The 72,089-nt window shown below is 38.9% G+C and overlaps 2 protein-coding genes and 1 long non-coding RNA gene across 3 annotated transcripts; all 3 read right to left on the reverse strand.

The window, feature by feature from the left end:
* Positions 1 to 3,610: 3,610 nt before the first annotated feature.
* On the reverse strand, positions 3,611 to 8,834 carry LOC145057893 (uncharacterized). The gene is made up of 8 exons (XM_079005805.1): positions 8,505 to 8,834; positions 7,985 to 8,182; positions 7,775 to 7,900; positions 7,636 to 7,673; positions 7,405 to 7,558; positions 4,367 to 7,207; positions 4,143 to 4,261; positions 3,611 to 4,003 (listed from the first exon to the last, which is right to left on the reverse strand). Exons 1-8 carry the CDS (start codon positions 8,586 to 8,588, stop codon positions 3,751 to 3,753), a joined length of 3,813 nt encoding a protein of 1,270 aa, XP_078861931.1. The 5' UTR covers positions 8,589 to 8,834; the 3' UTR covers positions 3,611 to 3,750.
* A 5,848-nt stretch (positions 8,835 to 14,682) lies between these two features.
* On the reverse strand, positions 14,683 to 17,219 carry LOC145059231 (pentatricopeptide (PPR) repeat-containing protein). The gene has a single exon (XM_079007078.1). The coding sequence runs from the start codon at positions 17,153 to 17,155 to the stop codon at positions 14,771 to 14,773; it is 2,385 nt and encodes a 794-aa protein (XP_078863204.1). The 5' UTR covers positions 17,156 to 17,219; the 3' UTR covers positions 14,683 to 14,770.
* A 23,717-nt stretch (positions 17,220 to 40,936) lies between these two features.
* LOC145059265 (uncharacterized) lies at positions 40,937 to 43,469 on the reverse strand. Its single transcript, XR_013686721.1, has 3 exons — positions 43,251 to 43,469; positions 42,162 to 42,230; positions 40,937 to 41,147 (listed from the first exon to the last, which is right to left on the reverse strand). It is a non-coding gene; the product is annotated as an uncharacterized LOC145059265 (long non-coding RNA).
* Positions 43,470 to 72,089: the final 28,620 nt, after the last annotated feature.

Consider the following 72,089-nt stretch of genomic DNA (forward strand, 5'->3'; position numbering starts at 1 on the left):
AGTTATTCGTACCAACAGACTTTGACGATGAAGTTTAGTTCAAATGGGAGAGAATGGTAATATTCTGATGATGAGGTATTTTTTAATTTTAACCCTAAGTATGTAAGGTTATTGCTTTTTATCCCTTGTGCATGAGGAAGCTTGAAAATGGACCATAGTGGCATTTTGTAATTATTGAGGCGGGCTCACATATGTTGGTCGTACCTAGAGTACGTGGGGCATACATGTCTGAGCCACATAACCTAATTTTTAGGTTTTGGGCCCTATCTAACCAACTTTATGGCCTACAAACCTAATCTCTCATCGGTCTACAACACCTCTATACAATCTTAGCAAACCCTATATACTTTTTGAGCATTCTTGACCCTTGTGTGTGTTTTTGGTGGTCTTGAAGGAGAAATAAGGAAGTATAACCACCTTGGAAGCTTGAAGGAGCTTTGGATCTGGGATCTTCACCTCACTAGCAACCTACAACAGGTATAAAGCTTTAAACTTGGGTTGTAATTCCTTAGATATTGGTAAGTTCTTGACTCAACATTTTGGTCCCAAGTCTTGACCTTTTTTAGTATGGCATGCTCCAGCCCATTTAAATTGTCCTTTAAAACGTTTTTAGAAGTTTAGAAGCATAAAAATAGGGTCATGGATCTTAATTATTTCCCATGTATGTGCTTGGTGGTCTTAATGTGTTAAAAGGTTGAGGTTTCTGGCATTTAGCACTTTTTGGCCATGCAAGACCATAAAGTTGGAAACCTTATGGTCAAGAACGATATTTGGGACTTGGATCTGCAATTTGGACATAAAATATTAAGTATTAAGCTCTTATTGTGTTAAGAAGAAGTCTTGTTGCGTATGTTGGGCATACCAATTAGTACGCTGAGCATACACGGTCAAACCCCATTCCTGGTCAACTATCGAGTACGCCTAGTGTTTTGCTGAGTACGCCCAACGTACTTGGCTGGGCTTACTCGACTGGGTTGACTCGGATGAGTTGTCAACTTTGACCTTTGGCCAATGTTGACCTAAGAGTGGTTTGAATATTTTAGGCATTGAGATTTTTATTTAAGCTTAAGTCCTGGATCCGTTTAGATGATCGATAGTGTTAACTTTCACATATGCGTTCTGTTCAACATTCACTTCTGACTGAGAGGTGAGTTTTTCTCATTGTACTTGAGGGTCGAAGGCACCAAGGCTAGCCCAATGGATTGATATCATGTTAGATATTGAGCTATGATATGTCGAGTATGTGATAGAACTATTTGATTATCAAATAGTTATTGATATGTCGAGTATGTGATAGAACTGTTTGATTATCAAATAGTTAGACTAGTAGATCCGTAGGACTACATGTGATTACTAACTGTATAATTATCTGTTTGTTGGATATGTATATTATCTATTCTTTGTCGACATGTTACGTTGGGGTTGACACTACTACTTAGTGCTGTCAGTCAACAGACCGGGGAAATCCATCCGGGGGGTTGTGGGCCAGGGCATTCCAACCGGAAGGTTGTGGGCCAAGGGTAATCCAATCGGGAGGTTGTGGACCCAGTATGTGGTAGGTAGGGCAATCCAACCAGGAGGTTGTGGGCTAGGGTAATCCAACCGGAAGGTTGTGGACCTAGCATGCTAAATTATGTATTTTTATACGTGGTGTGATGGTACTTTGGGGGAACTCACTAAGCTTTGGCTTACTGTTTCAGTTTATTGTTTCAGGTACTTCGGATGATCGCGGGAAAGCGAAGGCGTGATTGTGCACATCTTCCTGTTTTGTGTTATTGGGTCTTGGGGAAACTCTGATTTTGAATAATACTTTTGGAACAATGACTCTTTTTGTAAACAATGATGGTTAATGGTTGATTTTAAAATTTTTAAATTTCTATGATTTTTGGAGTGTTACATTATCATATTAGAACAATATATTGTGAAATACAAACTAAACTATATCAAATACACAAACTAATCTCCTATTTATATATACATACAATCATGTCGTTCATTAATACATTGATTACCCAAAGTAAAGGGTTTATGGTCTAGCGGTATCATGAGTTGTTGGAGTGATGCCCTGAGCTAAAGTTTGAGGGTTCAACTCCCCATTTGGGACAAAAGATGTAGATTTATAAATAAAATATGAGATGTGTGAGTTAGTCATTCTAAAAGATTAACATATAAGCCAATCTTCCATAAATAGGATTATGACGTCGTCTTGGGGTTTGCATGGCCCTTCTTTTCAATAAGTGTTGTATCGTAAGTATCGGTGTCCAAATTCGTATTAGCTTGAGGTTTTTGTCTATTTTTCTCCATTCCATCACTTGTAATCAACTTAAAAATCTATTACAACGTATTAGAAATATTGTTTAACTACATTCATAGTCATGAAACAACCTTGAATTCCCTAATCACCATTGAAATCTAGGTTTCTCTCATTTCTCGACTAACCATACAATTGTGGAAGAGAATAACACCTTGTGAGATCAATAAAGGATTTTAGCAATCCTTGGCGATGCAAAAATCCGAAAATGAAGGTCTACCTTTCTTGATTCTACCCAAAGCTCACATCATGACCAGCAAATCTCTTATTCTTCTCCCAAGGCTTCAATAACCAACTAAAATCCTAAGGAGGGTCCATCACATCTATTTATAGCCATCTATTTTGTATCAAAGCTCCATTATTCGATTTAGAGGAAACAACTTCCACCAACTTTAATTAATCATACTTAAATCACCAAATAAATGACAATTCCACCACTTGACAAATTTCCAACTTATTGTAATAATTAAGATTCAAGTACTAAAATAGTATTGTCCTTTAAATTCCAACATACCATGATTTTCGTCTTTGAAAATCTCCATTTGCATTTGGCATCTTCGCTTAATCACCTACACCCATGTCATAAATTAGATAAGAATTTAAATAATAATGGTAAATTCATAATTAAGGTCAATACATCTAACCCTCATTTTCGGATGTTAAACTTTGACCAACTATATATTATCTTAAATATCTTAAACATTCAACAGATTCTGATTAAGGCACTATACTTTCAATCTCATCATAACACTATACCCTTTCAGAATGTTTTTGCTCAATAATGACCTTATAGTCTTACAACTTACTCATAACATGAGAACAAACAAGATAATAGGTTCACAAGAATGTTGGTTTAGTTTTTGAAATTTGTATAGTAGTAACACTCCATAGTAAACTACTAATTGTCTTTAATACATTATGGGACTTTATCATGCTTATCAAATTATTATGATTCCATATAGGTTAAAGAGAAAGGGTGGTACATTAACCAAAATATATAATATGGATATCTGACTTCTCAACCCAATACGATCCACATTGCCCTCCGGTTAACATTTTTTCGGTTCAATGGCTTTGTTTAAACCCTACTATATTCAATAGATGAGATATCAATAGAATAAAAATACACACATCTATATAAGAACGCGCATAAAGATATACATAGTAAAATTGGTATCTTAGAATGACACGGTGTGCATCACAATCTTTTAGTTCACATAAACAACCTCTCTTGAAGATGAACTATATTTATACATTCTATTCATCAAATAGTACCAAAAGAGAACAAAAACCAATTAATGTTTATTAACATTAAACCTCTTATTTCATTATGTGGTAAAGTGTTCTCAATAGACATAGACTCATATTCATGTCATTATGTGCCTTAATGATTATTTAGCTTAACTATTAATCTTGATATAACGAATAGTTTGTATTTTTCATTGGCTTTCAAGGAATTGGAATCGTCTCCTTGTGCTATTGTTGGTTTTTAACTGCATTACAAGATCTTCTCTTTCGGCTTCAACTTCAGCATACTTGAGGCTCATCTCAAGGTAACGGTCACGAAGGTCTTTTAGCTCTGTCTCTAATGACGATTTTGTCCTTTCAAATCTCTCTTTCGTTACCAAGTCACCTTCAACCTTAGATTTTCCAGGATTTGATGAAAGACTATTACGCCCCTCGGACTTTAGCCTATAAAATATGCAAACTAGTTAAAAGCTACAACCATGAAAACTACTTGTGCATACACGTAATCCTTATAGTTTTCATCAATAAGTTGACCTTTGACTACTAAAAGCCAAAGGTTGACTAGTGTTTTCATCATACTCACCTCTTGAGTTGAGCTCTATACTTGTTATTTGCATCAAGAGCCTCATCAAGCTGTGCTTCAAGCATCTCTATTTTTTCTGCATTATCAATGTCTTCTTGAGAATGAACCTCATGAACACCCTGATAAAAAAGATATAAAAGATCATAAGAATAAAGATTCTTGGTAAAAACACAAGAACACTTCGTTGTTAAGTGAATCAAAATCAAATTTTTTTAATTATTTACCGATTTACTCCCTGATTTTGTTGACAAAAGTCTTAGATCTTCTTCTAAAGCATGAACTTTCTTCAAGCATTCATTCTTTTCTCCTTCAATTTGTTGAACTTTCAACTGATATTGCAAATTTGCACTCTTGATTCTACTAAGCTCATTTTTCATCTCAGAATCTAAAGAACGTGATGCTCCTTTAGACATTAGATCTCCCTCGAGTTGCATTATCTTTTCTTCTAGAACATTCTTCTCATGTTTACATTCCTCATATTCTTTTACAGATGCCTCTAAGGTAGATATCTTTTCAAGAAACGAAATCTTTTCTTCTTTAACCTCTTCAAAACTACTAGAAAGAGAACGAAAAGAAGCTTCTAGATTGTTCTTTTCATACTTTAGCTTATCAAGCTTTCGTTTATGATCCATTACTTCATTGTCAAGATTCGAGGTTTTCTGCAACTTATCTTTTAACTTTGAAGCTTCTTCAATGAGTTGTTGGCGTTCATATTCTGAAACTGTAAGCTTAAGTTCTAGATCATTTTCCATTGTCTTTCTTCTCTCTTCTCTTATTCTGTAACCAAACAACACCTTTGATTTCTTTTCATGATCTGTCATCAGTTTTTTATTGCTTTCTTTAATGGCAATGAGATCAGTTTCTAAGTCTTGAATCTTGGATTCAGATTCCTTATGAAGAGTTTGAAGTTGGTTTTCAATCGATTCATTTCTTGAATGGATTTCTTTCAAAGAAGATTCCAGCTTTGACTTTTCGGAAACCGCCTTTGACTTTTGTTCATGAAGCTTTGAAATTTCATTTTGTAAATGTTGTACCTCTTTTTGGAAGTTTTCAATCTCGGAAGTCTTCTCTAAATACATTTGATTCAACAAACTTTCTTCCATTGTAACTTTCTCTTTTAACTTCCAGTTTTCTTGATTAAGTTCATCCAAATGTGAAGAAAGACTCTTCTCTTTAAACATATACTCTTCCAACATAGAAGAATGTTTTTCTTCTAAACTAGCCACCCTTTCGGAAGAAATTACCAAATTGCCCCTAGCTTCCATTAATTCGACCTCCAAACTAGAACATTTCTCACTCAACTCTCCCTTTTCCTTTCTCATCTCTTCATACAACTTCTCAAGATTACTACATTCCTCAATGAGCCCCTCGGAAGATTCTAGAAGTTTCTTCTTTTCGGATTTCAAATTTCCACATTCTTCTTGAGCTTCCAATAGTAATTTTTCAATATCATATAACTTTTCAACCTCATTTTGAAGATCAAATTTCACAGATTCAGATTCTTGTAACTCATCTTTCATACGTCTCAGTTGACTTTCCAGTGAAGTCAAACTTTCTGATAAGCGGACATTCTCTTCTTCCACTTCAAACAACCGAAGCTCGGCTTCATGTTTGACTTTTTCCAAGTCAAACGCTTTCTTTTCAAGTAACTTATTAGCAGAAACTTGTGAATCAACACTACTACTAAGCACCATGAGATCATTTCTCAAATTATCCAGACATTTAGATGTTATATTGCTCTCTTCCAATGCATCTTCCATGTTTTCTTGTAACTCTTCTTTCTCCTTTTCAAGAGCAGAAATTAGATCCTCTTGTTCTTCATTCAACCTCTCTAGTTCCCGGATTTTCAAATTGTAATCTTTTATCACCTTTTGATCTTCTTCAATAACCATATTTCTCTCTTGGATTTGTTTCTTCAATTCTTTAATCTCACAAAGAAGCTCCAAGTTTTCATTGGTCAATTCACTACATTCTTTTTCCACCTCACTAACTTTTTGTTGAAGCTCTTGGATTTCATGCATTTGTTGTGATTCAGATTGTGTTTTTTCAGATAGTTTTGACTCCAAGTTGTTGATTTCTTCTTCTTTGATGGATAAGTTAGTTTTGTAGTCTTTTTCAAGAAGTGATAGAGTGTGGCTATTTGAAATTCGTTCGTTTTCTAAATCACTGATTTTGTTCTCTAAAGCTTGTTCAAGAATCTGCATGTTTGCTTGTAATGTTTTCTCTGATTCCTCCATTTGTTGCAAGTTAAGTTGTAAGCTTCTGATTTCCACCAAATTGAAATTGAAAGACTTTTCTAAATCACTAAACTTTGATTTGACTTCCAAAAGTTCTTCGATTTCTGCTCTTTGTGTTTCTGTAGTCTCCTCTAGTTCTTGAAGAATACACACAAGCTCAATATTTGATTCTTGATTTCTCTTCAGTTGTAGAGACAAATCAGTGTTTGATTCTTTATGAGCTTTTAGCTCGATTTCAAGTTCTTTTAGAAGTTGTGATCCACTTTCTGACTTATATGTTGACTCCACTTTGACCTTCTGTTTGACCTCCACCAATCTTTTAAGCTGGTCAACTTCTTTCTTCATGCCATCACGTTCCATTCGTGCTGCTGAAAGCTCCATTTTAGAATCTGTAAGATTCTTGGATTGATCAGAGAATCTTTCTTTCAAGATCTCCAAATCAAGCATCAACTTCTGTGAATTCCTCTCCCACATTTTGGCTTCTTCACGAAGCTCTTCAATGGTGTCTTCAGCTGCTTCTAGAAGGTTCTTTGAAGAACCGGTGTTTGGCATTGATGATGTGGGAAGGACAGGTGGAGGGCTTTCTTCATACTCTTCTTCTTGATCATCATGAGTTATTCTTGATTTGAAAGATGAGTTGTTTGATTTTGATATAGAAAGATCTTCTTCATTAGGGTAATTGCTTCGAGGTGAACTGTTTCTTGAATTCCCATTAAGCTTGTTCTTGATTCCATTCATATGATTGTTTTTATAGAATCTCTCTTTTTCTAAAGAATATTCAGCCGAATCATTGTTTTGATTCGATCCAGATGGTTGATAACTTGTTTCCTGCATCAAGGAGGAAACAAGAAAATGGAATCACATTAGTCAAATTGATATGAATCAATTTAAAAATCAAGAACCAAAGGTGTCAAATTTCTATGATTTGTTTCATTTTATGCAAGTATATCGATTTAGAAGTTGAAAATCAGTCAGTTTGATCAAGAAAGTCAAAGTTTGGAGAATCTATATCATTGTAAACATACCATGATTTTAATCTTTCCAAGAAGTGAAGTGGGATTCAATTCTTGACTTTGAGAGGATTTAGCACTCAAGTCAACTGAAGCAGCTGACCCATTTGATCTGCTTAATGCATCATCATAACTTTCATCCATGGCTTCTGCTTTTAGTCCTTCAACCCTTCAATATGTATTCACAACTTTCAACATCAATTGAAACATGGAAATATCACAAAAAAAATATATCATAAACATTACCTGAGCTTTGTTCTTGGTGTTAGGCACTGAATTTTGACCTGAAAAATGAGAAAGTAAGTCGATAAGAAACATCAAACATAGCATTAAAGAACTCAACTTATAATACAAATTATTGTAATAATATTCACATTAATTTTACCTGTAAAACTGTGCCATGGTTGCATTTCTTTAAAGGTAATGAAAGTGGAGCAGATGATCTTGAACTTGTATAGTAGCGTGCAATATTTACAGTTGCCTCTCCAAGAATGCCAGATCTAGCAGAACCCTAGAACAAAACCAAAAAAAAGACAAGATTTTGTCAAGGTTAAATGATAAAATTTTTAAGTTAGAGGATCAAGATCTTTCATACCATGGAAACAACGAATTTAAAGAGATGTTCTTCAAGCTCTTTTGAAGAATCATCATGTGAAATCCAGATAGATTCGGATAGAGTTTCTGTCCATTGACAGTTTCCATTTCTCACCAAAGCTTTGTTTGATCTTGCAACTGTTTTTCCTGTTTCCACAGAGATTATGGACACTAGAAGCTTGTCCCATACTTTTGGTACCTAAAAACAATAAAATCTTGTAATTAATCACCATGGATATGACATGAATCATGAATGCATTAAAAGATACAAGAAAGCATCAAAGATTCACCACTTAATCCTTCTTAGTAATTTTATCAAACACTTGAAGTGCATCACATGGTGCTTAACTCATACAAGAAAAACTACACAGAACCAGCCAACTTTACCAAAAAGTATACGATGGATCACAAAACAATACAGAAAAGCAACAAATATCGCCACAAATTCATTAATCTTCCAAACAGAAAACAATTACGATAATGGAAGTTCACAAAGATGATTGATGGGTTATCGTTGCTACCTGAAGAGCTTGAAAATTTGAAAACTTGAAATCAATCCTCTCCCCTGAGCTGGGCGACTTCCCGTTTCTTTGTTGTCTGTACATATTTATGTAGCGGTGAATGTGATCTCTACTAATTAATGGGTTCTACAAAATTGTGCAAGCTAATACTTTCATCATGAACAAACCAATTCTCAGCTTTTGAGAAACAGATTTGCAATGTATGAAATTTGGTTATTTTCTCCTTTCCTTTTTTGTCGTCGTCAATAAAATGATTGATCACAATGCAGTGACATTAACAATGCAAATCCAGAGAGATAGAGAGAGAAAGAGATGTTAGCTAGGTGGTCATTGTTTTCATGATTGTTAATATTATTTCATCTACTTCTTGACTCCATTCTCAACACTTAGACTCCTTTTCTTTCCCATTGCATACGTGTTAAATTTTGATTGTTTCAAGAAAGATCCGTAAAACGGCGCCAGTTCTCTAGCTTTTTTTTTTTCTATTTTTTTTTACATAAAAGAGTAAATTACATTTTTGGTCCCCATTGTTGATGCGAATCTGCCAGTTTAGTCCAAGTTATAGAAATTTGACACCACTGATCCTTATGGTTGGCAAATCCTTCGGTTTTGGTTCCCTGTCTCAATTACCGTCAACCCACCTTCATTAATCTCCTATGAAATGACCTTTTTACCGTCGAACCAAATCAGTAAAAAAAATTTCTCCCATAAGAACTTGATATATACAAATAAACATCAAAACAAAGAAAATCCCTAAAATCCTTAATTGAGATCAATTGACCCCCACATTATCTTCCGGTGGCGGAGGTAGAACGTTTTAGCAGGGGTGACACTAAAAAAAAAATTCCGAAAAAATCTATATTAGTAGTTGCACTCGTATTTTAAGCAGGTGCACCTAGTAGATAAAACATAAAAAAAAACATAAATTTTTTTACACTACGTGCCGAAATCGGAGGAGTGGCCCGGGACCCCTGGGGCACCACTAAGGTCCGCCACTGTTATCCTCTCTCCCATACACAACTCCCTTTAACCATTGCGATCTCTCTCACTTTCTATACGGTAGGGTTGAGCATTTGGATATCTGGATCGGTTTTTTAGAGTAGGTTCGCTTCTTGGTTCTTTAAATCATGCAAAATCGGTCCGTGTACAAAACCAGGTAGGTCTAGTCAAAGTCCACGTCCACGTCCAGTCCAACGTGTATTTGTTCTAAAGTAATAGATAAACAAACTTCGATATGGCCTCAATGAATTGTACCACATATGCCTAAAGTTGTATCGGTCCAACGGGTACAAGAATTAGAAAACTCAAACCTAGACTAGATCTAGTAAGCCTCAACAGGTCCAATTCATGGACCACCAATTTTTACCAAACAGCCTGGTCCAAATGCTCACTCCAACTCCACAGTACCTGTAGGACCAACCGTTTCCGCCTTCCATCTCACCTTCACCCTTTCTCAACTCCCCTACCACCGCCTCTCTCATCTTTTGCCAAATCTCTCGCTACTCTAAGTTGTTGCCGCTTCACCAATTCGAAGAACCAACATTTCCATTTCCATCGCCATCTTCAGCACCGCAACCACGTTACCCACCTTCTTGCTTGCAACATCTCTTTTATGGTCGGTGGTCAATGATGCCTTCAACTCTATCTTCGGCCGACACAACCCCCCCCCCCCCCCCTTCTCATCTTCCACCACTGATCTCCCTTTCCCTTCCCTCTCCTTTCTCCCACTCTCATCAACACATAACTGCCATCAATTCGTTTTATGTTCATTTTAGGTAGTTATATACAATTATAGTCCATTTCTGGTTTTGGTCCATTTCACTCTCTAGTATACTCTAATTTTGAGTTGTAGGTGTTGTTAGTTAGGAAAAGTAATGGTAATTATGGTGAAAACGATGGTGTGGTGGTGAAAAATGATGGTGTTCGTATTGATAAATGGTGTTGGTTTTATTGCTATACTCTGATAATGATAAACAAACAAGAAAATTTAAAACCAAATAAAAGCAAAAACAAGGATATTTTAGTCATTTCATAAACTTTTAATGGAAAGGCATTGATGGTAACGAGAATAGGTACAAAAGCCGATGGATTTGCCAACAATAAAGACCACTAGGTTAACATTTAAATACTAGGATTAAGCTTGAAGATTCCTGTCAACCACATGGACCAAAAGTGTAACTTACTCTATATGAAATTGTATTTTACCTTTTTAATTAGTTATATTTATCAAAGAAATAGTTAATTAATAAATCCAAAGCGAGGCATTGGAATGTTTGATGGATTTAATCCTTGTTGTTATCCTTGAACGACAAAATAGTTAAATAAAATATTCATTTCTTCATTCTTGGGTTGTGCATGGACGGTATTAACTATAAAACTGATTTAAGAGATTTTTTTTTTATGTCTTTTTGGTTTAAAACAAAAAAAAAATCTTGATAAAAATGTTATTGTGTTATCAAATTTTATATTTAGAAAGAATTTATATTTACATACAATCATACATATATGTTAAATAACTATATGATTTGCATCATTTCTGATTTGAAATCTTGGATGAATCGTAACAAGGGTTAGTTGCCTTTTCAACTATTTTTTAAATTATTGTTTAAGTATTTAACTTTTTATTAGTAACCTATATTACCGATCAAATGTATTATTAACTTATTAATATTACCGATTATAATTCTTCATTTATTTTACCGTTAAACAAGATATGACACATAACTTACATAAAACTACTGAGTTGTCAAAACATTTTATTTTCCAAGAAAAAGGAAAAAAATAAATAGGATCACTTTAGAGTGGTCTAGTGACACCTTGACCTTAGGTGGTTGATATCCACTACACCCAAAAGGTAAAAAAGGAACATGATAGAAGAAGGCATTGCTTGGAAGGTATCTTTTGAAGGCTCAACAACCGCATTTTGCTTGTTTGAGTTGGCTATTCATACTATTATCTTCTAAAACCTAATTTAACATTTTGTCTCATACATAATTTTTTATCTTGTTTTTTATACCTGATAATTTTTTAGTTATTTTTTTCTTAGTTGTGATATCCATGTATTACATGGGTTTAATTAAAAATATATAGATCTAACAATTTAGAAAATTTTAATTTATAAGAAAAAATAAAATATTAATTATAAAATTGAAGTGCTTATTTATCTGTTAAATTTAAACTTATAAATAAAATAAATAAACAACTACAATAATCGGATTCAATTTAGAAATTTAGAAGTTATAAGGAGGTTCAATTAATGAATTGGATATACATTTATTATTATATTTATTAAATTTAAGTATTATATGAAATTTAATAAAATGGAAAAACCACAAAATGACACATGAATATATTTTAATCTAAATTTACCACAAAACTAGGTGTCAGACTCATGTATTACATGAGTTAATTAAGAAAAATTAAATATAAATATTTAAATATTTAAGAACTTTGGATTTATAAGAAAATAAGAAAAATAATGAATTATTAAAACTGATTTTTTTTATCTTTTAAATTTAAATAAATAAACTAATAACCTTTAGTTTGAGAATTTTGAAATAAGAAGGTAAATCCATTAATGAAATTGATATTTATTTATTATTATATTTATTGTAATTATTACATTAAATTATTATGTAGAATTTATTAAAATAGAAAAATCACTAAAATGACATGTGGAAAAGAAGTTAATTCAAAACAACCACAAAATGACATTTGACAAATTGAATAAGAGTGTCACATGTGACAAAAAAAAAACCTTCATTTATTAGAAGAGATGACATGTGTCATAATGCATAAGAAAATGACAAATAGCAAAATTATTTTCATTTATTATGGAGGATTTACCTAAGGATCATCCCAATGGTAGAACTCAATTAGGCTTTTCTGGCTTCGGATTCTCCTAATGACATGAGGACCCAACCAATTGTGGAACTCAATGAGTATTTTCTAGCTTCTAACTTATATTACACTATTGACTTATTTTGAAGCAAAATTGAAACCCAACATCTTATAAAACCACTATCGGTTATGTGTACGACCAACTTCCCATCTTCTTCCTTTAAGGTTACAATTCTATCATTTTATTTATGGGAACTAATCCATACGCAACATTTTTTTTGTAATACACAACATTTATGTTTTGAAGGGTTATATAATATAGAAATTATACAATTCTTTAAAGCATAAATTGTTAAGTAAGATAAAAAAAAATTGTTGTGAAACGCCCTTTATTTATAAAATACACTCCACCCACTCTCCTATCTCTCATTTCTAGTTTTCATTTTCCCCCTCATGTCATGTAAATACATTTGTTAAAATTTTATATTCATTATTCCATTGATATAAAAACTAAGCCAATGTGATAAAAATAAAGCAAGGACTTCTTTAATGCCAAATTAACGAAACAATCTTTATTTTTTAGCAGAAGATTGCAAATTATCGTATAAAATTAGATAATCATGACTTTTTTATTCAAAAAATGTTCGGATTAAACCATAAATTGACCAAAAATATTGAGATTTTAGCGAAGATTTCCCTAAAATCTAATAAAAATATATGATATTTTATTATAGATAATCGTTTAGGTTTGTGAGTCTAATCGAGTTCACTAATTGATTGAGCTCGGGTTGAGCTCATTTATCTCATTCTTGAATCTTTCTAATGAGTCAAGGTTGAGTAATTCAGTTTGCTTGCACTCTTATGTCTAGTGAACTAGTTTTTGAATGACTCATTGGTTCCGTACTTTTAAATGAAACTTGCTTAAAAGAATAGTTTACAGGTAATTGTGCAAAACTTCAAAGACGTAAAAGGTTGATGAGTTTTCACTTTGATGAACGATGTAAGAATATTTAATATTAACTGTTTTGTTTAAACTTTGATGTCATAATCTATGATAAAATTAAACTTGTTTATATAATAATATTTTAAAATGTTGGATTTTAGCCCCCTAATACTATTGTTTGTGTTAGGGCTATCAAAATTGTACTACGGAAAGTCAACCAACATGCTAATAATCGAACCAAGAAAGTTGTAGCCAATATATTTGGTAGCCAACATGTTTGGTTGGTAGTATCGTGCCAATTGAACAATCTTGATACATTAATGATATAACTCGGTACGGTAATGATACAAAAGTTTGAATACCATGATAATATCGTACAACGAATTCATTATATATATATATATATATATATATATATATATATATATATATATATATAAACAAAACCGTAAATTTCAATTGTTAATTGTGTTTAGTGTTTACATTTTTAAGAACGTTATATAAGTTATTTGGTCGCATTAGTCAATAGTTATTATTACGTTAAATCATAAAACTAAAACCTTATTTTGTGTTACTTTCAATAAAATTCTTTTGTAAATTAAAAGAATTGCGTAACAAATTTCTTTACTAAACATCTAAATTACCCGATGTGTTTGTTTATTTTAAAATCTTACAATTGACTATTAAAAGAAGTCGGTATGTACCATTACCAATTTGTACCAATCAAACTTATTGGTTGTCAAATATATTTGTACCAAGTATACTTGGTACGGTACCGGTAGCAAATTTTTTTACCAATTATAATTAGTACGGTACAAGGTTTAAGGAAAAACGAATTGGTACCATACCAATTCCACCCCTAGTTTGTGTTATGCCTTGGATCGACCCATCCTTTTTATGAGCAAAGTCGGTGGTCCTTAGGTTTCTCAGTCCCGGTTAATAATAATAATAATGTCCGATACTAATATGGAATAACTACAACAAACCGATGTTTGTACCATATAAAATTTTAGGCTGATAGCTGTAGGCAACGCCGATCGTTTTTGAGAAAAAGAAGAAAAACGACGTCAATGGAAGGTGGTGGTGGTAATGAGAAGCAACGCGCAAACGTATAACGCCCAATAACCATGAAGAGGGCGGTGTTTGTGCGTTACAACGCCCAAAATCTCCCCGGTGGGCGTTACCCATACCCAACAGTCTTATAGAAAAAACTTTGATTTTTCTTTAAAAAATACATTCATACAAAAAAAAAATACATGTACCGTTAAATGCAATTATAGTTGTATCACACAAGCCTCTAAAGACAAACAAAACATCGTAAATTTGCTTAAAACAATGTCTTTATGCATTTCTTACAAAAACCCATATACAATTACCATCAAAAACTCGAAAAACTTGAAAACATCCGAACAACTAATTAGTTGTTAACAATATTAAGAAAACTACATTGTATTTTTATGTGTAAACTATATACATTAACATCCTACCAAAAATCTCCACAATTACAACTTCCATCCTTAAAATGATGAAAACGAATCGTATCCCTAACCGTTATTTCTCTCTTCATTATCATACTCATATACTTCAAAGCCGTATGACAATCAACACACACCCGCAAATTCTTAGTCACAAAAATACTTTTTCCTAACCTCAAACTAACATCACCAAAAGCAACTGCCAACTTCTCACTATGATACAAAAGAATATGCCCTTTTTCCTCTTCTTCAACATCTTGAAGGACAAAACCATAATCTCCATCATACCCCAATTCCTTCATCCCCACTAGCAATTCATCTAACCTTCTTTTGATCAAAACCCACCATGGATGTGACTTATCTCCACCAACAAACATATGAACATTTCCATCTATTTCAATCCAACTACACCCCGGGCTTTTCTTGAACCCTTTCTCTTTCTGTATGACACGTGTACGTGCTGCATCATCGAATCTTTTTGCCGTGCTATAAATATTAGATAAAATCACAAAGTTTCCACTACTTTCATGTCCAAGAATCTGAATCTTTCTTGAAATTTCTTCACCTAAATTGAAATCTTTATGAATTCTACAAGCACCAAGAAGTGCACTCCAAATACGAACATCAGGTGTTAATGGCATTTCAAGAATGAATTCATGAGCCTCACTTAAAAGTCCTGCTCTCCCCAAAAGATCAACCATACATAAACAATGTTCTATTTTTGGTGATATTTGAAACTTTTCATTCATGGAATAATATAAATCTTTACCTTTTTCAACAAGTCTTGAATGACTACAAGCGGATAAAACACAAATAAAAGTCACCCCATCTGGATTAAAACCATGTCTTAACATATTTTCAAATAATTCAACTGCTTCAAACCCTAAACCATGTATACCATAACCAAAAATCATAGCATTCCATGAGATTACATCGCGTGTATTCATTTGATCAAAAACTAACCTTCCTAGATTTATTTTTCCACATTTTGAATACATATCGATAATAGCATTACAAACTTTAGTTGATTTTGTAAACCCTTGTGTTATTGCATATCCATGTCCACATGCTCCATGTTTCAAAGCTGCTAAATGAGAACATGTAGGAAAGAATCCAATCATGGTTTCCATATCAGGGTTGATTCTTAATTTCTTCATATTTGCAAACATGTTAAACGCGATTCCAGCATCACCATTTTGGACACAACCAGAGATGATGGAATTGAAGGAAACCGTGTCTTTGAACTCCATTTCATTGAAGAATCTCACTGTGTCTTGTAAAATCCCACATTTTGAGTAGAGTGAAAGCAAGGTGTTACTGATTGTTAAATGAGAAATGAAACCTAATTTGATTGAATAACCATGTATACACCTTCCTGTTTTAATGTTAGTAAGATTAGCACAAGCACGAAGAATGGTGGATAGTGTAACTGGAGATATGTTGCCATTGTTGTTTACTATTGCTTGGTTGAAAAGCTTCAATGCCTCCATGGATGAATCTTTTGCAACACATGCTGTTATCATAGCACTCCAAGTTACCTCATTTTTGACATTGATTGTGTCAAAAACTCTTCTTGTGTAATCAAGGTGTTTACATTTGGCATACATGTCTAGTATCCCAGTTCCAACAACTACATTGTTATCAAATCTACTCCTTATAGAAAACCCATGTATTGCTTTTCCTTGCATCAACTCACTAGCTTCTCCAATAGCTGGAAGAATGGCGACAATGGTGGATGAATTAGGTCTTAATCCTGCATCCTGCATTTCCTCAATCAATTTCATTGTTTTGTGGTACATTCCATGAAGAGAACTTCCTGCAATCATTGCATTCCACGCCACCACATCTCTGTTAGACATTTTATCAAACACCTGGCGTGCGTCATCTAATAATCCGCATTTTGCGTAAAAATCAACCAACGCGGTGCAAACATAAACATCGTCGTCAAGAAACTCACTTTTCACGCGATCATGTATCGTTTTACCAAGTTCTATATCCTGTATAGCGGAACATGCTTTCAAAGCAAATGGGTAAGTGTATTTATTGGGTGTGACCCCTGATTGTGTCATTTCAAGATACAGATTGATGGCATGGTCGAAGGGTCCTTCCCAAGCATACGCTCTGATCAATTGGTTCCATAACAAGACGTTGTTCTTTCTTTCTGGGTAAGGAATTTTATCGAACACTCTGTGAGCAAGATGAAGTTGGTGAAACGAAATGTAGACGCGGGTGAGTTTGTCCAGAATAATGGAGCTGTAATTGAGATTTTGCTTGAGGAAATGCTGATGAATTGTCTTGGCATTCGCAAGTGACCTTGATTTAATTGAACTTTCTAAAATTTGTAGGTAGAAGGTTGTGTTAGTTATGGAAGTTCTGCCTACAGCCGCTGCCATTGAAAATAACAGGACCTGCAGTCACTAGAGTTTTATTGCTTGTCCGAGACCATTATTCTTAAAATAAATAAATAAATAAACTCTGTACTATAACCGATTAAAGAAGGTTCAGTTGTTATGTTTTATTTAAATAAAAATGTAAAATCGGTTCATGTGATTTCAAAAAAATGTATATATAGATATGTTTTGATTTAGAGGGTGTTTGGGATAAATTTTAAATTTTTATTTTTTTCTAAAAGTTAAAAAGATGTTTGGTAATCTGAATTTTCCAACTTTTTCGATTCAGTAAAGTAAATGATATATTTTTGAAAAATCATGGATTCTTCATTTTTCCATCTTTTACCAAAAGGATTTTTTGATTTTTAGAAAGCTAAGCCAAACACCCTCTTTAGATAAAAAAAAATGTAAAATGGTTATGTGATTTGTAAAAATTTATAGATAGCTATGTTTTGATTTAGATAAAAAATGTAAAGTGGTTATTTGTAAAAATCTGTATATTGCTATGTTTTGATTTAGATAAAAATATAAAAGTGGTTAATGTGATTTGTAAAAATCTATAGAAATGACTTAAAGAAACTTTCAACTTTAATAAAAAACAATGTTCTAAATATTATAAGACATGACTTTGGCGACAATGTCAAGTTTAAGTTTTTACAAGTCTTGACGAGTAACGTCGTTTGTAAGACGTGACTTAAGATGACAATTTTCTATATAATTAATATTTTTAAGACCGCCTTTTATTAAAACTTGACGAAAAATACAAGTTTTGGAGCCATAACAAAGCCATTGCGAGCTTTTTAGAACCTCGATAAAAAGTCTAAAATCAAAAAAATTGGTTGTTAAAAATTTGAAATGACTATTTTATTTTTATTATTTCCTTTTCACATTTTTTCATTTTCGTATATATATATATATATATATATATATATATATATATATATATATATATATATATATATATATATATATATATATATATATACACACACACGTGAGTGTGTAGGATCAAAAGATAACACCTAAAAAATTGAGAACACGATAATATATCTTAAGCTTCCAAATAGTAATACCTATGGTTATTAAAATGGTGTCATTTATATAAATTATGAAAGTTTTGTGGTGAAATTAAAAAGGCTAAAATGAACGTAAGGGCATTATGGGAATTACAATTCATTTGACTTCATAAAATTAGCCTATATTTAGAGGTTCCCGTTAATATCTCCCCGATCTCTAATTAAATTAGGGCTCATCAAAATCGCACCCATCAATTTAATCAGCACCAGTCTCTAAATCAGCCCTTCCATCGTCTTCCCTGCTCCTCTACCATTTGATATGCTTACTTACATTCCTGTGTCTTCTACATTCCTTCGTTCCCTCAAATCTTCCTCGCCTTCTGAATAAATTGAGTTTTCTTATTATTCTCTCTCTCTCTCTCTCTCTCTCTCTCTCTCTCTCTCTCTCATCGCATCCCTAATCAGTTCCAAAAGCTCGATCGTGAATGAAACCAAATCCATCTTTAACCCATCGAAGATGCTTCCATTAACACATTTCAAGTATAATCAAATCCGATTTATTGTTTCTCTTATCAGTATCTCCTTCTCAATTTTTCTAAAGTTTTACTTCAATAGCTTTAGCAACGACAACACCACACAAGCTCTATTGATAGAAGGCATCCAAATTTTTAGCCAAAGCCACGAGCATCAATGGCAACACCAAGCAACTTGGTCGCTCACCGATGCTGGAATCAATAGTTTCCGAGCAGTCAAGTCTAGAGCGCATATAATCATCAGAGCATGTAAGGCAGTGTTGAGTTATAATGGTGGTAGTAGAGAGGTTAGAGAGACTGCTTCACATATGCGAAAGGTAAAAAGTAGTTACTTGGAGAAGAAGAAGACGTTGAATCGGACATGGACGAGTTTAGATGCTCCTATTCTTCCATATGGTCAATGGGTGTTTTCTATCAAGAAATATCAGTAGGCATCTTTATTGGCTTCAGTTATCTATGTAACTTCTCTGAATTTTTCTGGATGTAATTAAGGATATACACAAGAGAAGCAGTGTATTTATTTTTGAATATCAGTTCATTCATGTGTGAATGAATCTATTTACTTATGATCAGATGTATTCATTTATTCATTTTTGAATTGCAAGATACTCATTTGTTAATAGCAGTGTATTCATTTGTGAATAACAGTATAATCATGTGTTAATGAATGTATTTATTTGTGATTGGATGTATTCTTTTTATGAAGAAATGATAAGTTTTGCACTATTTTTATTTTTAGTTGATTAAAAAAGGATTTGATTACTTGTAAATTGACTTATATTCATTTGTGACTGGAGTAATATCAGATTTTTTGAAAAAAAAAAATCATTTGTGAATACAAATATATTGATTTGGGATTGGGTTTCTATTCTTTTTTTTTTTTTTTGAAAAAAAAGTGACATAGGAGAAAAAAATTAGTTTTTTCCAGTTTTAAAATAAATTTTGGTACAAATGTTTTTTTTTTTTTATATTCCATTAATAAGAAAAATAATAAAATCAAATATATCCTTCTTTTTTGGTAACTGATCCTAAATTTAAGTTAATTTGATTGAATTTTATTTTATTTTAATTTAATTAAAATATACAATTACTAATATGATATTATATATTGATTGGTCCAGAATTGTTTCACGTTCTCAACCTTTTAGGTATTCTCATTTGATCCTTCCCATATATATATATATATATATATATATATATATATATATATATATATATATATATATATATATATATATATTATAAAAGAGACCAATCAAGTTAATATGTTTCAAGATAGACTCAATGATGAAATATGGCGTAGAGTCGAATATCGTTGTAGTGTTCAATTAAATCGGATGAGCATATCGTAGAAGTTGGAAGTTGCAAAAAAGTGTTGCAATCTGGTTCATAAATGCTACTAGAAGTTGATTAAAATGTTCTTACACTAGACAAAATTAAAATGATACATGGGTTATATTTTGTGCGTCACTTGCTTCTCTATAACCAAGATTCACTTACGTTTTTGTTTCCTTCAATTGTTTTTCTGCTTCAAAAGTTTTTTTTTTTTTTTTTTTTTTTTTTTTTTTTTTTTTTTTTTTTTTGCGCTTCACAAGTGGTTATTGTAATTTAATTTTAAATTTTAGTTTTCTACTTTCGCAAAAAAAAAAAAAAAAAAAAAAACATTAAAAAATGTTGCTATATTAGTTCGTCTTTGTCATAGTGTTTTAGATTGTAAGAAAAAAATTATTGACAGGTATCATCAATTGTCGTCATTTTTATTGTCATAACTATGTTCATCACCTTATTTTCAACAACCAAGAAGAAGACTCGATGGTCATCTATGATCAGGTGTTGCAATGTTGCTTAAGACACCATAACCATTGTTTTAGCTAACATCTCTAAACTTCTAATTTTTTTGGAATTGACAATAAATTTTTGTTTATGTTAATTTTTAATCATTGTTATAAATGAAGAGAATAAAAAACGAATAAAAATATATATAGTTTAATCATATATTTTACATTCCAATTCATTTGATGAACTTAAAACCTATGGGAAATCAACAAATTATTCCATTTCATTACATGTTAATCAAACATGTTAAATAATATTGTTCAAAATGATTTCAATTTTATATATTATTATTTTATAATTAATGTTAATGTTATACTTATTTGCAAAACATGTATTTGTCAAAAGAATAATTTTATAGTTTTAAGACAAATCATTTATCTTTTACAATACTATTATTTTGGATTTTCGAACTTTTTAATTATGTTCGATTAATATAAATTTTCAACTATTTCATATTTAATATAATTATTTACTATTAATTAATTAGTTGTTCAATAGGTTTTAATTAACTTAAAACTTTATTGACTTTTCTATTTCTAAGTAATACTATAGTTAATGAAAAATTAAATATCTTTCCATTTTTTCTTCCTATCTATTTTCTTACCATTTTAGATGATGACAAATATAATAAAAATTTATTAATTTTTTTAAAAAAAATGAAACATCCTCCTTTATTTTGTTCCTACTTATCTTCGTGCTCCTATAAAATAATGACATGTGTAATCCACAAATTCTCTCTCTTAATATCATTTCTTAATTTTGACGGTTGCCTTAATCTAGTGAGTAGGAAGATTTGTATCAATAAAAGGTAGTAAGAAAAAGTAGGAGAATATTTGTTATATATATATATATATATAGTAACACTTGAATCCTGGTATGTTCTTATTTTTCCCTAGTTATAAAAGCATTGCATTTTTGGTCCTTGAGCAGTACTCGGGAAGTATCACTTGGTACGCTTAATGTACTCATGCGAGGGTGGGATGGGACTCCGGGCACGTATGCTGGGCGTATATCCTTATATGTGGGGCGTACATGCGAGATGTTGAAACCCTAATTTAGGATTTTGTACTCTATATAAAGTCCTTAAGTCCTCATGGTTAGCCTCCTTACCAACCTTCATTGCCACAAAAACCCTAAAATCGATCCTTAAGTCCCTTGGTGGTGTTCTTGAGCTAGTAAGAAGTTCTAGGTGCTCATTTTTGGTCCTTGTGAAGGAAGTGGAGATCTTGAAGTTGTCTTGCTTGATGGAAAGGCTTTGGATCCAGAATCATCTTCTTTTGTGCAAGCTTTCTAAGGTATCAAGTTTGAACCTTGCCTTGTAGATGTTTAGATCTCTTCATACTATGCTTTGTTATGCTTTTGGTCCCTTTTTGGGTTGATGAGAGAGTGAAATCGTTTTAAGGGCTTGATATTCCATATCTGAGTTTGTAATGGACTCCTTGAGCATAAAGGTGCAAGATTTATGAGATAATTGGTTGCATGCATGCATTAAGTCACTCATTAAGTCCCTTTTAAGCTTAAGAGCTTCATTTAGACATGCATGAACATAAAGTTAACAACTTTACATGGTTTTCCAGCTCAAGGAAGTCAGAGCTACGTTTTGGGGCTATGTCTTAAAGGATTAAGGTATGGAATGAAGTTTTGGCTGAATGAGTGAGTACGTTGGGCGTACAAGCAGGTACGCTTAGCGTACAAGCCCTCAAGCTAGCACATTGTGCGTACGTGCTGAGTACGTCCATCATACTCAGTCAGGTGGGCTTCGCTTAGTTGGGCTTGAGAATTGGGCTTTTCTTTGGGCTTAATGTTGGATTAGGTGTCTAAGCCTAAAACTATAATTGGTATGTACTTGACCTGATAGTAGCATGGTCCTTTTGGGTTGCATTCACCAGAGCAATTTGACAGGATGAACTTTTGAGAAAGAGGTTATTTGTGATTTATTAATATATTATATGAATAATATATTAATTGAGAAATTATATTATTTAATTGGTATTGATCAAGAATTAATTTGGAATTAATTTAATGATCAAAAGAGATTGATTAAATTACTGATTGGGTAAATCAGTAGTACTTATAGTTTGGGCTAATGATCCATGTTGATTAGGGATGGACTAAATTTATATGAGAGTCCATGAAGAGTTAGTCCAAAGGGCTATCATATGGATTATTGGAATACTTAAAGGCTTAAGTAAATTAGCGTTTTATGTATGAAACCCTAAGGATTGCACACTATAAATTGAACCCCTAGCCTTCCCAAAATCGGCCAAACATTTCTAAGGTGAAACCCTAGTTGATTTTGGTGCTTTCTAACCTCTCTCTCATAAGCCTACTCTTGCATTTGGTGTTTGTGACTTATTTGAGGTATCATATTTGAGGTACTAAGCTCTTGAAAGGCCAAGTTCTACAAGCTACAACCAAGAGGTATTCATCTAACTTGTTTTATGTTGTAAATCTGAAAATTGTATGCTAGTTAGGGTTCATGCTTTAGAAAAATGAAAATTGCATGTATAACTTGAGAAAACTTAGATCCAAAGCAATAGGGTTGTATATGCACCATAGGATTGTTATACTGCTCAAAACCCATCAGTGCTATTAGAGCCTAGGTTGTTTTCTGTTATATTGATGCAATTGTATTGTTTTCAAAGATGAAAAAAATTTCATTTTGGCCTCTGACTGCTGGACTCGATGAGTCCTATGAAGGAACTCAACGAGTAGAGCCAACTCGATGAGTCCATTTCCTGACTCGACGAGTCAAATCATCTGTTGGTAGTTTTTTCGAGTTTTTGGCCAGATTTGGATTCGGATCATTACCACAAACTGTTTTGACTCATAAAATTCGATTTTTCTGATAAGGTAATTATTATCCTCATCCAATTGAATGATGATTGTCAAATTTTAAGATAATTACTTGATTTTCTGAAAAAATTAATTATTTGTAGAATTTGATTTGAATCATCTTGCTATATGAAATTAGATTAGGTCAATTTTGTGATATAGTTAATTATATGATTAATTTAATTGTTTTCAAATTGATCCAAGAAGTTTTGAAAAGTTTCAAAATTTGCCCTCAAGTTTTGGAATTTAAAAAATTGATTAAAAGGTTTTAATTTTGAAATATTTAAATTCTAAACCCTAGAGTTTTAAAAGTGTAAAATTCAACCCTTATACTATTGTAATATTAAAATCTTAATACTTATATATATATATATATATATATATATATATATATATATATATATATATATATATATATATATATATATATATGTATAAGACAATACGTCTTACCATTAGTAGGCCTCATTCATGAAGCTAGTCTATAAGGGGGTATAAGGAAATTGCCTATAAAATGGTGATTGAATGGGTGTCCACTCTCACCCACCGCTTCCTTGACTAGTGGAGGGTCGCTATCCAAACGGGTAGGATAAGACATTAATTCTCATTAAAAAGTATAAGGATAATTATAAAAGTAACTAAACGTTTTTCATATATTCCCAATCTTAGTTACTTTAGGAGAAAATGTAAAAATGGTGCTATTCCATGAAATTGCACTTTGCACCTTGCCAAGTCATTAGTGGAGCGTGTGTGGTTAACCGGCACACTAATATGGACTAACAAGGGTGGCAAAGGGTAGATCGAGAATTGTCATAGATCAATAGAGCGTGTGTGGTTAACTAGCACATTGATTAGGTGGTAAATAACTCGAGAGTGCCAATCAAATTTGCATGGTTATTCACACCTTGTTTGTGATCCTCGGTATCCTAATCACAAACTTGAAGGGCATAATCGAGATTTAAACATACAATTGAAAAGTTCAATGAATCTCAAAGAACTAGGAATTTCATAAAACTTAATCTTTAAAATTTTAGTTTTGGGTGGTGAAATTGGTAAATCGTCATTTACCTACCTTCAAATATTTTCCAATTGGATTACGGCATCCCTCTTCCGAATTGTGAAATATTATGTTGGGTCCTAGCCTTAATATTTCATTTGGGTGTTATATTAAGAAATTTATATCTAATGAAACTTGTCCTTTCTTTTCAGATGTCTACTTCAAACAACACTTCAAACTCAAATGCTTCTGGCTCTTTCTCCCTCATTAACTTATGTGGGAGGGTCATTTTCGATGGGTCAGATTTCAATGACTGGATTCGAAACATTCGCATGGACATGCGCTACGAGGAAAAGGAATAGGTCCTCGACAAACAGATTAAGGAGATTGATGAAGAAACTGCTACTCCTGAGCAACTGGCTGAGTATAGGGCTCATGAGAAGGACACGACAAAGGTGTCGTGCATCATGATAGCCTTTCGAGATGTTCCAAGACTTGATGGAAAGGTACCATCAGAGTGCTCGACAAGAAAGGTATGAGTCATTGCCTCCATGATAACAACAAAAATGAAGGATGGAGAGTCCATCACGACCCACTTGCAAAAGATGCAAAGATATGTGGACCGCTTGCTAGAGTTGAATGTCAATTTCGACAAAGAGTTGGCTATTGACATTATCCTACACTCCTTACTTCCTTGTTATGATCGTTTTAGATTGACTTATTATATAAACAAGGAGGAAGTCACTCTAAGCAAGCTTCAAGCCCTACTGAGAACTGCTGAAAGTTGTTTAAAAGGAAAATATCTTGTACCCACTCCTACTGCAGCTACCCTAGTCCTGGTAATTGGACATGGGAAAGGGAAGAAAAGGAAAGCTCCTTCAAAGAATCACAAGGGAAAGTCTCATGATGGATCCTATTCTAGTGGGTCCAAATGTGGTTCTGCTGCTCCTTCATGCAATCCAAAGGAAGCAGAGTGCTTCTATTGTCATGAAAAGGGCATTGGAAATGAAGCTACCCTAAATACTTGCAGTACATTAAGGATGGAAAGATAAAGCCCACTGTAACACCCCAAATTCCAGAGGTGCTATTGAAGGACTTAAAGTGTACATTAAGGAAAGGGACTCGACGAGTAGGCATGCTTACTCGCCAAGTCGGAGTGGGATTCTGTCGCGGATTAAGTGGCCAACTCGCCGAGTTGGCGGCTTGGACTCGACAAGTTGGTGCTGAAGAGAGAAAACCCTAATCCCGGGGGTTGTGCCCTATATAAAGCACATTCTAACCCACCCTTAGCCTCTTTGCTACCCTTTTGAGATCCAGAAACCCTAATTTTCGTGTGAGACTCCATTGTTGAGGAGATTGGAGCCTAGAAAAGGAATTTGGTGGAAGGAGCTTGAGAAATTAGAGGCTAGCATCAAGGGGCTTGTGTAGATATGGTATCTACATCAGTTTGGGCACATCTTAGAGGTAAGGAACCATTATCTTAAGCTATTTCCTTTTTGGTTCATCCTTGGTAGTTGCTTTGGAGTTCCTTAGCTTGTTTGAGATCTATTTCGGGTTTGGAGTTTAGATCTGAGGTTGCTACTCTAGATCTAGGCTTATGATGGTCCAAAATGTCATAAAGCTTCTGTATAAGAGTTGATGGTGAAGCCCCCTAGTTCTCAACTCTAGCCCTAGTGTGTTTTGGGCTTATATCTCCTTGGTTTCACGTAATGTTTGCAACTTTATGTGAGGGTTAGACTGTAGAAGAGTGGATCTATGGATTGGAGCCCCTGCATGGCTCGAAAAACCAATGTATGGATTGAGAACTGGAGAGACTAGGCGAGTCACATGGGTGTACTCGACGAGTTGTATGAACATGTGCATGGACTCGGCGAGTTGGAAGAATAACTCGGCGAGTCTGTTGAAGATTGCCTTGGACTCGGCGAGTCTGGTCGCAGAACCCAATCTCTTTTGGTTAAAGCTTTGGATTAGTGAGTCGAATTGGCGACTCAGTGAGTTGGACAAGATGGAATTCCAAGATCGTTGAACTCGACGAGTCTTAGGGTGACTCGGCGAGTTGAGTCGTATTATGGGAGTTTCTGAGTATAGGAACTCGACGAGTCGACGGGTTGACTCGGCGAGTAGAATCAACTAGGAAGGTTGAATTTGACTGAGGACTTTGACTTTGACCAAGAGTTGACCAGTTTGACTTCCAAGGGTATTTTGGTAATTCTGGTATTTATGGAATTGGTTATTTGGTAGTGTTATGTGGTAAAGATCGTGTCGTTGGTCGGAGCAGCTTGGTCTTATCTCTTCCGTCGGCAATTGCAGGTGAGTTATCCTCACTATATTAACAGGGTCTACGACACCAAGGTCGGCCCTTTATCGGATGGAAATCTGGGTATTGTTTGTTATGTTATTGCTTTGCTAGATCTGCATCCTGGTATTTAGGATGGTGTTATGTTAGTGGCTTGGTGAAGGTCGGTACCCAGTATTTAGGGTAATGTTATGTTATTAACCTGGTTAAGGTTGGTACCCGGTATATAGGGTAATGTTATGCTATTGACCTGGTTAATTTCAGTACCCGGTATATAGGGTGATGTTATGCTAGTGACCGGTTAGGTTGGAATCCTGGTTAGGATGTTGATATACTATGTGATCTGTTAGACTGTTTGTCTGGTTAAGGATTTGTTATGTGATTAATTGTTTATGTGCATGTGGTTGTTTGACGGGGTTGGGTTGAGGTGGGTCCTGCTTTGTGCTATAGGCCAACATACCCACGGCGGACCGGATATTCCGAAGGCCAGCAAGCGGTTCGGATAGGCTGAAGGCCCCTAGAGGGCGGACCAGACGTGCTGAGGCTCGGAGAGTGGACCTGGCCGACTGAAGGCCCGGTGTGGGCGGACCAGTCATACTGTAGACTCAGAGAGTGGACCAGGTGAATTGAAGGCCCGGTGCGGACGGACCAATCACACTGTAGACTCGATGTACACGGCTAGACTCGGAGGGTGGACCAGGTGGACTGAAGGCCCGGTGCGGGCGGACCAATTACACAGTAGACCCGATGTGCATAGCTATTCTATTTGTGATATGTTATAAGTATGTTTATGTGTGGTTGGTATTTTGGGGGTAACTCACTAAGATTTCGAGTTTACGGTTTAGTGTATTGTTTCAGGTAGTTCAGGAGATCGTGGCAAGGCGAAGGCGTGATCGTACAGCTCCCCATGTTTTATGATTTATATGATATGGTTCTGGGGGATACTCTGATATTGAAACTATTTTGAAAATGAGATGTATGAACTTAATGGTTTTTTAATGAATTAAAATGTTTTAAATTTGGCTAAATTTTTATGGGTGTTACAAGTTGGTATCAGAGCCTTAGGTTGAGTGAATTGGAGGAACATTCGTGTTAATCCAGTCTCAAATCAAGGAGGGATTTTCAAAAGATTTTTTTGAAATAAGTAAAGGAGGATGCAGTGGGTACGATCAACCAGAGCCAGTAAGTAGACCCCAAAATAGCATACAAGTTATTTGATTATGAGATATGTTAGAACAGCATGCTAGTACTAGGCTAGGGATCTTCATGAATTGGATGATAGAATTTCCTGATTATATGATGCCTGCTTGCCTAGGGTTTCTGTTCTTGTATGATTGGGAGATTAGGGTAGGATTGGATATTCGAAAGTCTATAGGGTCCAACGTTATGTATGACTAGCATACAATAGTGCTGCAGGGTTGGTGGAAGTTTCATGGATGGGAGGGTTACGTGAGACCGGTAGGTTGGTTATGGGATAGTGGTGCTCCTCTAGGAGTGAGGATCCAGTGTTCGTTATGTATATGCTATTGTTAGGGTGTTGTGGTGATACTTGATACAAATATGGGTAGGTGTGGAAGGTAGTATGGGCCCGTACTACTGAAAGCAGAGGACCCATACGTGTATCAAGGAAGTCACAACCCTAGGGTTTTGTTGGGAGCTAGTTCTCGGGGTTATTATGAGGAATGCATAATATCTTATGGCGTATTTTCAATATGGAGATTACGAGACGTTTCGAGGCAGGATCCAGTTAGGGATAGGGATCAGGAGAGGGTGGTTAGGATGGACCAGTACCACCCAAGGTCATTGGTCAGATGAGTACGGACGAGTTGAATGCCAGAATTCATGAAATCCTGCATGATGAGGTTGCTGCTATGTTCTAGGCTGAGTTGCCGGAGATGTTTGGGTCGATCAAGACCGCCATGGTTGAGTACTTTGATGAGCGCTATGTAGCTCTTACGGAGGCGGATGCTGCGACATCAACAATGGATGTAACAGCGGCAGGGGGAGGAACCGGTCGAGGTTTTTAGTATCGGGACTTCGATAATACGAAGCCCCCTACTTTTGATGGAGTTCAGGATCCGATCATTGCTATGAGATGGTTGTCAGACGTGGAGGGTTGTTTCTTCACATGTTCATGCCATGAGGATCAGAGGGTGAGGTGTGCTCTGAACCTTTTGAGGCTCGGGGCGAAGGATTGGTGGAGGTTGACTATGGGATCTTATTCTGATGCGCAGCGGGCTGCGGTTTCGTGGGATCAGTTCCGGGAGATGTTCAACACTTGTTATGTTCCATGGGTTGAGAGAGAGAGAGAGAGGTTGGCTCAGGAGTTCGTGGAACTGAAGCAGGATTCAGAGTCGGTGACGGAGATCACCAGGATGTTCACTGAGAGGGCGATGTTTTACCCGGAGTTTGCTTCGGAGCAGGCTCAGATGTCCTGATATCTGACTATGCTCAAGAGGGACATCAGGCAGTTTGTGTCCACACAGAGGTGTGATACCTTGTTAGAGCTACAGGAGGCTGCCAGGCGGTGGGAGTTAGAGATGGAGTTGCAGTTACGAGAGCAGAGGCAGGCCCCGGTGCAGTCGCAGTCGACGCCGAAACGGTCCAAAACTGTTGACTCTAGGGTTGGAGGTCAGAGCAACCGCACTTGTGAGAAGTGTAGGAAGGGTCATGTCGGATTTTATAGGTCCGGTGGTGCGTGCCGCAAGTGTGGGAAAGAGGGGCATTATGCGAGGGATTGCCGTCAGTCAGTCCCGACTCAGGATATGAGGATCTGTTATCATGTCATCAGGTTGGACACTTGAGGGTCAACTGTCCACAGCTTGTTGCAAGACCGGTGCAGGCTCCAGCACCGGCCACTTTGAGGATTACGGGTGGAGGTTAGGGTGGAGCGGAGCCTCCGAGGGCTCAGGGACGTGCTTTCCAGCTTACAGCAGAGGAGGTCAGGGCAGAGTCGGATGCAGTTGCAGGTATGTTTCCATTTTGATATCTTGTTATCTTATTGATTATGTGGTATTGTAAATCTGTTCGCCTTTTTGCATGATTGATGGTATGATTGAGAATCTTAATAGTTAGGGGTTGTAGTCGGTTAACATCCAAGAGGATAGGTGATCGGAAGATAGGATATACGATCTCGTTTCTAGGAATAGCAACTGCGATGCGAGAAGTGTTCAGTTGGGATTCGAACTTCCTTGGAGTTCGGGATGTGAGATGTCGGGAGAGTGTTGTGTGGAGATTGCTCACTCCAGAGGGATTTAGTTCCGGGAGAAGAGGAGGGAACTTTATCAAGTAAGGTCGATCGGGTTATGCCGATTTGTCAGCAAAAGTTAGGAGAATTGGAAAATTCTCCAGTAAAACAGAAGGTATTCAAGGTTGGTTAGTTGTTTAGATTTATCAGTGTTGTTAGCCGAGAGTGTGGCATGATTGGAGCAAGTTATAGACAAGTGGGGCAGGGAACAGACCATGGTTGTGGGTAAGGTAGTTGGTCGATGTGAGGCCTGGGTTTAGGCCATGGAAAGGATTCCGGGAACAGAACTGGATTTCGGAACCCTAAGGGGGCTAGAACAGACTGCATGGGAGAGATTCCCGGGGAGGATGGCTCAGGGTGATGTACGATAGTTTTGAGTGGTCCAGATAGACTGAAGGCCGAAGGCTTGGGGGATCGGTCCAGACAGGCTGAAGGCCCAGGAGGGCAGTCCAGATATGCTGAAGGTTCTCATAGTGGTCCAGATAGGCTGAAGGCCTGGAAAGGCGGTCCAGTCATGCTGAAGACACTGTATGTGTTAGTGGATCGGTATGAGGAGAATGAGTGAATATGTCGCCATGCAATGGTATTTGATATGGTCTGGCCCCAAGTATTGATCATGATGATGGAGTTGGTTGGAGGCTGTGCGTGAGCCTAGTTAGTTATGTGATCGGATTCAAAGTATATGGGAGTTCGAGAATAGCAGTTGCTCTACATGGATAGTGTAGAGTAGAGTTTAGCTCAGTGGCACTTATAGTTGGTTGGAGGCCGTGGTGTGAGTGGGTTCCACTCCGTTGTGTCGAACCGAAGGGTTCGAGGGTGACGCAAGGACAAGGTCCTTAGTTCTGAGGCTTGAGTTATGTATGTGGAGGTAATCCAATCTGGGGTATTCCATCACGAGGATGATTGGACCCAATGATTGATTAGACCTGGTGTGTTTGGTATTCCAGCCCGAGGCTGATTGGGCCAGGTACGAGTGGTTACACGATATGTTTGGTTGTTGGGTTATAGGAGCTGAGGGATGCAGTATCCTGTCAGCGTGTAAGGGATAGAACCAGAGGGTGGAACAAGATTCGTTCCAGGTTGGAAGTTATTAGGGTTATCGCCAATTTTGGGTGAAGGAAGATGGATTAGTGTCTTGGCAGAGCTTAGTGGGTGTTTGTGGTATCTAGCATTCGCAGGGCGTGAAGGTGTGTTCCTGATTTGGAGGGATAGTATCATCGGGTGATACGGGGTTAATATGTGGTGTTATTGAGTTGAAAGGCCGATGGTTGGCTTGGAGTAGTGGCAAGGATGCTACGTGAGAATAAGCCATTTTAAGAGAGATGTAGAAGTCGGGTTTGTAAAAGCATGAGTTGATTGAGGAATCGGAGTCTGCCGTGTAAGGGGTTTGTTCTGAAGCGTATACTGCATTAGGCTTCGAGGACGAAGCCTAATTTAAGTGTGGGAGAGTTGTAACACCCCAAATTCCAGAGGTGCTATTGAAGGACTTAAAGTGTTAATTAAGGAAATGGACTCGACGAGTCGGAGCGGGATTCTGTCGCGGATTAAGTGGCCAACTCGCCGAGTCGGCGGCTTGGACTCGACGAGTTGGTGCTGAAGAGAGAATATCCTAATCTCGGGGGTTGTGCCCTATATAAAACACATTATAACCCACCCTCAGCCTCTTTGCTACCCTTTTGTGATCCAGAAACCCTAATTTTTGTGTGAGACTCAATTGTTGAGGAGATTGGAGCTTGGAAGAGGAATTTGATGGAAGGAGCTTGAGAAATTAGAGGATAGCATCAAGGGGCTTGTGTAGATCTGGGATCTACATCAGTTTGGGCACATATTAGAGGCAAGGAACCATTATCTTAAGCTATTTCCTTTTTGGTTCATCCTTGGTGGTTGATTTGGAGTTCCTTAGCTTTGTTTAAGATCTATTTCGGGTTTGGAGTTTCGATCTGAGGTTGCTACTCTAGATCTAGGCTTATGATGGTCCAAAATGTCATAAAGCTTCTGTATAAGAGTTGATGGTGAAGCCCCCTAGTCCTCAACTCTAGCCCTAGTGTGTTTTGGGCCTATATCTCCTTGGTTTCACGTAAAGTTTTCAACTTTATGTGAGGGTTAGACTGTAGAATAGTGGATCTATGGATTGGAGACCCTGCATGGCTCGAAAAGCCACTGTATGGATTGAGAACTGTAGAGACTAGGCGAGTCACATGGATGTACTCGATAAGTTGTATGAACATGTGCATGGACTCGACGAGTTGGAAGAACAACTCGGCAACTCTGTTGAAGATTGCCTTGGAATCGGTGAGTATGTTCTTGGACTCGACGATTCTGGTCGTAGAACCCAATCTCTTTTGGTTAAAGGTTTCGATTAGTGAGTCAGCTTGGCAACTCAGTGAGTTGGACAAGATGGAATTCCGAAATCGTTGAACTCGACAAGTCTTGGGGAGACTCAGCGAGTTGAGTCGTGTTATGGGAGTTTCTGAGTATAAGAACTTGACAAGTCGACGGGTTGACTCGGCGAGTAGAATCAACCAGGAAGGTTGACTTTGACTGAGGACTTTGAATTTGACCAAGAGTTGACCAGTTTGACTTCAAGGGTATTTTGGTAATTTTGGTATTTATTGAATTGGTTCTTTGGTAGTGTTCTGTGGTGAAGATCGTGTCGGTGGTCGGAGCAGCTTGGTCTTATCTCTTCAGTCGGCAATTACATGTGATTTATCTTTACTATATCGACAGGGTCTACGGTACCAAGGCCGACCCTTTATCGGATGGAAATTCGGGTATTGTTTGTTATGTTATTGCTTTGCTAGATCTGCATCCTGGTATTTAGGATGGTGTTATGTTAGTGACCTAGTTAAGGTCGGTACCCAATATTTAGGGTAATGTTATGCTATTGACCTGGTTAAGGTCGGTACCCGGTATATAGGGTAATGTTATGCTATTGACATGGTTAAGTTCGGTACCCGGTATATAGGGTGATGTTATGCTAGTGACCAGTTAGGTCGGAATCCTGGTTAGGATGTTGATATGCTATGTGATCTGTTAGACTGTTTGTCTGGTTAAGGATTTGTTATGTGATTAATTGTTTATGTGCACGTGGTTGTTTTACGGGGGTTGGGTTGAGGTGGGTCCTGCTTTGTGCTGTAGGCCAACATACCCAGGGCGGACCAGGTATTTCGAAGGCCCAACGAGCAGTCCAGATAGGCTGAAGGCCCCTAGAGGGTGGACCAGACGTGCCGAGGCTCGAAGAGTGGACCAGGCCGACTGAAGGCCCGGTATGGGCGGACCAGACATACTGTAGACTCAGAGAGTGGACCAGGTGAATTGAAGGCCCGGTGCGGGCGTACCAATCACACTGTAGACTCGATGTACACAGCTAGACTCGGAGGGTGGACCAGGTGGACTTAAGGCCCGGTGCGGGCGGACCAATTACACAGCAGACCCGATGTGCATGGCTATTCTATTTGTGATATGTTATGAGTATGTTTATGCGTGGTTGGTATTTTGGGGGTAACTCACTAAGATTTCGGGATTACAGTTTAGTGTATTGTTTCAGGTAGTTCAGAAAATTGTGGCAAGGCGAACGCGTGATCGTACCGCTCCTCATGTTTTATGATTTATGTGATATGGTTCTGGGGGATACTCTGGTGTTTAAACTATTTTGAAAACGAGATGTATGAACTTAATGGTTTTTGAATGAATTAAAATGTTTTAAATTTGGCTAAATTTTTATGGGTGTTACAAGTTGGTATGAGAGCCTTGGTTTGAGTGAATTGGAGGAACATTCATGTGAATCCAGTCTCAAATCAAGAAGGGATTTTCAAAATGGTTTTCAAAAGTTTTTTTTTGAAATATATAAAGGAGGTTACAGAGGGTACGATCAGCCAGAGCCAGTAAGTAGACCACAAAATACCATACAAGTTATTGATTCGTCCAATGGTTTGGACAAGGCATGGTTGTGGCATTGTCGTCTTGGACATGTCAACAAGAAGAGCATATCCCAACTCTAAAAGGATGGAGTGTTGGAGTCATTTGACTTAAAGTCAGATGATACATGCGAATCTTGTTTTCTTGGAAAGACGACCAAGTCACCTTTCACTGGTAATTGTGAAAGAGGTGAGGGTTTGTTGGATCTCATACACACCAATGTATGTGGACCCTTCAGATCCGCCACAAGGGATGCTAATCGTTTCTATGTAACCTTTACCGGCGATTATAGCAGATATGGATATATCTACTTAATCAAGCACAAGGTTGAAACCTTTGAAAAGTTCAAAGAGTTTAAGCAAGAAACAGAGAATCAATTGGGCAGGAAGATAAAGATGCTCCTATCCAATCGAGGTGATGAATATCTTAGTATCGAGTTCACGACTATCTTAAGGAATGTGGAATTGTTTCTCAATTGACGCCACCTAGGACACCACAGCTTAATGGTGTGGCTGAAAGGCGCAATCAAACCTTGTTGAACATGGTTCGTTCCATGATGAGTTGAGCTTCATTACCTATCTAATTTTGGGGGTATGCCTTAGAGACTTCCGCCGATATTCTTAATCTAGTCCCAATTAAGAAGGTTGCCAAAACACCTCACGAAATGTGGACTGGGAAGATTCCCTCATTAGCTCATATCAAAGTTTGGGGTTGCGAGGCTTTCGTAAAATGAGAGACTCATAACAAGCTCGAACCTCGTAGTGAGCGTTTTATTTTCATCGGCTACCCACAAAAATCCTTTGGATAATTGTTCTATAACCTAGTGAGAACGTGGTCTTCGTAGCACGAAGGGGTGTCTTTTGTTAAATAGAACTCATATGCTAAGAGGACAGTGGGAGGCAAATTGACCTTGAAGAGCTTCAAGAGTTAAGCGATAAAGGAACCTCTAACACTAGCACTTAACCTGAGGATGAGACTCCTATTAAACCAATTAATGAGTCATTAGGCATTCCTCTCGAGTTAAAATGGCACCGGAGTTTTATGGTTTTCATATTTCTACGGAAGGTGTTATGTTTATCAGTGATAGTACACTGGTAAATTTAGATGAGTCATCTAACTACAAGGAAGCCATGGCGGGCCCTGAGTCTGCTATGTGGAACGAGGCAATGGACAACAAGATTCAGTCCATGTATGACAATCAAGTTTGAAACTTGGTTGAAAATACACCAGATCATAAGACGGTCGGGTGCAAGTGGATCTTCAAGAAGAAGAACGACATGGATGGGAAAGTACACACATATAAGGCACAATTGGTTGTGAAGGTCTTTACTCAAACTCCTATAGTTGACTATGACGATACCTTCTCACTAGTAGCGAAGATCAAATCTATAAGGGTTATGCTAGCCATAGGTGCATTTCATGATTATGAAATATGGCAGATGGATGTCAAATCTGCTTTCGTTAATGGGATGTTGGCTGAGGATGTTTACATGAGTCATCCAGAGGGTTTTGTAGATGCGAAGTACCCTAATAAAGTGTGTAAGCTTGAGAAACCCATTTATAGATTAAAGAAAGCATCTCGCAGATGGGATCTTTGTTTCGATGAGAAAGTTAACGAGTTTGGTTTTTTGAGAAGTGAGGATGAGTCCTGCGTATATGTCAAAGCTAGTGGGAGTATAGTTAGCTTGGGAAGTGCTTCACTATGAAGGACCTCGAAGAAGCTGCTTACATTCTGGGGATAAGGATATTGTGAAATAGGAGTAAAAGATTAATATGACTTAGTCAAAGTACCTACTTGGACAAGGTGTTGAAACGTTTCAACATGGAGAATTCCAAGAAATGAGAATTGCCTATCCAGAGCAATGCCAAACTGAGTAAGACTCAGAGTCCGAGTACCAATGCCAAAATAGCATAAATGAGTTGAGTACCATATGCTTCTGCCGTTGGCTCGATCTTGTAGGATATGACATGTACTCGCCCTGATGTAGCTTTTGCTTTGAGCATGGTTAGTCGGTATCAAGGGAATCCTGGTAGAGCACACTAGATTGCAGTAAAGAACATTCTTAAGTACATGCAGAGGAATAAGGACTGGGTACTTATGCTCGGTGGGAGTAATGACTTGAGAGTGACAGGGTATAGTGAAGACAAATTTAAGACCAACAAAGACAATTTCCGCTCTCAGTCGGGCTGGGTATTTATGGAGGAGCAGTAATGTGGTTAAGTTCCATACAGGAGACTGTAGCTGATTCATAGTGTGAATCAGAGTACATAGCAGCAAACGAAGCGTCGAAGGAGGTAATATGGCTGAAGAACTTCATCAAAGACCTTGGAGTTGTACCAGCTGTAAAGGAGCCTATGGATATTTTCTGTGACAACGAGGGTGTGGTCGCCTTAAATAAGGAACCGAGGGATCATGGCAGATCCAAGCACATCGACAGAAAATATCACTTCATAAGACATCGAGTAGAAGAGGGACTCCTCTTAGTGAAGAGGGTATCATCAGAGGATAACCCAACAGATCCCCTTACGAAGGGACTAAGTAGGGTTAAGCATTTGCAGCATGCTAAGAGCATTGGCCTAAGAGACAATATTAGCTTTAGTGATTAGATAGGTTATTTAGAAATTTGTAATAGATAAAATGTAATTGACATTTGATGATTGAATAAAGGAGTTTTATTTATGAGTAAAATTACTATCTTGTGTCAATTGTTTACTATTGTTTCACTTTTGTATGTTTCGACTTCCAGAATAATATGATTTTTCAAATTATCCACAGTCGATCATACTTTGGAAATAGGTTATGAAGTTAGACTGTCATCAATTGGCTTGTAGATTGTCTAAGGTGTTTAGACATAGTAAAATTTTGCTACAACATTCATGAGTGCTCCTGAAATAAGATTTGAGTATTTGAGTATTTGATTAGACCTACGCTCACATGAATCACTTCATGGAATTTATCACGAATGATTGTGAGACGATCATATCGTATAGTCTTCAAACCAAGATATATGAGTTGTTGATTACAAGTTGGTTGTGCACTGATAGTACGAAAACGCATCAGTAACTTGATGTTATAAAACGTGTTGTTGTGTATAATTTAACAAGTAATTAGTACAAGCATATAATTCGAAGTTTATCAGTTCTTTTTATCCTAAAAGGATTAAAAGCGACATCATGGGCCCCTCGATGATTTTATTTTGACTAATGTGTCAGGCCCGGTCAACACTCAATTAATGTGTTCAATTAAGTTCTATGTCGGACAAATCAGAAATTCGGAAACAAACTGGTGGACAGTGAGTATGACTTTATTCCATGTCTTTTTCCACACGATATCTTGAAGAACAGAGGATTATATAATCCCTTATCTAAAGGACGCATTATTGACTAGGTCAGAGTTCGACATCGGCTTTTGAGTGCTATGATTGCTAAATAAAATTTGAAGGTACATTGGCAATTATAGCTATTAGACTTATCCAAGTGGGAGACGGTTGGATTAGGTGTCTAAGCCCATAACTATAATTGGTATGTACTTGACTTGATAGTAGCATGGTCCTTTTGGGTTGCCTTCACTAGAGCAATTAACAGGATGGATTTTTGAGAAAGAGGTTATTTGTGATTTATTAATATATTATATGAATAATCTATATTAATTGAGAAATTATATTATTTAATTGGTATTGGTCAAGAATTAATTTGGAAATAATTTTTTGATCACAAGACATTGATTAAATTTACAGGGACTGATTGGGTAAATTAGTAATACTTATAGTTTGGCTAATGATCCATGTTGATTAGGGATGGACAAATCTATGTGAGAGTCCATAAAGAGTTAATCCAAAGGGCCTATCATATGGATTATGGGAATACTTAAAGGCGTAAGTAAATTAGGGTTTTATGTATGAAAACCCTAAGGATTCAACACTATAAATTGAACCCTTAGCCTTCCCAAAATCGACCAATCATTTCTAAAGTGAAACCCTAGCCGATTTTGGTGCTTTCTAACCTTTCTCTCATAAGCCTCCTCTTGCATTTGATATTTGTGACGTATTTAAGGTATCATATTTGAGGTACTAAGCTCTTGAAAGGCCAAGTTCTACAAGCTACAACCAAGAGGTATTCATCTAACTTGTTTTGTGTTGTAAATCTCAAAATTGTATGCTAGTTAGGGTTCATGCTTTGGAAAAATGAAAATTCCATGTATAACTTGAGAAAACTTAGATCCAAAGCATTAGGGTTGTATATGCACCATAGGATTGTTATAGGGCTCAAAACCCTTCACTTAATGGCTTGGGGCCTTGTTGGTCCACATGAATGAAAAATATTGGATTAGGAAAATTTTGTGGTCCTTAAGGTAGGGTCCATAGAAGGATTTGGGCCCAATTTGGAGAATTTGTCCATATGTGGGCCTTGGATGGATATTTGATCTTTGGACCTTTAGATTGAAAGTTTGGGTTTAAGTCTTGGACCAAAAATATTTAGGGGTAAAATGGTCTTTTTACGCTAAGTATGGGCTGAGGAATATAGTTTTGACTCCAGTGGTTAATTGGGTGTTTTTGGTTATTGATAGCTTGGAGATTTTCCGGATTAGCAGCCAGGGATTTCATTGTGACTTAACAATGCGAGATGAGTTTCCTCACCATGTTTAGCGGGTCGAAGGCACTAACACCGACCTGTGATCTGCTCTGTTAGATTACTCATTGTCTCTGTGCACTAGTATGTGTATATGTTAGTATGTTATTGGGTGGGGCCCAATGATGACTTGTATGCTATTATCTGTTATTATATGTGAAATGTATATTGGTAGGGCCCGTTATGCAAGTTAAGGCAGGGCCCATTATACTCATTGCACGGGGCCCATTATACTCTTTGGGTGGGGCCTGTTATGTGTTTTATGTTTGGTATGCGGTATCTTGGGGAACTCACTAAGCTTCGTGCTTACGATTTTCAGTTTATGTTTCAGGTACTTCCGATTCCAAGGGGAAGAGCTTGTGAGGACTGCATTGCACACACCACATGGTTTCCACTTTTGGGATATTACTCTGATTGATATGATGTTTGATGCACTTATTTTCATTTGGGTTGTATGGACAATCTTTTGGAATAGTGTTTTATTTAAATTAAAAATGAAAATTTTGGATCACATTTTTTGGACGTCAGAAGTTGATATCAGAGCCTTGGTTTGAGAGATTTGGGGACACTCCCGGGTGTGTCTGAACTCAAACAGAGGATTTGGTAAAGTATTTCAAAAAGAAGTATATTTTTTAAGAAAAGGGTTTTTCTAAAATACGAAAGGGTGTGGTGCATGCAATTAGCCGAGCTCAAGTAAGTTTTCCCAAAATACCCCTGCATGTTATTTATATGCTTTCATCTGTGAATCTGTGAATTGCATGCTAGTTAGGACAAAGGATCTGCTTAGTTTTTGCATAATAGAATGCTAGGAGAGATGGCTTTGTATGCCTATTGTATAAGCTTGTAGACTTGCACGCTAGTACTGATCAGTCAGTGATAGGATGGTCTGGTTAGGTGATGATTGGTTCTAATTACTTGATGCCAGAATGCTGCTTTCTTTGTGCTTTTAGGAGTTCTAACTAGTTTCAACTATCTAGTAAGCGAATATGCTAGGTTACATATTATGGGAACTAAATAATTTTAGAAGGTTAGGTTTTAACTCTATTGCGCAGTTCTTGTCTAAGTCCAACCGTTGTAGTGTAAGACCTCTCATTCGAAGAATTATTTGGTTTTACTAATATGTAATTATATTCGTGAGCTAGTTAGTTAGCGGGAGTTCATTCTACAGCTGATGGCAGATAGTGGTGTGGAGTTTTCCCTAGGGAAACCTAGGATGAGATCTAGTGATGGGAATTGTATATGTGAGGGGAAATTGTATAGATATAAAGTGACTTGGTAGAGTCAAGGCAATCCTTGAGTAAAGTACAGATAGATGTGGAAGGTAGTACGGTCCCGTACTACTAAAAGCAGAGGATCCATACTTGAGTAAAGGGGGGCTGCGATGAAACCAGGGATCTTGTGGAGTTGTGATTCCCCGATATATATTTTGGTGAGCATTCTGATGGTTTGTATGGTCTATTTTTTTCAGTATGGTGACACTGCGACGTAGAACTATTGGCAGTTCTGGTGCTGGAGAGGGTTGGGGCTAAGGATCTGGAGCCATGCAACTTGAAGACTAAACGAGAGATTTCATCTCGTCTGAGATTACTCAAAGTATCCTTGAGCAGACCCCTGTGATCTATAGCTCGGTCAAGGAGGTATTTTGGAGATTCTAGATCAGCGGTTAAGCGCCTTTCGCATAGAGGTTGTGGCTTTGGTTGGGACGCATTCGTTGACCTTCAGGGAGTTCCGGGGCATGTGGAGCTCCGAATTATCACGGGGGGGGGGGGGGGCCCGATTGCAAGCAGGAGGTGATTAGTAGATGTTGCTAACGCCTTCCGTATCAGCCGTTGTCCTGAGAGGGACAAGGTCAGACTAGCTTCTTGCCTTCTAAAGGACACGACACGGTATTGGTGGGAGGAGGTGGACGTGTGGTGGGTGATGATGTTGCTGATGTGATGACTTGGGATGATTTCTCGACTAGGTTCCGAGCTGAGTTTGCACCAGTGATTGTGGTACAACAATTGGAGCGAGAGTTCGAGGATCTCTCCCAGACTACGGAGACCGTGGATGAGATCACCACAATGTTTTGGGAGAAGGAACTTCTGGTTCCGCAATATATGGCAGACGAGGATATGAAGAAGGCTCGTTATCATGAGATGTCGAGGAGTGACATTCGGCAGTTTGTGAGCTGATCCAACTGCAAGATGCTAAAGGATATGATAGCTCAAGCTAGGGAGAGGGAGATTGATCTAGAGATGGAGAATAAGAGGAAGCCGGATTTTTTGTCGAGTGCTGAGGGTTTGGGCAAGAGGCCCAAGGTTGTTGATTCGAGAGGGAAGGGCCAGCAGGGTCGAGGCCACTACGGCATATGTGTGACAGGTCGCACGAGGGGACGTGTAGGGTGGGTGGTTCTGGTTGCTTCAAGTGCGGCCAGACCTTGTGTAACGTCGTGATTTTCACCATAATTTTTTTTTCTTTTTAAAACATTTATTTAACAAAATACGTTAGCGGAAGACTTAGTTTCTTTTTAATTCAAAAAATTTTCAAAACCACACGTTACCATTTTCATAAACAACATTCAACCATTTAATTATTGCAAAAAGGAGTTTAAAGGAAAATAAAAACCAAATGTGTTCAGGTGGCATCTTTATTAAAACTAACTACCCAAAAAGAACCCAACCTCACCAAGCCATGCTCCTAAGATACCTGTACCAATCAAAAGGCATCCAACAAAGAAACAAGTGTTAGCAACTGCCACGTGAGCCGACAACTTGTACACAACCAAAAAGAGAACACACAATTCCCGTAAGGGTCATCCATGCAAATCGTGATAATAACATAGTCAAGAAAACAAATAACATGATATTATAATTTATTTCAATCATATAGTTTTCAACTTAACTCAACCGATTATTACATATAATTTAATTCACCGTTTATTATATGTAATTTCTAATTCAACCGATTAACTACTTTGGGGTTCCTTAGGAAGGGTCTACCCAACAACTTAACCCCGTTCACTACTCGTGTGCTCAGCCAGTTTAGTGCTCTAAGTGGCTCATGACTTCCACCCGAATACACCAACCCCAAGACTTCCACTTTCGCTACTCCGACTTGCAAAGTACAAGTACTTTACGGTGTCGTTCAGGATCGGTACAAACGATGCCAATTCCAACGATACACCTCCCGATTCCCACGTGATGTTTGATCCGGCCACACCATAAAGCCAACACCACTCCAGTCCCCGTACACCGAGGTGCACACGAACCACGTGTCACACGACCATCTAGAAAAGTTCGTGTAACTAATCACCGTTATGGCTTAAGCTCTTTCAACCCATTAGACTTGCAAGGTTCTACCCATGTCATCGTTATACCCCGCAAAAGCATGCATACACCATAATAATCATGTTACTCTTACAACTTAAACGAGTAATTATCATGTAATGAAGTTCATTAAGGTATCACCATACATTAGCATATAACTACCGATTCATGTAACATCATATCCGCATGCAACTTACAACGTTCTCATAGCATGAATATCACCATAGCAACTGATACCAAGGAATAACCACACACAAGATGCAAACAACATATTTTCAATAATTATCACAAGCATTTATAAAAATCTAGCATGAATCCTAATTTGCATCAACAATCTACATACGAGATGTGGTTTCCGATTATGCACTAAAGTCAACAAAAATTGTCGACTCACCTTATGTTTGAAGCGAGTTCTCCTTTCTAATTCAAGCCTTGACCCTTCTTGAAGTTGTCAAGTTTTCACCTAATAATCACACATACCAAGCAATCATCAAAATGGGGTCCAAGTTTCATTAACACCTTTAATTTTTTAATGGGTTACATATTTTTTTTTAAGTTTCACAGCTTGACCATTGTTCAGGGTTTTGGTCATAAAACAGAATCTGTAACTCCGATTCAGCTGAATCCGGACTTTCTGAAAACTAGACTCGATTTCCTACATATTATCCAGAGAGGGGAATCGGTCAATTCTGCTCAGATTAGAAGCTACAGCCCTCGCAAGATGGGGCAAAGTTGCTGTGCAGATTTCCAATAATTGCCAAAAATCAACGTATGATTCAAGACCTTGGACAAAGGATTAAAGCCACATGATTTAACACACCAAAAGCTTGAATGAAGGTATTAAGACATAAATTAAGTGGTTTATGAAAAGACCAAGAATTGACTAAAGGATTATTGAAAGTAAGATGCCCTAATGCACCAACACCAAAAATCTACATACACCAATAAAGACTTCATTTAGTTCAAATCAAGATACATGTAGGGATGAACTTTTAGTGAACTTTAGACACTCATTATGTTGTTTTCAAGTTTGTTGTTTCAGCCTCCAAGTCATGGTTTTGAAGACCAAAAATACAAACAATACTACCAAGAATTTTGAGGACTTCCAAGCTAGTCTTTTGATAAAATCTTTGCTAGGCCAAACAACAACACAAATTCCCACATATCGAAACTTCTAGGGGCTGTTTTGAGGGTTATAAATGGTACTCAAAACATGAATTCAATGTAGGAAATTATTCACTAAATTTGAAGACAAGAAAAAACAAGATTTTCCTAAAGCAAATCAATTTGTCTCCAAGATTGGAATCAATTCAGGAATACCGATTCCAATATATGAGGGAACATTTGAAAATCGATCATACAGTAGACTATGATTGAGATCATGTACAAGAAGTCAATTGAGGAGCAATTCAACCTAAAAGTCGAAATTAATTGCAACCCAATTAAGGAATTAACATAACACAAGGGAGATTCAAGAGATTACCAAGGTGTGTGATCGATCCAACGAGTTTGAAACAAAAATCGGAGCCCACAGCCCCTACTAAGCCGATCGCAACCTCCCCCCTCAACGCCAATCGTGTGTTTTTTTTGCTTCTTCTCCTTGATCGACGCCTGCTGGAACGATGGCCAAAGTTTCGGGATTTTTTTTTGTTCGCTTACTGTCGATGCCAAGCGGGAACCGAAGGTGTAGGATCACTTCTTAATTCGCACGAGAGGGAAACGGATGAGGGACCAGAATCGGTTCGACCCCTCTATGACATTAATAGACAACGTTACGTTAACATGGAAAAGTTACGTAACCATCAATTTGTTTAAATACCAATTTACATTATTGGTCCCCCATCTTCAACTTTCTTTTCAATATCTTGCGACGGTCAAAGGAAAGGAAAAGTAACATAAGAATGAATTGGTTTTAAACCCTATTTTCTATTCCTTTGTCTAATAGATCCTTCCACTATCATTTGAATTATTTTCGACCTTCAATTACAAATATATATAGTTTTCCACATTAAACTTTAACCCCTATATCTTTCATCAAAATTTCATCTAGATGGTCCTTCCAAATCCATGATATAATAGTCCCACCTTAATTAATTATTTATTTATACCTTTTAATCAATAACTAATTCTTTTAAATATCGATTAACGCCATTTTTATTTTATTATTTCATATTACAACCCAATAACCAAAATAATTTTATAGTAATAAATATTCGAGTAACGGAAAGCTAACATCGTTAACCGAAAGATTTTTGGGTCGTTACAATTCTCCCGTTCTTAAAAGATTTTATCCTCAGAATCTCTAGGTTATTGTATCATTTTGTTCCTAGTTCATCTCATTGAGTTATACTCCTAAAAAAAATCAGTGTCAAAGAAAAAGTGTGTTCACCAGAAGTGATACCACACATAACAAAGTTTTCACGTATTATGACTTAATGAAACATAGCCACATAAATATCTAGATCGCAACTAATGGAGTTCGAGGTACACGCAATGATACCAACTACCTCCTATCCCTAGCATCAAATAACATAAAAGCACAGATAACACATATACAAGTATAGAAGTAACTAAGAGGGTTCCCAAAAATTACCTCATCAGTTGTCATATTGAAAGCACGAGCTTTCACCTTTGGCGCTTCGTCTTTCTTCTCACTAACTCCCATCTGGACCTTGGGGTTGGGACACTGCGTACTGATATGTCCCATTTGACAACAGTTGTAGCACATAGGTTCAACACTCTTACAATCTTCATAATGATGTCCCATTTTCCCACATCGTCTGCAACTCATGGTACTTCTACTACATGGACCCTCATGAGAGGAGTGACACTTCTTACAAAATGTTGATTTTTCACCCTTCTTCTGAAATTTCTGCTTCTCAGGGGACCCCGATTGATCCTCACACTTGCTTTTTTCCCCGTAGCTCCTTGTGGTACGATCCCGAATGGCTATATCATTCTCTATCTTGCGGGCCTCATCCATGGCCTCGCCTAAAGTGGTCCTCAATCTCACAACTGCACGGTACTCAAATGGCAACCCCTCCACATAGTGATGAATCAACTTCTCCTCAGTCGGGCAGTAATCAGCAGCGAATTGTGACTTCTCAGTGAAGGTGGTGTTATACTTAGCAATCGTCATGCTTCCTTTCTAAAGATTCAAAAACTCTCGTTGGGCCTGTTGTATGCTACCCTCACTGCAAAAACGGTCTTTCACCTTCTTACTAAGAATTTCCCAAGTCATAGCCCTCCGAGTAGCCTCAGTGAGTCGTGCGTCAATAGCGTCCCACCACTCGAGTGCTTCCTTGTCAAATGTTCGCATCGCATAATTCACCTTCTGGTCCTCAGTAAATTCACCAGATCGGAAGGTTTGGTCCATCTTCCTAATCCAACGAAAATAATTTTATAGTAATAAATATTCGAGTAACGGAAAGCTAACATCGTTAACCGAAAGATTTTTGGGTCGTTACACCTTGTCATATTACCAGGTATTGTGCTGCAACCACCACCATCACCCCAGTATCTGATCTGATTTGCTTTCATTACAATCAAAGGGGCCAAAAGAAGGCCTATTTTCTGAGTTTGGCTGCAGCAGGATCGGTGTCAGCACCTGCTCCTACGACTCTTCAGATTACCGATGGCCGCCAGGGCCAAGCAGGCGTGCCTATGGCGAAGAGCAGGGCTTTCCAGTTGATGGACGAGGAGGTGTGTTTAGCTCTTGATGTTGTGATGGGTATATATCTTCTCCTCATCAGTTTATTTATATTGAGTTTATTGCTTATGTTTATTTGTTTTATTTTATGATCGTTCCTTGTGAACGGTATTTCTGCATTGGTATTGTTTGATTCGGGGGCTACCCGATCGTTTGTATTGCTTGCACCGAGCAAGAGATTTGTTGGAGCTCCTATGGAGCTAGATTGTCCTCTTGATATTGATGATAGGACGGTTTCGGTTGCAAGGGTTCATCGGGGTTGTACTCTCAAGTTATTTCGTGAGTAGTATCCGGTTGATTTGGTTCTCATTCCTTTTTGAGGGAATAAGGTCATCGTGGGAAGGGATTGGTTGAACCCTAATGGGGTAGTGATTGACTTTGAGTAGCATTTAGTTCGGGTTCGGACCCCAAGTGGGGGAGAGTTGGTGATTCATGGGGAGAGACCGCAATGTGGGCCGATTTTGTGTTCTGCGACGAGGGCAAAACGCTATCTTCAAATGGGTTGCTCGGGTTATGTTGCCTATGTCATGGATACCCGGGATAAGAATAAGGCGACCGTGGATGAGATGCCGATTGTGCGGGATTACCCGGATGTATTCCCAGAGGATTTGCCTGGGGTGCCTTCAGAGAGACAGGTGAAGTTTATGATTGATCTAGTTCCAGGTGCGGCTCCGATAGCCAAATCACCATATCGGCTGGCTCCTCCCGAGACGCATGGGTTGTCTACACTGCTGCAGGAGCTGTTAGATAAGGGATTTATTTGGCCAAGCAGTTCGCCTTGGGGAGCACCGATTCTGTTTGTGAAGAAGAAGGACGAGACTTATCGTATGTGTATCGACTACCGGGAGTTGAATATGGTAACGGTGAAGAACCATTATCCACTCTGAAGGATTTATGATCCTTTTGACCAACTCTAGGGTGCATCTTGTTTCTCCAAGATGGACTTGTGATCGGGTTATCATCAGATGTAGGTCAGGGATAAGGATGTGCATAAGACTGCTTTCCGAACTCGATATGGTCATTAAAAGTTCGTGGTGATGCCTTTTGGGCTCACTAACGCTCCATCCGCATTCATAGATCTCTTGAACCGCATATGAAGGCCGATGTTGGATCGCTCTGTGATTGTATTCATTGATGAATTATTGGTTTATTCTAAGACTCAAGAGTAGCATAAGGAGCAGGGAAGCGCTGGAGACATTGAGGAGGGAGAGACTTTTTGTAATGTTTTCCAAGTGCTTGTTCTGGTTGCACGAGGTGCAGTTTCTAGGGCACCTTGTCAACCAGAAGGGTATTCTGGTCAATCCGACCAAGGTCGAGGCTGTGATGCAGTGGGAGATTTTGAGGTCTCCATCTAAGATTCATAGTTTTCTTGGGTTGGCTGGTTACTATCAGAGATTCATCCAGGACTTCTCCAAGATAACTATTTCTTTGACCCGACTGACCAAGAAGAGGGTTACATTTCACTGGGAGCCTAAGCAGCAGGCAACTTTTGAGACTCTAAGACAACAGTTGTGTGAGGTGCCGATTCTGACCCTGCTAGAGGGTGTTGATGATTTCATGGTTTATTGTGATGCTTCAACCACAAGTTTGGGGGCAGTGTTGATGCAGAGGGGTCGTGTGTTCGCTTACGCTTCAAGGCAGCTGAAGCCTCACGAGGCGAATTATCCGATGCATGATTTGGAGTTGGGGGCTGTGGTTTTTGCCCTCAAGATTTAGAGACATTGCCTATATGGGGTCTGTTTTACTATTTACACGGATCACAAAGAGCCTGAGGTACTTGATGGATCAGCTGAATGTGAATATGAAGGAATATCAATGGTTTAATGTAACGAAAGATTATGATTTCGAGATCCTTTATCACCCGGGAAAGGCCAATGTGGTGGCCGATACTCACAGCCGTAAGGTGGTCGCGACTCTGATCAGAGACATATGTTTTAGGACGACCCTGATTACTCCATTGTTGGAGTGGATTTGTAACGTCCCAAAATTCAAGACTAAAAATTCTTTTTCTAAAATATCACTTAAGGTAAAATCATCGATTCAAAACATAATCAAAGTAATAGTTTTGAAAACACATGTTCATTATCAGAGTAAAACATTCCAAGGCTGACAAATCTATGGTGTGTGCCATGCGATCACCCCGAGCTCCATCATCAGCTAACGGAAGTACCTGAAACCAAAATTGAAAACCGTAAGCACGAAGCTTAGTGAGTTCCCCACCTTACCACATACCATGCATAGCCACATACTGCACATACTGGGCCACGCCCGCTATCCTGGGCCTCGCCCCTACCTCGGGCCTCGCCCGCTACAACGGCCCCGCCGTTCCAGGCCCCGCCTGGCTTTGAGCCCCGCTCGGATACAGATCTGTTTCACTTAGGCCTCGCCTGTCACAGGGCCCCACCCACTAATATATAATAGCACATACACATATTGTTGGATTAATGTCTAAGTCCATAACTATAATTGGTAAGACTTGACCCGATCCGGCATGGTCCATTTGGGTTGCATACCATCATGCACTTGGATAGACTATAATGAGAGAAATAAGACACTTATGGTTATTAATATATTATAAGTTCTAGTATATTAATAATAAGAATAATAAGATTATTTAATTAGTATTGATCAAGAATTAATCTAGGATTAATTAAGTGATCAAAAGAAGACTAATTAAATATATGGGTTGATTGTGTAAATCATCCATACTTGTATAGTGGGCTAATGCTCCATGGATAATCAAGTTGGGCTAAAACCCATAGGATGGTCCATGGATGCTCCATGGTGTATTTGTACCCATGGATCATGGAAATGAAAGGCCATGTCAATTAGGGTTTACATGGTGTAACCCTAACTATATAAGCATCTTATTCTTGACCAAAATCGGCCACTAGAGTGTGAAGTGAAAGGGCTAGCCGATTTCATGAGTTGTAGAATTCTCTCAAGTTATTCTAAGTGTTTTGGTGATTGTGATTCCATTTGAGGCTTCCACACTATTGGGGCTAGGCACTCAAGCTTCATGAAGACATTCTACATCAAAGAGGTATGTATTCTATCTTGTTACATTCATTGTTTTTGTATGCTAGATTAGGATAATACCTTGGAAGTTCTTATTTGCATGTATAATAGAGAAAACATAGATCCAAGGTATTTAGGGTTGCATGTACACTTAGGAGTGTTAGAATGCTCAAAACCCAACTGTGGTATCAGAGCCTAGGCTTGTTTTCATGTTATACCTGCAATAGAAGCTGAAAAAACGAATTTTGGTGCTGTCTGATCATCTGACTCGGCGAGTCCATTAGGAGACTCGGCGAGTCCATGCCTAAAATGTGATCAATTTGATCCAACTCGCCGAGTTGGTTCATGCACTCGACGAGTTGGACCCCCAGACAGCATATTTTCGAGTTTTTTTGGCTAGAAATGGACTAGGAACATTACCCTAAGTTGTTTTTGAACTTATAAACTTGTTTTTGATGTGTTAATGTTCATGCTAATCCATTTTCAAAGATAATTGTCAATAGATTCATGTTTTGTATTAGTTTAAGGTTTAACTAATTACATGAAAAAAGTTTGATTTGAATTATCTTGTTGTTATGAGTTGCTTAGATTAATAGAAAAGTTAAGTGAAATTATTGTTTTCAATCCAAATTAATCTAAGAGTTGATTCTAAAATGTGTTTGTGTAACTTGTCCTCAAGTTATATGAAAAGTCACATTTAAGTTTCATAAAACTCATAAAAGTTGGCAATGGTTACAAAATGAAGAGTCTTGTGTCATTGAATAATTTTTTATGACTCCATAACTTGTCCTCAAGTTATGGAAGTTCAAGAGTCACTTCATTAAAGAAAAATATGTAACCATAATTAAATCCATAAGTTATAAAATAAAGAAAAAGTTAGTTCTTTTATTAGTTTAAAGTCTTCCATAACTTGTCCTCAAGTTATGGAACTTGAAGAGTTTTTGGATTAAAACTACTTTAAACACATAAGTTATGGAATTAATTAGTTTTGAATAGTTTCAAAACTTTCCCTCAAGTTTTGGAATTTGTAAAGTTTTCACTTATGAATACTTTAATTCCAAGTTAGCCCTTAGAATTTTAAAAGTTAAAAATTCAACCCTTATACTTTATAATATTATAAGTTAATAATATATATATATATGTATAAGAGTAAAGTCAGTCTTACCGCTAGTACGCCTCATTCACGAAGCCGGTCTATAAGGTGGGTATAAGGTTGTTGCCTATAAAATGGCAGCTTAATGGGTGTCCACTCTCACCCACCGCTTGCTTGACTGGTGGAGGGTCGTTAGCCGAAGGGGTTTGACAGGACTAGAATTCTCCCTTCATTAAAAGTATTAATGATAATACTAAGTAACTAAACTCTTAATAATACCCAATCTTAGTTACTTAGGAAAAATGTGAATAAGGTGCTAACCCATGAAATTAAACTTTACACTTTGTCTAAGTCGTTAGTGGAGCGTGTGTGGTTAACCGGCACACTAACTTGGACTTAACAAGGTAGGTAAAGGGTGACTTAATATTTATCATAGTATCGATTGAGCGTGCGTGGTTAACCGGCACATCGATTGAGGGGTAATTTATTAAGGGTACCAAGTGATTTGCATGGTTACTTCACACCTTGTTTTGTGATCCTCGGCATCCCAGTCACAAAACCTGAAGGGCACACTCGAGATTGAAACATGCCTTTGAACAGTTCAATGAATCTCAAAGATCTAGGAGTTTCAAAACCAATTAAAACCTAATAATACATTTCGTTTATCTTGGTGGAAATTGGTGAATCGTCATTCACCTACCTTCAAATATTTTATAGCTTGGATTACGGCATACCTCTTCTAAGTTATAAAATAGTTTGTTGGGTCCTAGCCTTAATATTTCATATTGGGTGTCATATTAAGGACTTTAAATCAACTATCTTAAATATCTCCCAAAAGATGTCTGGTTTAGACACCTATGATCTTCCCAAATCTCTTGAAACAAGGTTTCCTAATGAAGATGATGTCCCATGGATATCATACTTCTTTCACCTCCTCCAATTATTCTCCCCAACCCACAAGTTCTTGAAAAGTTTAAGGTCACTCAACCCCTATTGGCAAGGCAAGGTCTAGGTGTGGTCACATCTTGGAGATGTAGTCACATATTGACAAGCCGGGAGAGTTGGGTGTCAAAGTCTTGAGAAAGTTGGTGGTTCAATCACTTTCTAAGTCACATAGTGAGTTCCTTTGGGACACCTATGAAACAGACTATGACAAGACCCTTAATGATCTTATCTATTTGTTAAGATCAACTTCCTTAAAACTTGATGGACATTGACAATAGTGACACAGGAAATCCGAAAAGCATTCTCTTCCCAGTGGAAAGGGATCGGCCATAGTCAACTCGGTTGACCAAATGGTAAAGAGAAAAGCTAAGTTTGTGATAGTCCCATGTACCTTTATCAAAGGGTCCATATGTTTATATTGCCAAAGGAAGGGGCATTGGTTGCGAAGCTGCCAGATTTACCTAAGGATGTTAAAGTCAATAAGTTTGACTCTACTTCAGGTAAAGTCCACTATCTAACTCTGTTAAGTTTCTATTCTGAGATTCTTGATACATGATGTGACTGGGTCACATGGTGATGTTTTAAGAATCAAAGAAAAGTGAAGAAACTTAAAGAAGGAATATGCTGAATCTGATCGCATAGATGGATTTCTATCGCATAGTTTGAAGATCGGATTCTTGAGCTACTTCTTAGGAGTTATGAGATATTGCTTAGGAATAGATAACAACAAGTTTTCATATGGGTTGTAAGGATAAGTTTTTCCGTAAAGTTTTAAAATAAAAGAAAATTTTTGATTTTAAAATATCCTTACAATGGCATTTGAGGAAAAATTGTTGCTTATATGATTCCATTAATAGCAAGAGTGGAAATATGAAATTGATTCTTTCATTTGTGGTAATGTCTAAATTTACCAAATAAGGAAAGATTCTCATCACCCAAGTTTCAATTGGACCAGAACTTGGAATCATGCAAGTTGTATAGCATGATGAATGAGAACTTTCAAGTTTTAGAAAAATTAAGACTAATTACTTGTTCACATGGATGTATGAGTCAAGTAAAGGACTAAAGGATCGAGTACACATTCTTGTGCACTGATTAAGTCCACCATAAAAGTTTGATAAGACTATTCGTCATAGTTTACTAAAGCTCAGTAAATATGATTATACTTACATGCTTAAGTGTAATTCTGAGACATTGGAAAAAGGTTCCAATGTATGGCATAGCGAATAAGAATCAACTTAGTCAGAAGGATAAAAGTTTCTCAAATCTGAAAAGATGGGAGAGTACTTTAGTATCAGTTTTGTGATCATCTTAATGATTAAGAAACCATATCAAAATTATTTCTCAAAGGAAATCTTAGTGCATTCTTATGACTAAGAAGAGGAACTTGAATTGTTGAAATGGTTAAATCAAGAAGATGAGTCATACTTCGTTCCAATACAAGTCTTAGAGTCATACTCCAAGATTGTAACTTGAGTGACATGTCTTAAAGAAGGTGTAAAACACTTGTCAAATGTAAGAGTAAAAGTTTCCTACTCTTGTACATTTGAAATTGGTAAGTTGTGATGTTTTGGATAAAACAAAGACCAACTTAGGCCAATTGTGTGAAGTGTTTGTCTTGATTAAGAATCCTCACTATCTCTTGAATATCTGACAAGAAAGTCTTATAGGTCAAGAGGACAGTGGGAGTCTTAAAGGTCTTGAAAGTCTCAAGAACTAATCAAGAATAAAACCTGAAGTTCTTCACTAGCACACGACTTGAGGTTTACAACCTATCGTGTTGACATATTCTGTGCCCATTCCAGTAAAGTTGGCTATGCATATGAGTTCTTAGAGTTCTCAATTTGTTGCACAACAACTTGGAAGCAATGGCAGGCCCTTGAGCTGCCAGGTGGCAATAAATTAAGATTGAGTTCAGTCCATATGAGTTTGGATTTGTCATTATCCTTGTCTTGTGACTATGGTTTTGACAATTCACATGGATAAGAACACATACACCATTAAATCTAAGTGTCATAAGGTTTCTCTCCGATTCATGAAAATGATGGTGAGGAAACACTTTCACTAAGTAGATTTTAGCTAGATAGCAATTGTGATATTTGCATTCTCAAAGTCGTTAGTGGAGCGTGTGTGGTTTACCGGCATACTAACCTGGACTTGTGAGAAGTGGAAAAAAGGTCTAACCATTATGATTACGGCATCCCTCTTCATAATTGTTTAGACACACAAGTGTGCTATCTAAGGGAAGGTGTATGATTTTGATAAAGTTTTATCAAAACAATCTAGCATCAGAAATCTGAACTTTGGTAAGAAAGTCAATGAAGTATTGATTTCTGGAAGTCCAGCTGATTTCTGAATACATGTCAGAGCTAGTGGGAGCATAAGTGATATGCTAATAATCATCATGTTAGTGGGAGCATGATAATTATGATAAGTATTGCAAGTTAGCAATGTTAATTATAGAAAACAAAAGTTTCAATTGGGAAAGAGTTGTTTTGCTATAATTAAGGGAGAGGAAATTATACTTCATCTCAAATCTATAAGCTTAGATCGTGAGGTTTTAATCATTTAGTCAAGGATATATATGAATTTCATGTTGGAATGGCTCAACATAAGGAAATTTTGTATATGGGTCCATTATTTGCGTTCTAAAATTCGATTATGATTACGGCATCCCTTTTCATAATCTGAATTATGAGAACTTGGCAAATAGAAATGGAAATGTTATAGCAAAAGACTGGTTTAGTCTTTATGTGAGACATCATGAATCGTGTCCCATATGCTTCGGATATAGGATCGATTACATGTGCTATATTCATCCTTTCTAAAATTTTCCAAATGCCTGGGGCATTAAGAAGGGAAAAGGTTTAGAACTGGATATGACTAAAAGGATTAAACAATTGTCGAGAACAATCTAAGGTTTACCAAAGATTGGTTGCTCAAGGATAGTTGGAAGTGTAGTGATAATTCTGGAAGGACCATATTGACGTAGTCTGTAAGGAGGCAACTCTTGTTCAGAAGTGATAGTCAAAATGGAATCTGGAAATGTTTCAAAGTTAGAAATTATTCAATCTGTGTAAGATTAAGGAAACTTAATGCAAGAAGGATGTTTCCAAGGAGATAATCTCCTTTGGAATGCTCTGTAATGTTTGTTGTCAAGTCTTTATGACTTTGTGCATAATCATTACAAGAGGATCAATGCATATAAGTTTAGAATCTAACAGATTTCAGTAAATGGCATGAATTTGGAATTCTTGCATTTGCGGTAAGGATTTGGGAGTGTGAAAAGAGAATCATTGAAGTTATGTTCAATTGATCTAGTTCACAAAGTAAAGATCATAGACAAACATGGTATGCATACTTGGTGTATGGCATGACTAGTGTTTAAGAAAACATAGTGTACATGCTTGGAGCATGGGACAACTATTGTTTTAAATTCAAGAATAAAGTTGATAGCTGAAACAGTATACAATGAATAATGTGTAATCATATGGTGATAAATAAAAGGTGTTTTATTTATGTTCAAAGAGTTGATACCATATTGGATTCAATTATTATTGTGTTTCATTTTGCATGTTTTGACTTCCCGAATAAACTGGGTTATTCTTCCGGAATGACTAAGTTATTCAAACCATCCACAGTCGGTCATATGTTGGAAGTAGATATGAATTAAGACTGTCATGGGTTGGCTTGTAGAGGTCTAAGGTGTTGGACAAAGGGCTACAACACTCATGAGTGCTCATAAGTTCTGAGTATTGGATTCAACCCGCGCTCATTGGAATCACTTCATGGATTTTATCACGAGTGATCATGAGACGATAATATCTTATATTCTTCAAACCTAGAGATATGAGTTGTTACTATGAGTTGATAGTACATTGATTGCACGAAAACGCATACGGTAACTCGGTGTTATAAAACGTGCCTTTGTGTATGATTCAACAAGTAGTAGAACAAGCCATATGAGTCGAAGTTTATCCGTTCCTTTTACCTTCGGGATAAAAGCGATATCTGTGGGCCCCTCGATGATTTAATGATGACAAATGGAAGTGCTCGGCTGGGCCAGGACTGATTTGATTTGTTCAATTAGTCAGTCGTCATAAATTGCAAATCGGGAAACAACAAATGGAAAGAGAGAATGATTATAATCCATGTCTCAGTCCATATGATATCTAGAATGGAGGAATATATGATCCCTTATCTAATGGACAAGTCATTGACAAAGGTCAGAGTTCATCTACAAGGTCAGAGTTCGACAGAAGCTTTTGAGAGCTACGATTGCCGGTTGGTTCCTGAAGTCATACGCAATAATAGTTTTAGACTTATCCAAGTGGGAGACTGTTGGATTAATGTCTAAGTCCATAACTATAATTGGTAAGACTTGACCCGACCCGGCATGGTCCATTTGGGTTGCATACCATCATGCACTTGGATAGACTATAATGAGAGAAATAAGACACTTATGGTTATTAATATATTATAAGTTCTAGTATATTAATAATAAGAATAATAAGATTATTTAATTAGTATTGATCAAGAATTAATCTAGGATTAATTAAGTGATCAAAAGAAGACTAATTAAATATATGGGTTGATTGTGTAAATCATCCATACTTGTATAGTGGGCTAATGCTCCATGGATAATCAAGTTGGGCTAAAACCCATAGGATGGTCCATGGATGCTCCATGGTGTATTTGTACCCATGGATCATGGAAATGAAAGGCCATGTCAATTAGGGTTTACATGGTGTAACCCTAACTATATAAGCATCTTATTCTTGACCAAAATCGGCCACTAGAGTGTGAAGTGAAAGGGCTAGCCGATTTCATGAGTTGTAGAATTCTCTCAAGTTATTCTAAGTGTTTTGGTGATTGTGATTCCATTTGAGGCTTCCACACTATTGGGGCTAGGCACTCAAGCTTCATGAAGACATTCTACATCAAAGAGGTATGTATTCTATCTTGTTACATTCATTGTTTTTGTATGCTAGATTAGGATAATACCTTGGAAGTTCTTATTTGCATGTATAATAGAGAAAACATAGATCCAAGGTATTTAGGGTTGCATGTACACTTAGGAGTGTTAGAATGCTCAAAACCCAACACATATCACATAACATCACATAAGCTAAACATATACAAATGGCTCTTGTTCTAAGGCATCACCTATCTCTGGGCCCCGCCCGTGTCCTGCTACTGATGAGTCATGGAACCCCGTCCATACTCCTGCTGATAGTGAGATACGGGCCCAGCCCACCCTCACTCCTTTCCTAACTAGGGCCTCGCCCCTGGACTGCTGCTACTGAGATGTGGAACACCATCCACACTCTGCTATTGGTGAGATACGAGACCTCGCCCACACTCACCTCCCTACGAGGCACATACAAGTATCACACAGAAAAAAAGTATAAACTATCACATAAACCATTTCTTGGGCACCCGCCCTCTATCATTGGACCTCGTCCGAATATCATACTAGCATACTGTGCCTAGGGCTAACCCCGGGTCTTCTACTCATAACTACATGGGCCGACATTGTGGCCGTAGACCCATTCATACAAAGGGAAACTCACCTGCACTGGCTGATCTGGCTGATGAACCCACTAGCTGCTGCACGGCAACTCTCTGAACTTCAGCTCCACTCGCTCCCCGAACTACCAATATCAATGCAACACTTAGTCTAACTGACCCCGACAGTTAACCAAGTCAAATATGGTCTAAGACAAAGTCCTGGTCAAAGTCAACCTTTCCAGGTCAACCCTACTCGCCGACTCCAGTTACTGACTCGCCGAGTTCATATACTCAGGGTCCTTCCATTCGCGACATGACTCGCCGAGTCCAACGATTTCCGAGTCCTGACCTGTCCAACTCGCTGAGTCTCCACCCGACTCACTGATTCGAGTCTCAACTCGAAAGGTTTGGGGCTTCGCGACCTTACTCGCCGAGTACCAGGCAATCTTCATCCAACTCGCCGAGTTCCTGCCCAACATCATCCGACTCGACGAGCTGTTCATCCCACTCGTCGAGTTCCTCCTCATCTTCATGCTACTCGCCGAGTCCACTCAAAGAACTTGCCGAGTCCAATCAGATCTACATACATGCAGAGGACTTTTGAGTCATGCATGGACTCCAAGTTGTAGATCTACCCTTCCTAAGCCTATCCCCCACGTAAAGTTGCAAACTTTACGTGTAGAGATGGAGATCTAGGCAAAATACACCATAAACTAGGGTTTGAGGCCAAGGGGCTACAAAAATCGACTCAAGGGCTAATATTTTATGCTTCTCCAGTCCATAACATACTTGGATCTGAAGTAGCAACTCCAGATCCGGCTTCTAACCCAAAATAATATCATTATGGCTAAAGAGCCCCAACAACCACACATAGATCTAGGTGCAAAAAGGGTCTAGGAACTAGTTTATTACCTCCAAGTGCTCAGAATGAACTCACAATCCCAGATCTATAGCCCCTTCTTGCTCCTCCAAGTTCCTTCTTCCTTTTCCAAGCTTTAATGCACCTTCCAAGGCTCAAATAGGGGATATGGCGGCTAGGGTTTGGTATCCAGGGCTAAAGAGGCAGTAAGGAACCCTAGGAAGGAGATTAAGACGTTTATATAGGCTCCATGTCCCGAATTTAGGGTTTTCCACGCACAGACCAGACTCGCCGAGTCACCTTGGCCGACTCGCCGAGTCGGTCACTTACTCCTCGACCCGGATCCCGCTCTGACTCGCCGAGTTCCTCCTTGGACTCGCCGAGTCGCCCCTTAACATTAAGGTTTTCTTCCCTTTCTTGGCCTTCAAAACTTTGGGTGTTACAACTCCCCCCCACTTAAACTAAACTTTGTCCTCGAAGTTTGCCATGGCCCACCGCCTGCGATCTGCCTCCAATACCCCACCAATTACTCCAACACCAGCTGCCTACCTTCGCTGGTCTTCCACCTGGTCATTCTAACTAGCATCACTCCTTGCGGATAATCATCTCGGGTCAATCCTGACCCTGAACATTCTAGAGACACAACTTACTCAACCGTCAATCCTTCTGGTATTCACCTAGTACTACACTGAACCCATAAGGGTTCACCCCCTTCTTTCCTCACGCGATTCCCTTGCCTTCCCAAGGCGATGCTCCAAAAACAACTATTTCCTCTGTCACTTTGAAGATCCTATCTTCACCAATCCATTATTCCCGCTAAATCCAGTACGGGTCATCACCGCTAGTAACCACTGACACTCCTCTCTTGTCATAACTTGGTGTTGAGCACCCCTCGACTCAACTAACTGAATTCCACCATAACCTGCTTACCCGCACTACTACTGACTAGATATTTCTGCCATTCCTCATCTGCCTTCCGGATGAACTGAGACCACTCTGGTCCCTACCAACCTATCAATATCTGGATTACCGGCTCCCACCGGTAGCTAGTCCCAACACCATCACTAGTCGCTCTCAACGACTTCCAAAGAAACCTCGACCACCTATAACTGCTCAATCAATTCTGTCATTCAAGCACTACAAACCTGGGATCCCCGATCCCCTAACTTGACACTAAGGTCCCTACTAGGTCCCACTTGCGCTGCTAAAACTCACGGGCCTCGCCCATGGGTCCCACCCGCCTCTATCCTTCTAGTCCCACTAGTCTATTCACTCTCGCTCGGGCCTTGCCCACGGGTCTCACCCAACCATACTACTGAGCAACCCTGCTCCCAGGTCTCATCTACACTACTAATCTCATACAGGCCTCGCCCACGGGTCTCACCCAACTATATCCTGGAACGGACTCTCCCAAGGTCCCACCTCTCTAGGGCTAAACATGAAGACTCCCTAACATCCTCACCCACTACCCATTCCTGATCCCTATCTGATCACTAGGAAATAAGGGCCTCGCCCCAACTCCGTTAACGAAGCTACTAAAGAATGCTACGGCTTACCCGTAGTCTTACATCACCATCAATTCCTGACTGCTAGTGAATGCTACAGCTTCCCCGTATTCTTACAACACTTCCACCACTGACTGCTAATACGAAGGCACCCATGTGCCATTAGCTCTCAAGATCCTCATTCCGACTCCCTCGAGTCCTACGGGCGATCCACAACCTGAATTCCCAACCACGAACTAACCATTACCGTCACACGCTCTAGCTGATGGGGAGTTTCTCAAACTCCCAACCCTGAAATCCTCAATCCATCGAACGCTGAACTACTTCCTTTCCTCCTCAGAGGTCGCGCACTCATTCTGGTTCTGCATGCTCCTACCCTTGCACACTCGGAGGATTCTCCCCCACTTCGATCCTACTTACCCTTTGTTGCTCAATGCTCAAAGAGAAAACCCAATCCTTGCTACCATTCCATAATCAATCTGCTGAGGAACCCAAGCTTACCATAGCTAGGGATCTAACCAATCCATCTCTGACACTACACAACCCCGATCTAGCGAGACATACCAAGTCCCTCCCAAGCATGCTACAGTTACTGCATCCTACGTAACCTTCTCCAATAGGGCACATCCCCTCACTACCATTCGAATAACCAAGGTATGCAGATGGCATATAAATCGACCACAATCAACCGCACAAAAATAAAATACTCATACCGATAATGATGCAGAACTATAACAATATAATCATGCATAAATAAAAGAACTGAAAATGGAAATTGCATACCTGCAACGTCCGGCATTGCTCGCGTCTCCAAGGTCATCATCTGAAAAGCCCTGCTCCCTGCTGCAGGTGCCTCTACCCAGCCCTGACGGCCATCCGTGATCCTCAAGGTTGCAGGGGCGGGTGCCATCACCCGTCCTGCCGAAAAAAAACTGGGACACTGGGCCTTCTTGTGGCCCTGCTGGTTGCAATGAAAACATATCAAGTCTGATCCCTGCGCGGTGGTAACAGTACAATGCCTGCTGAAATGACTAGTCCGACCGCACTTGAAACAGCCAGACTCACCACCGCTACCACTCCTACACGCGCCCCCGTGCACCCTGCCACACTTTCCGCACCGACTGCGGTCCTGATAATCCCTCGATCTCAAATCCGATCCCTTGGGCCTTTTGCCCGAACCCGCAGCTACCTGAACCTCATCCGACTTCCTCTTCCGGATTTGCTCCAAATCAATTTCCCTTTCTCTAGCCCGAGAAATCATATCTTCCAGCGTCTTACAGCTGGATCTGCTCACGAACTCCTTGATGTCATCCCTCAACATCTCATGGTACCGGGCCTTCTTCATCTCCTCATCCGCGACATACTGCGGTACAAGAAGAGCCCTCTCCCTGAACTTGGCGGTGATCTCCGCCACAGTCTCAGTAGTCTGCGTCAAATCCTGAAACTCTCGTGCCAGCTGCTGCACCTCAATACTCGGCGAAAACTCCGCCCTGAACCTGGCCGAGAAATCGCTCCAAGTCATCGCGTCCAACGCGGCATCATCCCCCAAAGCATGACCAATCTCCTCTCACCAATCCCTCGCTCTGTCCTTCAGAAGACAGGAAGCGAGTCTGACCTTGTCCCCCTCGGTACACTTGCTCATACGAAAAGCGTTGGCAACATCAGCCAACCATCTGCTGCTAGCAATGGGGTCCCTAGCCCCATGATAATCTGGTGCCCCGCAAGCCCTGAACTCTCGAAATGTCAAGGTACGCGCTCACAACAAAGCCATCATCTCGGTACGGAAGGCTCCCAGCCTCTCATCCAAGATCACCAGTATACCCTCCTTGACCGTGCCAAAGATCACAGGAGTCTGAGCTAGAATACTGCGCGTAACCTCAGCTGATATCAACTCTCTCATCCGCTCCTCAAGCTGCTCGGCCCCTGAACCTGAACCCGATCCCTCTCCGGTGCCTGATCCGCCCGCTGGTCTCTCTCGCAATGTATCCATGCTGAAAATATACCACAACCACTATCAGAATACTCATCACTGATGCAAGACCAAACATACCCTACCAAGTTCCCGGTCTTGTCTCGGCCTTTCCCGAATCGAGTACGGATCCTCTGCTTTCAGTAGTACGGGCCCATACTACCTTCCACATCTATCCGTACTTTCCTCAGGAATTGCTTTGACTCCACCAGGTCCCTTATCCACTAATATTGCTCCCAGCACTATCTCATCCTAGGCTTACCCTAGGGAAACCTCTGACTCAACTCAAACCAGTCCTCAGTTGCTGAAGGTCTCCATGTGATGCCAATTAGCCATCACCTGGATACCATCACATGCGACGAGGCTCAGATAATCCTTCAAGTAAAAGACTCGTCCCTACAACGGTTGGACTCAAACAAGAGCTGCGCAATAGGACCAAATCCAACACTCTGAGATTATTCAACCCTGATCGCATGTGACGTGTCGTATCCACCTAATGGCTAACTCCTATCACTCAGAATCCCACAATGCACAAATCAAGCAGCATTCGAACAAGGGAAAATCTAACCATAACATACTCAAGCAATCATATCCACATAGCAAAAATCTAAACTAGCATGCAACACAAACTCATAACTCAGGCATAACCTAAACAGGCTATCCTACTACTGCCTAATCAGCACTACTATGCAGCTCAAAAGCACAAATAACAGGCAGATAAGGCATCATCCCTAGATCCTTAGTCCTATTCTAGCATGCTGTTCTATCCACTGATAATCATAACATAAACTTGTATGGGTATTTTGGGGTACTTACTTGAGCTCGGCTGATTGCATGCACCACACCCCTTTTTCTCCTTTCAAAATTCTTCTCTTTCTGGATTCTTTTTGTTTTTCTAAAACTATTTTTCGTTCTCAAAATTCTTTTTACAAAACTGTCTTTTCGCTTTTGTAAACTTTTTATCCGACCCCTCAGTTTGAGTTCAGGCACACCCGAGAGTATGCCCGAATCCCTCAAACCAAGGCTCTGATACCAACTTGTAACGTCCTAAAATTCAAGACTAAAATTTCTTTTTCTAAAATATCACTTAACTTAAAATCATCGATTCAAAACATAATCAAAGTAATAGTTTTCAAAACACATGCTCATTATCAGAGTAAAACATTCCCAGGCTGACAAATCTATGGTGTGTGCTATGCGATCACCCCGAGCTCCATCATCAGCTACCGGAAGTACCTGAAACCAAAACTGAAAACCGTAAGCACGAAGCTTAGTGAGTTCCCCACCTTACCACATACCATGCATAACCACATACTGTACATACTGGGCCACGCCCGCTATCCTGGGCCTCACCCCTACCTTGGGCCTCGCCCGCTACAACGGCCCCGCCGCTCCAGGCTCCGCCTGGCTTCGAGCCCCGCTCGGATACAGATCTGTTTCACTTAGGCCTCGCCTGTCACAGGGCCCCGCCCACTAACATATAATAGCACATACACATATCACATAACATCACATAAGCTAAACATATACTAACGGCTCTTGTTTTAAGGTCTCGCCTATCTCTGGGCCCCGCCCGTGTCCTGCTACTGATGAGTCATGGAACCCCGTCCATACTCCTGCTGATAGTGAGATACGGGCCCAGTCCACCCTCACTCCTTTCCTAACTAGGGCCTCGCCCCTGGACTGCTGCTACTGAGATGTGGAACACTATCCACACTCTGCTATTGGTGAGATACGAGACCTCGCCCACACTCACCTCCCTACCAGGCACATACAAGTATCACACAGACAACAAGTATAAACTATCACATAAACCATTTCTTGGGCACCCGCCCTCTATCATTGGACCTCGTCCGAATATCATACTAGCATACTGTGCCTAGGGCTAACCCCCGGGTCTTTTACTCATAACTACATGGGCCGGCATTGTGGCCGTAGACCCATTCATACAAAGGGAAACTCACCTGCACTGGCTGATCTGGCTGATGAACCCACTAGCTGCTGCACGGCAACTCTCTGAACTTCAGCTCCACTCGCTCCCCGAACTACCAATATCAATGCAACACTTAGTCTAACTGACCCCCGACAGTTAACGAAGTCAAATCTGGTCTAAGACAAAGTCCTGGTCAAAGTCAACCTTTCCAGGTCAACCCTACTCGCCGAGTCCACTTACTGACTCGCCGAGTTCATATACTCAGGGTCCTTCCATTCGCGACATGACTCGCTGAGTCCATGACTCACCGAGTCCAACGATTTCCGAGTCCTGACCTGTCCAACTCGCTGAGTCTCCATCCGACTCACTGATTCGAGTCTCAACTTGAAGGGTTTGGGGTTTCGTGACCTTACTCGCCGAGTACCAGGCAATCTTCATCCAACTCGCCGAGTTGTTCTCCCAACTCGCCGAGTTCCTGCCTAACATCATCTGACTCGACGAGCTGTTCATCCCACTCGTCGAGTTCCTCCTCATATTCATGTTGCTCGCCGAGTCCACTCAAAGAACTCGCCGAGTCCAATCAGATCTACATACATGCAGAGGACTTTTGAGTCATGCATGGACTCCAAGCTGTAGATCTACCCTTCCCAAGCCTATCCCCTACGTAAAGTTGCAAACTTTACATGTAGATATGGAGATCTAGGCAAAATACACCATAAACTAGGGTTTGAGGCCAAGGGGCTACAAAAATCGACTCAAGGGCTAATACTTTATGCTTCTCCAGTCCATAACACACTTGGATCTGAAGTAGCAACTCCAGATCCGGCTTCTAACCCAAAATAATATCATTATGGCTAAAGAGCCCCAACAACCACACATAGATCTAGGTGCAAAAAGGGTCTAGGAACTAGTTTATTACCTCCAAGTGCTCAGAATGAACTCACAATCCCAGATCTATAGCCCCTTCTTGCTCCTCCAAGTTTCTTCTTCCTTTTCCAAGCTTTAATGCACCTCCCAAGGCTCAAATAGGGAATATGGCGGCTAGGGTTTGGTATCCAGGGCTAAAGAGGCAGTAAGGAACCCTCGGAAGGATATTAAGACATTTATATAGGCTCCAAGTCCCGAATTTAGGGTTTTCCACGCACAGACCAGACTCGCCGAGTCACCTTGGCCGACTCGCCGAGTCGGTCACTTACTCCTCGACCCGGATCCCGCTCTGACTCGCCGAGTTCCTCCTTGGACTCGCCGAGTCGCCCCTTAACATTAAGGTTTTCTTCCCTTTCTTGGCCTTCAAAACTTTCGGTGTTACAGGATTCATGAGGCTTAAGTTGAAGATATGAAGGAAGAGCACCGGAAGAGCAAGCACATTATGAGTCAGGTGGCTTCCTTCGATTATGATAGCCGTGGATTGATGACTTTGCATAGGCGAGCTTGGGTTCCGTATTGGGGAGGTGTGTAGCAGATTCTGATGGAGGAGGCTCACAAATCGAGGTTCTCCATTCATCCCGGGGCAACGGAGATGTATATGGATCTTCGTCTTGATTATTGGTGGTCTTACATGAAGAGGGATGTTGCATAGTATGTGGAGCAGTGCTTAACCTGCTGGAAGGTCAAGGTCGATCATCAGCATCTCGCGACAAGATACAGCTGTTGGAGATTCGCGTATGGAAATGGGAAAACATCACCATAGATTTTATCATAAAGCTTCCCAGGACTGCATGCGGAGTGGATTCAATTTCTATCATCATGGATCTTTGACCAAGAGCATGCATTTTATTCCGGTTCAGGAGAGTATTTTTGCAAAGAAGTTGGCTAAGGTTTATATCTGGGAGGTGGTGGCACGTAATGGGGTGCCAGTATCGATGGTTTCTGACAGGGATGTTAGTTTTACTTCCAGATTTTGGAGGAGGTTTCATGACGAGTTGGGTACTCGTCTTCATTTCCGTACAACATTTCATCCGCAGACCGATGGTCAGCATGAGCGGACTATTTAGAATTTTGAGGATATTCTATGTGCGTGTGTGTTGGATTTTAGAGGGAGATGGGATATGTATCTTCCTTTAGCGGAATTTTCATATAACAATACTTATCATGTTAGCATTCATCGACCTCCTTTTGAGATGCTTTAAGTGAGGAAGTGCAGGTCCCGATTTGTTGGGGCGAGGTCGGTCAGCAGGTTATAGGGAGTACTGAGGTGGTAGTCAAGACCACTGAGTTGATTCAGCAGGTTCGTAGCAGGCTCCAGACAGCTCAGAGTCAGAAGAAGTGTTATCATGATAGACGCTGGTTAGACTTAGAGTTCCAGGTGGGAGATATGGTTCTCTTAAAGGTGCCACCTTGGAAAGGTGTCATCCAGTTCAGGAAGCGGGGCAAGATGGGCCCCAGGTATATTGGTCCTTTCAGGGTTTTGGCTTGGTTGGGCTATGTTGCTTATCACTTGGATCTTCCATTTGAGCTCAGTCAGATTCATAGTACGTTCCATATCTCTCAGTTGCGGAAGTGATTGGTGGATGCTTCCGCAATGGTACCATTGGAGGACATTTAGGTGGATGACCGCCTAAATTATATTGAGAGGCCGGTGGCGATTTCGGATATGAAGGTGAAAACCTTGAGGAACAAGGTAATCGAGCTGGTAAAGGTGTAGCGGCAGCACCGCAAGAGATCGGAGTGAACTTGGGACCCTGAGGACGAGATGGGAGACCACTACACAGAGTTATTTGGGCTAGCGGGCTTCGAGGATGAAGTTTGATTCAAGTGGGGGAGATTTGTAACACTCGGTTCCAGGTAGGAATTATTTCTAAAATGTTTTCATAATTCTCTTTGAACACGACGTAGTGAAGCCTCACCACGGCGTGCCGGTAGGCCTTTGGGCCGCAAACTTTATTGGACCAAACAACGTGTTTTTGTCATTACACGACGTGTTGGTAGCTGGTGGAGAAACCCTAATTTTTAGGGTTTTGCCATATTTAAAGGCCTTAAGTCCTCATGGCTGGCCTCCTTACCAGCCTCCATTGCCACTAAAACCCTAAAATTGATCCCCAAGTCTATTGGTGGTGTTCTTGAGCTAGTAAGAAGTTCTTGGTGCTCATTTTTTGGACTTTGTGAAGGAAGAGGAGATCTTGAAGTTGTATTGCTTGGTGGAATGGATTTGGATCCATAATTATCTTCTTTTGTGCAAGCCTTCTAAGGTGTCAAGTTTGAACCTTGACTTATAGATGTTTAGATCTCCTCATATTGTGCTTTGTTATGCTTTTGGTCCTTTTTGGGTTGTTGAGAGAGTGAAGTCATTTTATGGGCTTGTTATTCCAGATTTGAGTTTGTTTTGGACTCCTTGAGCATAAAGGTACAAGCTTTATGAGATAATTGGTTTCATGTATGAAATAAGTCACTTTTAAGCTTAAGAGCTTCATTTAGACATGCATGAAAGTAAAGTTGGCAACTTTACGTGGTTTTCCAGCTCAAGGAAGTCAGATCTATATTTTGGGGCTATGTCTTCAAGGATTAAGTGCTTAATGGTTAAGCCCTTGCTCTATCAAGCCTTATGGTTGGGTTTTAGACCCTTTTTGGTAGTTCCTATGGGTAAAGTTTGAAACTTTACCCTTCTAAATCTTATTTTGGTCTAGATCTGAAATTTGGAGCTCTTGGAGTCGAAGAAGGAAACTTAATGTGTAAATATGTTAGAACTCAGGCAAACACGACGTGTTTGCAAGTCAACACAACGTGTTGGCTGGGGTTTTCCCTGATGATGGCGAAACACGACGGGTTTGCAAGTCAACACAGCATGTTGGGTCAACATGGATTGTTGAGCTTGACCTTGATTCTGTCTGTGACAAAGTTTGATCTAAAAGGGGTGCTGAGGTATTTTGAGTGGTGTCTAGGGATTGGTTACTGTTTCAGTGTTAGGTTGAGCTGATATTCAGAGCCGTGATCTATTCAACTATCGCTCAGATTCAGAGGTGAGTTTCCTCACCATGTATAGTGGCTCGAATGCACCAATGCCAACCCATGACCTGATATGTTAGAATAGTCTTTTTCTGTGTGATACTAGTATATGTATATTCTTGTATGCTTGCTAGGTGGGGCCTGATGATTATCAGGTATGTTATTACTTATCATGTAGTATGAATTGTATGTGAGCGGGGTCCATTATGCGAGTTTTGGCGGGGCATGTTTCGTGTTTATGTTTGGTATGCGGTATCTTGGGGAACTCACTAAGCTTTGTGCTTATGGTTTTCAGTTTATGTTTTAGGTACTTCCGGTTCCAAGGGGAAGAGCTCGGGATGACTACATTGCACACACCTCATGGTTTCTGCTTTTGAGATTTTACTCTGATTGACATGATGTTTGATACACTTATTTTCTTTTGGTTTGTATGGATAATGTTTTGAAATATTGTTTTATTAAATTATAAATAAAATTTTTGGATCGTAAATTTGGGACATTTCACTCAGGTCGAGGGTTGTATTGAGGGCCTCTTTGACAGTTCTTGTATGATGGAGGCCTTGGGGTTCGAAACATGATCTAAACACCTAATGGGGATCTACTAGCCTAGGGTTTCACTTTGTGTTATTGTTAGGATGGACCATGAGGTTGATGACAAGATCGATGTTGTGCCACCGTGAGTCAAACATGACTGTTGGCTAAAATAGGTCGTTAGGTTTGAAATAAACCTATTGTTTGTTATGCATAGTTATTGTTATGTTTAGATGAGAGTGTTGTAAGAGCAGAGTGGTATGAGTAGACTAGTTTAGTCTTTTTTTTGGTTGGTTGTCGGTTCCTTGTATTCTTTCTTTAAGAAGTTGGTGACAGACGACACAGGTATTTTAGGGTTTCCCTCATATAAAAGAAATTAACTCTCATTCTAGGTCATCTTCTTCAACCTCGACCTCCCTATCTTGAAACTCTTGCCTCCATGCATGCTTGAGAGCCCATTTTCTTGATTTTGAGCCTTACTCTTGGATTTTTAGTGGATCATTGGAAGAGGGAAGTTTACAAGGAAGCAAGGGAACAAGAAGCAGGTTTGGGTTCAACATTCTCTTCAGCATTATCCAGAACTTGTGGTGGCTTTCCTAGGTCCTCGAACTTCTGTTGATTGAAAAAAAGGACCATTTTTGGTGTAATTTGTGTCCATGTTCAAGTTATAGCTAAGGACTTAATGGACTTAGAATGCTAGATCTAACATTGGAATAGGGTCCTAATGGATAAACTTGGATACTTTATCCATTAAGTTAGTGTGGAAGAGTAGATATGGAAGTATGAGATTTGGTCTTTAAGGAATAAGCTCTTAATGAGAGAAATGGCATTCTTCCAGTAACCACGACGTGTCAGTGGGTATCCATGGTGTGGCGAAGTTTAGAATCATGACTGTTTTTTCTAGCATCGCCACTACGTGGCCAAGGAGGGCCCACGACATGGTGTTGACTTTGATCAAGTTTACCGATGACCTATTTTTATCAGTTTGACTTATGGTGAAACTTGAAGATTTGGGCTATTGATTAAGGCTCTACCTGGTTTTTGGTACTAGTACATTCTCTGGAGCAATCAGTGCAGAAAGTGAGCATGTCGCGGTGTTCTAGGGTTTTTGATTTAGGTGAGTTTCCTCATTATACCCGTAGGTTGAAGGAACCAATGCCAGACCACTTGATTTGTTATGTATCCTTGTGTATAGGATGTTCTTGTGCAGTAGTAATTTGTAATATATATATAAATATATATATATATATATATATATATATATATATATTCTTGTAAGATAGGATATATGAGTAGTGGTATACTGGTTAGAGTACCGGTAGGTTGCTTATTGTCTAGTGGAGTGTCCTAGGGGTTGTATGTAGCCACGTAGGATAGCCTGAGAACTATTGATCTAGGTTTTCTCTCATATTCCTTGTTTTCTTGTGTATCTAAAGTAGGATGATCTGTTCGAGGCCCTATCACACCTCTGGTTACATATCATTATGCATTCATTGGAGTTTTGCTGGTAGCGAAGCAATATGATGTGAGGGGCCTAGTAGGCGATACTGAACTATTCGACAAGTAGATTCATAGTTGCCTGTGATTATGTGCCTACTTGATTTCTTATTTGTTTATATGTCGACATATTATGGCGGGTTAGGTTGAGGCGCTCCTGCTTTGTGTTGTATGAAAAGATACGAGGTGCGGGTTAGCTGTAAGCCGTAGGCATGGAGGCTTAGGAGGAGCGGTTGGACTGAGGCAGCATGCCAACGTACCCGGGGCAATCTAGTTTTTGTGGCTGTGGGCTCGAGGGCAATCCAATATTTGTGAATGTGGGCCCAGTATGCGTGCATTGTATATGCATTGTGGTGTGTGATATTTTCGGAGAACTCACTTAGCTTCGTGCTTACCCAACTATTTATATTTTTCAAGTATAATCAGTGATCATGGGAAGGTGAAGGCGTGGCTGTACACATTCATTAGAAGCAATGAAGATTCCGCGTTTACTATATTACTTTGATTTTTAAAGAATGTACTTTGGAACAATGATTTTTCGTAACTTTCATTTTAAATATGTGAAGTGTTACCTTAGTCAAAAATGAAAAATTTTGATGTGAAAATGGGACGTTACAAGTTGGTATCAAAGCCATGGTTTGAGGGATTTGGAGACAGGGCTGTATTGGAGGGTGGGGCGGCATGGGCGATGGCCCATGGCCTCCAAATTTCTAGGGCTTTTTTATGTATCTACTTGTATTTTTATATATAAAAAAGAATTGGTATTAAGACTTCTCAAGCAGGGAAAAAAAAGGAAAAACGAGATTAGAGCCAAGATTGGTGTAAAAGACGAAGAAATTCAATTTGATTCTTCAGGTTTATATGCAATTAATCGACTTTTTAAAGAAAATCGACCCTGTTTGGAGGAACATTTGCGTGAATGAAAAATTAAACTAGGATCTGAGAATTTTCTCAAAACGCTTTTGAAAAATAAATTTGTAATAAAATGGTTGGGTTAGGGGCATGGGCTTGGTCTTTTGTCATGTTCTTAGTTAATTATTGGATTGGGATTAGTAATGTTCGCCTCTGAATTAACCTTGGTTTTATAGGAATATGTAATGTGTACAGTCAGCCATAGCCCGAAGAGGTTAGTGATTCCAAAATACCCATACTTGTTTTATATGTTAAAATTTGAACTTGCTGATATATGAATTGTTAGAAATCCATGCTAGTGGATAAGCTAAGGCTTCTATCAGGAACTGCTAGATAGTATTAACTGATTTCTAAGATGCTTTATGATATAGGGAATTGCTTGTTATATGCTATTTGGTTATGTAATTTGCTAGGTGTATGTTGTATAATTTTATACAGTTAGGATTATATAGCCTTAGAGTGATTGCCTTAGCCTTATTTCCTGTTCCTTGTATGGTTGTGGGCTTAGGGTAAAGTCTGTTATTCGATTGTCTATCTGATCAAGTGTTGTGTACAACTAGCATGCACAAGGCAACCAGCGGTACAAGAGCATGATTGGGGACAATCCTTGGAAGAGTACTTGGGGCCTTGGGATGAATTATGAATTGACTATAGGTAGGTGTGGAAGGTAGTATGGGCCCGTAGTACTGAAAGCATAGGATCCGTATGAGTGTCAGAAGGGAAACCGAGGCTACCAAGGAACTAATAGGTAGAGGCATGGTGTCTTGAGCAATGTGTTTTGTTGTTTGATCTTTTTTGTTGTATATTTCAGTATGGTAGCTATCAGAGGATTGGGATTAGGTGCTGGTGGCACTGAGAGGATGAGTCTGAGGGATGAGGAGATCCATGGGATCATTGCTGCCGAGGTGGACATGGCGATCAGGGAGGTGATTCCGGAGTTGTTCGTGTCGGTTAAGACTGCATTGATCGAGGATTTTGACTCGTGTTATGCCGATATTGTGTAGGTCGTCGCTGCCCCAACTACTACAAGTGTCACCGTGGCAGGACTTCATAAGAGCGAGACGGTACAGTATCGGGAGTTCAGTACTACAAAGCCTCTGGAGTTTAGAGGCTACAAGGACCTCAATTATTGCACAAAAGTTTCTTTGTTGGGGTGCAAAGGATAGGTAGGAGTTTGTGACCCAATGCTTTTCGCATGAAAAGCGAGCCATAATGGATTGGGAGCAGTTTCTGGAGGTATTCCATGCAGATTATGTACCACTTATGGAGCAAGAGATACTAGGATAGAAGGACCTGTCGCTCAAGTAGACAACTGAGTCAGTGACAGAGATCACCAAGATCTTTACATAGAGAGCCCTCTTTTTCCCAGAGTATGTTGCTTCCGAGCAGGTGCACATGTCATGATACTTGAGTATGCTCAAGACTGAGATTTGAAAGTTTGTATTGAGGCAACCATATCAGACCTTGACCGAATTCTAGTCATGTGCCAGGAGGTGGGAGATTGAGTTAGAGATCTAGTGGAAGGAGGAGAGGATAGCATTGGGGCAGTTTCATCCGGCAGCCAAGAGGTTCAAGTCTATCGACTCGAGTTTAGGACTATTCGTAGGGAGGAGTTTTAAGTGTGGCAAGTGAAGGAAATTTCACGATGGAAGGTGCTGGTCTTTTGAAGTTCGTTTGAATCGAGTATTAAGAACGAAATCGAGAACAGAAGGTGTAAAGAACACAGATGTAAATAAATTCTGTTTGGCTCAATTATCACGTTTGAACAAGTACAAGAACACTAGAGAGTAAAAGCACAAAGGATTTTTGTTGATTCTTATACTTACCCTATTTATAGGGTGATACAAACGGGTAAAAAAATACAAAAGGAGTAAACGTTTAAGCTTCAACCACTAAGACTGCCTTACGTAATACATATATTTGTAGTGAAGGACTTCGACATCGACACTACCCAAGACTAAATGTACTTCTACACCTCACTACATATTTCGAATCTTAAATCTTTTATATGTTACAGGTGTGGAACCGAAGGGAATTTAGGTAAGGAATGTAGGCCGAGTATGCGAGTTTGTTTCCATTGTTGTCTGGAGGGAAACATCAGAGCTTGTTGTCCCATTCTCGTTTTCGGCGAGGTGTTGGACCCTAAAACCCTAGCTTGGCAGTTACCCAATGGTGTCATGGTGCAACTAGAGTTTCGGGGGGCGAGTTTTGAGTTATCGTTTCTTTGATTTAGTCGGTAATTGCAATGTTGGTATCATCTGTATCTTTTTCTTTATGTTTCGAAGTTTAATTGTAATCTTGGATGAACAGTTGAATGGAATTGTTTAATTAGTTATGATTTTATTTCAATTTCTTATTTATGATTGGATTCATTGTTATCCTTGGAGTTTGTGCATGATTGTTAGAGTTCTTGAATGTTGTTTGAGGGTTTAAGCCCTCTTGTGTATCTGGATCTCAAGGGCAGGATCAAGTAGTAGAGTTCAAGTTGATCTGGGATTTTGAAGGGTTTTGGAGAGATTGGAGTCGAGTATATTCCAAGTGGGGGAGAGTGGAGACCTCGAAGTAGGAAGACCTTATGCTAACATTCAGTTCTTATCAAGATTTCTTTGATTCAAGTCTTTCTCAAAATTTTCCAATCTTCTGGTTTTCGCTTTGGGGTCATCGCCAGTTTTTGCATTTCCTTTCAGATTGTCTTGGATGCGGTTGTGTCAGTAATTCATAGGCTGTCTTTGTGCTTTATAGATCTAGGGTTTTAGGTGTCCAAGTTGAGGGTTGTGAGGGGGGCTTCCTTGTATGTTATTGTTTGATTGACATTTTTAAGTCTAAGTCACAACCTAAAGGCCTTGTAGGGTTAGTTAAGTCTTGCTGGTTTGGTGTGTGTTTATGTTAGGCTGCGAG

The sequence above is a fragment of the Lactuca serriola genome, chromosome 6 (genome assembly GCF_051521515.1).
Source record: "Lactuca serriola cultivar US96UC23 chromosome 6, Lser_US96UC23_V15, whole genome shotgun sequence".
Lineage (NCBI taxonomy): Eukaryota > Viridiplantae > Streptophyta > Magnoliopsida > Asterales > Asteraceae > Lactuca > Lactuca serriola.

Bases quoted from the DNA above. Each gene is read 5' to 3' on its own strand.
- LOC145057893 (XM_079005805.1), bottom strand. From the start codon at position 8,588: ATGTACAGACAACAAAGAAACGGGAAGTCGCCCAGCTCAGGGGAGAGG. The intron at 7,674-7,774 runs GTAAAATTAATG...CTCATTTTTCAG, and splicing joins ACCATGGCACAGTTTTACAG to GTCAAAATTCAGTGCCTAAC. The intron at 4,004-4,142 runs GTGAGTATGATG...CATATTTTATAG, and splicing joins TATAGAGCTCAACTCAAGAG to GCTAAAGTCCGAGGGGCGTA.
- LOC145059231 (XM_079007078.1), bottom strand. From the start codon at position 17,155: ATGGCAGCGGCTGTAGGCAGAACTTCCATAACTAACACAACCTTCTAC.